Genomic DNA, 72,089 nt, shown 5'->3' with positions numbered 1-72,089 from the left:
ACTTTCTCCCTTTTTTGTCTTCTCCACATAACCCCCCTCATTATGTTCTATTCCACTTATAGTGCTATGTCCATGGCTCGCGCTCATATATTGCGTGAAAGTTTATAGGTTTGAGATTACTAAAGTATGAAACAATTGCTTGGCTTGTCATCGGGGTTGTGCATGATGATAGCATTCTTTTGTGACAAAAATGAAACATGACTAAACTATATGATTTTGTAGGGATGAACTTTCTTTGGCCATGTTATTTTGAGAAGACATAATTGCTAAGTTAGTATGCTTGAAGTATTATCATTTTTATGTCAATATGAACTTTTGTCTTGAATCTTTCGGATCTGAATATTCATACCACAATTAAGAAGAATTACATTAAAATTATGCCAAGTAGCACTCCGCATCAAAAATTCCCTTTTTATCATTTACCTACTCGAGGACGAGAAGGAATTAAGCTTGGGGATGCTTGATACGTCTCCAACGTATCTATAATTTTTGATTGCTCCATGCTATATTATCTACTGTTTTGGACTATATTGGGCTTTATTTTCCACTTTTATATTTTTTTGGCACTAACCTATTAACCGGAGGCCCAACCCAGAATTGCTGATTTTTGCCTATTTCAGTGTTTCGGAGAAACAGAATATCAAACGAAGTCCAAACAGAATGAAACCTTCGGAAACATGATTTTCTCATCAGAGAAGATCCAGGAGACTTGGACCCTCCGTCAAGAAAGCCACGAGGTGGCCACGAGGGTGGAGGGCGCGCCCCCTCCAAGGGCGCGCCCCCTGCCTCGTGGGCCCCTCGAAGCTCCACCGACGTACTTCTTCCTCCTATATATACCTACGTACCCCCAAACGATCGGGGACAGAGCCAAAAACCTAATTCCACCGCCGCAACTTTCTGTATCCACGAGATCCCATCTTGGGGCCTATTCTGGAGCTCCACCGGAGGGGGCATCGATCACGGAGGGCTTCTACATCATCATCCAAGCCCCTTCGATGAAGTGTGAGTAGTTTACTTCAGACCTACGGTGTAACGCCCCGAGACCGTTGAGCCAAGTGTCCTCCAGTTATTCGTCGTCGTTGCCATGTCATTTGCTTGCGTGTTGCATCTTTTCATGTCATCATGTGCATTGCATCATCACGTTTTCGAAACTTGCATCTGTCCCAGTCTCCCAGTTCCTTCCGTTGTCCGTTCTGAGCCCAGACACACTTGCACGCGCCCGCGGCATGTCCGAAATATTATTTTATAAGTGACCGGAAAATGTTCTCGGAATGGGATGAAAGTTGGCGTGCGGTGTTGTTTTGTTGTCAGTCGGCTGCCTGCCAAGTTTCATCGCGTTCGGAGTCCATTTGATGCCCCAACGGATAACTATAGCGGCAGTATACCCGGTCTTATCGTCGGACGTTTTCGGTCTCCGGAAATCATGCCGGGCTGCATCTCTCCCCTCTCGTCTCAGACCAACCCGCTCTCCACAGTCCACCTAGGCCCATGCCTACCCCTCTTTGCACAGTGCACCGGACCTCCTCGCGCGCGCGTCCGAAAGCTGTCCCGGACTCGACCCGGTCAGTCGTCACCGTTGTGTCCGGATCATCCCCAAACATCTACAAAACGTCTCCGTTTTGTTAATTGGACTTCCTTGTGTATTTTTCTCGACCGCTCGATTTTAATTGGAGGGACGGATTAGCCCCTAAACTCTCCCTCTTTCCTTATATATAGTCCCTAGTCTAAATCTGGACAAAAACCCTATTTCCTAGGGATCCTCCCCTGTCCAGCCGTCGCCGCCAGCCACCTGGTCTCCTCCTCTTTTTCCGCGCGCCCCCAATCGCGAGCCAGCCTCCAGATCCACCCGCAGCCATTCCTCTCGATCTCTCCCCACCAGCCTCCTCCTTCCTTCGATCCAACCAGCCGCAGGATCGGGGGAGGAGCCCTCACGCCCGAGCCTCGCCGACCCTGCAGGCCGCGCCCTTCGGCGACCCCGCCGCCGGCGGCCATGACCAGGACTGACCTCATCCCGGTCCTCTCCTCCTGTTTTCCCTCTCTCTCTCTCATGGTGGTTCTCTCTCTCTCTCCTTCCCAGGAATGAAAAGGAGTTCGCCCAAGCTCCATGGCGCCACCGCCACCGTCCTGCTTCGTCTGGTGTCCTTCGAGCAGCGCCACCCTCCGGATCCGCTCGATGTTCACCTTGCCCCTGCGCCCCAAGTCCCGCGTTGGAGCCGCCTGCAACCCGCCCTCATCGCCACCTCGACCGCTCCTCTCCTCCTTGAGCTCCTCGTCGACGACGAGAGCCTCCAGCTGGACCCCGCAGGCCGCACCCTCCAGCTCATCGCCGCGGTCGATCCTCCCCAATCCTCGTCGCCGGCCTCTGCTTCTGCATTTGGAAACGACGACGAACAGCGACAAGTCGCCCGTCTGCGTTGACCCCCTCCTCTGCCTCGTGCTAAGCCCAGTTCCAGCAGGGCGTGCGTGGCCCAGCGCCAAGGCTCGGCTTCCTGGAGCCCGATGTGAGGAAGCCCATCCTTTGTTTGCTCCTGTGCAGCCCAGTTCGGGCCAGTTTCGGCCCGAGTTGTGTTTTTTTTCCGCATTATGTTTTAGCTTATTCCAGAGAATGCCCGTTTTGCAGAAAAGCACTCATACATCATGCATATAATATCTCACAAACCGTGCATCGGATTAAAACAAACTTAACATGAAAGTTTCTTAGAATTGTGTGTAGTTTCATATTATGTCACTTTCATCTATGTTTAAGATGTTTAAAATGTTTTTTGGTTAGATTTGCTCCTATGACATGCTAAAATGTTTTAAATCATAACTAAATAACCGTAGCTCGGTTTCGAATAAACTTTATATGTAAATGGGGTGGGAAAATGCCTAGTTTAACATGGTGGCATCACTTTGCATGTTTAACAACTCTAAAATTGTGTTTAGGGCAGAACAGTACCAAACCTAAAATGTGCACATGAGGAGTTTCCGGACTTGTTGTTTTGTTGTTTCCGGCCTCATTTAAACTTGCCTAGATAGGTAGTTTTGGTGTGCTTCACCTCTTGCCATGTTAACAACATTTAACCTTGTTGGTTACCTAAACGAGAGAGAACTAAATAAGTCATGTGGTGTTTTCTTCAATATGCAACTCCGTTGCATAATGAGCTCCACTTAATTTGTAGGATTGTTTGTGCATTTTGCCATGCCATGCTTCATTAAACCGGACATGCATCATACTTGATTGTGCATCATGCCATGATTATGTGGTGGTTGTTTACTATGTTGTGTGCTTCTTTCCGGTGTTGCTTTTTCGGGTTGGTTCCGGTAACGTCGCGTTTGTGAGGACCCGTTCGACTACGTCCGTTTGTCTTCTTCGTGGACTCGTTCTTCTTCCTTGCGGGATTTCAGGCAAGATGATCATACCCTCGAAATCACTTCTATCTTTGCTTGCTAGCTGCTCGCTCTTTTGCTATGCCTATGCTGCGATACCCATCACCTGCTTATCATGCCTCCCATATTGTTGAACCAAGCCTCTAACCCACCTTGTCCTAGCAAACCGTTGTTTGGCTATGTTACCGGTTTTCTCAGCCCCTCTTATAGCGTTGCTAGTTGCAGGTGAAGATTGGAGGCTGTTCCTTGTTGGAACATTTATTTACTTGTTGGGATATCATTATATTGCTATGTTATCTTAATGCATCTATATACTTGGTAAAGGGTGGAAGGCTCGGCCTCTCGCCTAGTGTTTTGTTCCACTCTTGCCTAGTGTTTTGTTCCACTCTTGCCGCCCTAGTTTCCGTCATATCGACCTCTCGCCTAGTGACAATGTGCATCTATATACTTGGTAAAGGGTGGAAGGCTCGGCCTCTCGCCTAGTGTTTTGTTCCACTCTTGCCGCCCTAGTTTCCGTCATATCGGTGTTATGTTCCCGGATTTTGTGTTCCTTACGCGGTTGGGTTATAATGGGAACCCCTTGATAGTTCGCCTTGATTAAAGCTTTTCCAGCAATGCCCAACCTTGGTTTTACCATTTGCCACCTAGCCTTTTCTTTCCCTTGGGTTCTGCAGACTCAAGGGTCATCATTATTTTAACCCCCCTGGGCCAGTGCTCCTCTGAGTGTTGGTCCAAACTGTCAGTCGCCGGTGGCTACCAGGGGCAACTCTGGGCTGGCCTACCGGAAGTTTAGACAATCTGAGTGTGCCCTCAGAAAGAGATATGTGCAGCTCCTATCGGGATTTGTCGGCACATTCGGGCGGTGTTGCTGGTCTTGTTTTAACCTGTCGAAGTGTCTTGAGTAACCGAGATACCGAGTCTGATCGGAACGTCTTGGGAGGAGGTCTATTCCTTCGTTGACCGTGAGAGCTTGTCATGGGCTATGTTGGGACTCCCCTGCAGGGATTTGTACTTTCGAAAGCCGTGCCCGCAGTTATGGGCAGATGGGAATTTGTTAATGTCCGGTTGTAGATAACTTGAACCTTAATTTAATTAAAATGAATCAACTGAGTGTGTTACCGTGATGGCCTCTTCTCGGCGGAGTCCGGGAAGTGGACACGGTGTTGGAGTAATGTTTGAGTAGGTTGCTCTCTAGTTTCTCGCTCGCGCTTTGCCTCCTCTTCTCGCTCTCTTTTGCGAATAAGTTAGCCACCATATTTGCTAGTCGCTTGCTGTAGCTCCACATATTTTACCTTGCCTTACCTATAAGCTTAAATAGTCTTGATCGCGAGGGTGCGAGATTGCTGAGTCCCCGTGGCTCATAGATTACTATTACACCAGATGCAGGGCCCGATGATTCCGCTCTAGGAGACGCGCTTGAGCTCAAGTGGGAGTTCGACGAGGATTCTCAATGTTACTATGTTTCCTTTCCTGATGATCAGTAGTGGTGCCCAGTTGGGGGGTGATCGGGACCGTCTCGCATGTTGGGTTATCTTTTATTTTGGCGCCATAGTCGGGCCATGAGTGTTTGGTTGATGTAATGTTATTTATGTACTTGATTGACGTGGCGAGTGTAAGCCAACTATGTTATCTCCCCTTTTATTATTACATGCGATGTTGTGAAGATTGCCTAACTTGCGACATATGCCTTCAATGCGATTATGCCTCTAAGTCGTGCCTCGACACGTGGGAGATATAGTCGCATTGAGGGTGTTACAAGTTGGTAATCAGAGCCTTCCCCGACCTTAGGATCCCCATTGCTTGATTGTTTTAGCGACCGAGTTGTGTCTAGAAAAATATGTTTTGAGTCATTTAGGAAATATATATCGCAGAGTTTAGGAATTCTTTTTACTTCCCAGTCTCCTCATCGCTCTGGTAAGGCATCCTGACGTAGAGTTTTGGCTCTTCTCTTCTCAAATTTCACTAAATTTTTTTTTAGGATCACGCGGGTATCTTGGAATCGTTCCGATGGTTTTATGATGAGAACATTGTCTTGGTGCCTCCTGTCAGGGGTTTTGTGGAAGTGTCCCAGGGAGTTGAGCTCTGAGGTGTTGCGTCATAATTTTATCGTTGCAGTTCTGGAATACCTGAGTTTAGTTCGCCGACATCGAAAATCTCTTTTATGCAGTTGTTGGTGAGATAACCTCGACGCCACCCAGTACTGGGGCGGTAGTTCGGGAGTATTGCCATAACTCGTATAACGGATGCTTTTCAAAGGTTGAGGTAGACGATTTCCGAAGGTTTCTTGGTTATGTGTTGAAGGATGGATACAGCTGGATGTAGGATTTGCTAGTTTTGGGTGAGATATTATGCTTCCCCTGTATCCCCAACACCTAATTGCATAACCAGAAAGGTTTGGGAGTTTCATAAGTGAGAATTCAAGTAGCTCTTAGGATATCTTTCCTACAGATGTATGATATGAAATTGGGGTTCGACGTCTAGTGGTCCGCCTATTCACGGTTGGTTTTACAATGGTCTCGTTGTGTCTTAAAGAGTCCTTGGCTATGCCGACTCGGGGACGCTTCGTATGTCATGTGCACTGCCTTGTACATGATGGTGCTGTACAATCGAGCCCGTGTAGGTCCCACCACGAAAACTTCGGACGAAATCTCTATCATATGTTTGTTCCGGCTTATTCTACAAGCCAATCCTTGTTTTGTTTTGAGTTGTGGTATTCGAGTTGCTTCGAAGTCAAATGTTGATTCCATACCTTTTCCAAGCGGTGTTCTCATATTTCTATGTGAATACCAACCCTTCTCGATCATCGAGTTTGTCATGTCAATCCTTTTCACCGGTGTGTTTCTCTTCAAGTGGATCCGAACATTTCAACATCCGCAAGATCCAATCTCAGCTTTCTCAATGGTGTTCGTTCATCCGTCCCAAGATGCCTTTGTTTTTTCCCACCCTCCCACCCTTCTTCACGACTCAGATTTCTTATTCAAGTATCCATTTTATGGATGTGAAGTCTCTTCGTTCTTTTCAATCAACGTTCTTACACGGTGGTTCTCTTGAAGATGCTCTACTCGTTCGTCATTCTTCATTCTTTTCTTCTCCGGTGGATTCAATTCAAGCTTCCTGTGTTGATCACATGCCTTTTCCTTGTTTCAAATACCTTCTCATACTGGTGCACCTCATAATAATTCATTTCTCACTATTCATTTGTTCTGGAGTGCTCACGATATCTCAAAAGGCTCGTCTTGTCATTCAAGATCCGTTCAACCTATTTCGAGGATGTTATCTCATTCAAACCATTTAATTCTATGGGCGCAATCTTTCTTTTAAATTGTTCTACGGTGTTTCTTTTGAGTGGGCCCTAACCCATAGGTCTTTTTCCAGCATCTTACCTGACTCTTCTTATTTTCCCGGAGCTATTATCAAATTTCTTTTCGAAGTTTGACGTAAGAATGATTTATCATTAGTCAAATGTCTTCTCCAAGATCTTTAAAAATCTTTTCATCGTTGGTTCAAATTTTCCATTCTTCTTTATTCCGGAGTATCTCGATAATTCTTGGTGGTGTTTCTCATTGTCATTCTCGACATTTGAAGACCGAAGAAGATTTGTCCTCTTAATCTTGCTCCATTCTCTTCAAGATTCATGGTTTTAGTTTGCTGCCATCCTCTCATAATTGGTTTTGATTGTGAGATTTCTTTTCACCCATCCGGTGCAATTCAGGAGTCTTTTCAGTTTGATTTTTCGGAGGCCATCTTTTCAAATATTATTCATTGCAGCTCTCAGTTCTTTTCCTCCAATCTTACCGGTGCATCATTCAAATATTCTCTAATCAGTCGTGATCCTTTCGTTCTCATGTATCAAATTCCCTCAAGTATCCTGACTCGTTCTCTAATTCTTCCTGGTGTTTATTTATCTTTTCTTCGTTCTTTTTCAATTCTTACGGTGGTTTGCTCAAGTTTCTCTTCCATGGTTATCATATCAATTCTTTCGTTCTTTTCAATCCTACTGGTGTTTCGTTGAAGACCTTATCAAGTTATCGGTATCTCTCCTAATCCTTTTCAATGAGAATAAGTAGTATGCCAAATCCGTTTGCTCGTCCTCAATTTAAATTGATGAAGGATAAGCATGACGTAATTCTTATTCTTGTTTCTTCATAGTGATTAATTCCTTATTCCGGAGAGTGCCAAGTTTTTCTCGGTTATTTCATCGCGAAGATCCATCTAATCATCGCAAGGATTCACCTTGTGTTTCCAACTTCTCTTTCCTTTTGTTTGATCATTCTTTTATTATCGGAGTTCCTCATGATGGTTCGTCAAGGATTCTTTTCATTCTTCAATTGTTTTTCAAGATATCTCTCAAAGCGATGATCCGCCAAGATATACTTCAAGCTTTCTTCTTCTTGTAATCTGGAGTGCAATTCTTTCTACCATATTATTGGAGGTGGTATTATGTCATTTTTGATAATTTGAGTTCATGTTTCATGATACACATGTTGTTAAGAATGAGGTATTTTAAATCCATCAACCTCTTCGTTGGAGTTATCTTGTGTCATGTTTCACCTAAAGCCTTCCCTAAGGTTTGTTGCTTTATGGTGCTTATATATGACCCAAGTTCTTCATCTATCCTCCTGGTGAAATAGTTTCTCGTCTCCGTGTTCATATCAACCCAAATCTTTTAGTTTCGTTAGTGGTGGAATTTCTCCTCATAGTTTTGGGGATGTCTTTCATAAGTCCACATCAAACTTACTCTTTTCGTTGTTGGTTTTCCAACAACTCCGTTTGACCCTTCTCCTAAGCATACCTTTTCAAGCTCTTTTGTCGCAGAAATTGGCATTTTCTTCTACATTCGTTTATCTCAATTATCTATCTTCTATTCTTTCTTCCGGAGGCTTTGTGATGTTGCTCTTTTCAGTCATCATCTTGATTTATGAAGATCATGCTCTTTTCTTTGCTTATCCTTTTTATCGGAGTCTTGTCCCCTTTTGCTCAAGTTCTTTTCGCCTTATCAACCATTGCATCTCTTTTCTACCGGAGTGCTGTCGAAATTTGTTCTTTCTTATTACTCTTCCCTACCGGAGTGTTTTCAACCTTGTTCTTCCTCGTTCCTCTTTCCTAACGGAGTGTTTTCAACTTCGTTCATCTCTGTTGTATTCTTTTCTCGAAATGGCTTAACCGTTGCAAGGTTCTTTGGGTCTCACTCGTTTGTCAAAGAAGCAACTTAGCTTTACCTCTTCTATTTCCCTTCCGTTTTCCCTCCGGTGCCATTCTAGATCTCGGGACGAGATCCTCTCGTAGTGGTGGAGTGTTGTAACGCACCGAGACCGTTGAGCCAGGTGTCCTCCAATTATTCGCCGTCGTTGCCATGTCATTTGCTTGCGTGTTGCATCTTTTCATGTCATCATGTGCATTGCATCATCACGTTTTCGAAACTTGCATCTGTCCCAGTCTCCCAGTTCCTTCCGTTGTCCGTTCTGAGCCCAGACACACTTGCACGCGCCCGCGGCACGTCCGAAATATTATTTTATAAGTGACCGGAAAATGTTCTCGGAATGGGATGAAAGTTGGCGTGCGGTGTTGTTTTGTTGTCAGTCGGCTGCCTGCCAAGTTTCATCGCGTTCGGAGTCCGTTTGATGCCCCAACGGATAACTATAGCGGCAGTATACCCGGTCTTATCGTCGGACGTTTTCGGTCTCCGGAAATCATGCCGGGCTGCATCTCTCCCCTCTCGTCTCAGACCAACCCGCTCTCCATAGTCCACCTAGGCCCATGCCTACCCCTCTTTGCACAGTGCACCGGACCTCCTCGCGCGCGCGTCCGAAAGCTGTCCCGGACTCGACCCGGTCAGTCGTCACCGTTGTGTCCGCATCATCCCCAAACATCTACAAAACGTCTCCATTTTGTTAATTGGACTTCCTTGTGTATTTTTCTCGACCGCTCGATTTTAATTGGAGGGACGGATTAGCCCCTAAACTCTCCCTCTTTCCTTATATATAGTCCCTAGTCTAAATCTGGACAAAAACCCTATTTCCTAGGGATCCTCCCCTGTCCAGCCGTCGCCGCCAGCCACCTGGTCTCCTCCTCTTTTTCCGCGCGCCCCCAATCGCGAGCCAGCCTCCAGATCCACCCGCAGCCATTCCTCTCGATCTCTCCCCACCAGCCTCCTCCTTCCTTCGATCCAACCAGCCGCAGGATCGGGGGAGGAGCCCTCACGCCCGAGCCTCGCCGACCCTGCAGGCCGCGCCCTCCGGCGACCCCGCCGCCGGCGGCCATGACCAGGACTGACCTCATCCCGGTCCTCTCCTCCTATTTTCCCTCTCTCTCTCTCATGGTGGTTCTCTCTCTCTCTCCTTCCCAGGAATGAAAAGGAGTTCGCCCAAGCTCCATGGCGCCACCGCCACCGTCCTGCTTCGTCTGGTGTCCTTCGTCTGGTGGTATCACATACAACCTTTCCTCACGGAGACCGTCAAGGAAACTTTGTTTTGACATCCATCTGCCAGATTTTGTAAATGAAAAATGCTGCAACTGCTAACACAATTTTAACAGACTTTAGCATCGCTATGATTGAGAAAAGTCTCATCACAAACAACTCCTTGAACTTGTCGAAAACTTCCTTGAGACAAGTCAAGCTTCATAAATGGTGACATTACCATCAGTGTCTGTCTTCTTATTAAAGACCCGTTTATTCTCAATGGCTTGCCGATCATCGGGCAAGTCCACCAAAGTCCATACTTTGTTCTCATACATGGATCCTATCTCAGATTTCATGGCTTCTACCCATTTATTGGAATCCGGGCTCACCATCACTTCTTCATAGCTCATAGGTTCATCATTGTCCAACAACATGACCTTTAAGACAGGGTTACCACTCAGAAGTTGTACACACCCTTGTCGACCTACGATGTTTGATAGTAATTTGATCTGAAGCTTCATGATCATCATCATTAGCTTTCTCCTCAACTGACGTAAGTGCCACAGAAACATCTTTCTGTGATGCGCTACTCTCTGGTTGAAGTGAAGGTTCAACAACCTCATCAAGTTCTATCTTCCTCCCACTCAATTCTTTCGAGAGAAATTCTTTCTCAAGAAAGGACCTATTCATAGTGACAAACACTTTGCCCTCAGGTCTGAGATAGAAGGTATACCCAATCGTCTTTTTTGGTTATTCTATGAAGACACAATTTTCTGACTTGAGTTCGAGCTTTTCAGGTTGAAGTTTCTTGACATAAGCATCGCATCCCCAAACTTTCAGAAACGACAGCTTAGGTTTCTTTCCAAACCATAATTCATACGGTGTCATCTTAATGGATTTCGACGGAGCCCTATTTAAAGTGAATGCGGCAGTCTTTAAAGCATAACCCCAAAATGATATCGGTAGATCGATAATAGACATCATAGATTGCACCATATCCAATAGAGTGTGATTACGATGTTCGGGCACACCATTTCGCTGAGGTGTTCCAGGCGGCATGAGTTGTGAAACAATTCCACATTTCCTTAAGTGCGTGCCATACTCGTGACTCAAGTATTCTCCTCCACGATATGATCGTAAGAACTTTATTTTCCTGTCACGTTGATTCTCTACCTCACTCTGAAAATCCTTGAACTTTTCAAAAGTCTTAGACTTGTGTTTCATTAAGTAAACATAGCCATATCTACTTAAGTCATCAGTGAGGGTGAGAACATAACGATAGCCACCGCGAGCCTCAATGCTCATTGGACCGCACACATCAGTATATACGATTTCCAGTAAATTGGTTGCTCGCTCCATTGTTCCGGAGAACGGAGTCTTGGTCATTTTGCCCATGAGGCATGGTTCACACATGTCAAATGATTCATAATCAAGAGACTCTAAAAATCTATCTGCATGGAGTTTCTTCATGCGTTTGACACCAATGTGACCAAGGCGGCAGTGCCACAAGTATGTGGGACTATCATTACCAACCTTACATCTTTTGGCATTCATACTATGAATATGTGTAACATCACGTTCGAGATTCAATAAAAATAAACCATTGACCAGCGGGGCATGACCATAAAACATATCTCTCATATAAATAGAACAACCATTATTCTCAGATTTAAATGAGTAGCCATCTCGTATTAAACTAGATCCTGATACAATGTTCATGCTCAAAGCTGGTACTAAATAACAATTATTGAGGTTTAAAACTAATCCCGAAGATAGATGTAGAGGCAGCGTGCCGACGGCGATCACATCGACCTTGGAACCATTCCCGATGCACATCGTCACCTTGTCCTTTGCCAGTCTCCGCTTATTCTGCAGCTCCTCTTTTGAGTTACAAATATGAGCAACCGCACCGGTATCAAATACCCAGGAGCTACTACGACTGCTGGTAAGGTACACATCAATAACATGTGTATCATATATACCTTTGTTGTTGCCGGCCTTTACTCGCTAAGTACTTGGGGCAGTTCCGCTTCCAGTGACCATTTCCCTTGCAATGAAAGCACTCAGTCTCAGGCTTGGGTCCATTCTTTGGCTTCTTCCTGGCAACTGGCTTACCAGTGTGGCAATTCCCTTGCCGTCCTTCTTGAAGTTCTTCTTACCCTTGCCTTTCTTGAAACTAGTGGTCTTATTCACCATCAACACTTGATGTTCCTTTTTGATTTCCACCTCCGCTGATTTAAGAATTGAATATAACTCAGGAATGGACTTCTCCATCCCTTGCATATTGTAGTTCATCACAAAGCTCTTGTAGCTAGGTGGAAGCAACTGGAGGATCCTGTCAATGACCGAGTCATCTGGAAGATTAACTCCTAGATGAGACAAGCGGTTGTGCAACCCAGACATTTTGAGTATATGCTCGCTGACAGAACTGTTTTCCTCCATCTTACAACTGTAGAACTTGTCAGAGACTTCATATCTCTCGACTCGGGCATGAGATTGGAAAACCATTTTCAGCTCTTGGAACATCTCATATGCTCCGTGCTTCTCAAAACGCTTTTGGAGCCCCGATTCTAAGCTGTAAAGCATGCCGCACTGAACCAGGGAGTAATCATCACTATGCGACTGCCTGGTGTTCATAACGTCTTGAGTTGCTAGGAAAATGGGTGCTTCACCTAGCGGCGCTTCAAGGACATATGCTTTCTTGGTAGCTATGAGGATGACCCTCAAGTTACGGACCCAATCCGTATAGTTGCTACCATCGTCTATCAACTTGGTTTTCTCTAGGAACACACTGAAGTTGAGGGCAACATTGGCGTGGGCCATTGGATCTATAGGATAGATTGTAAAGACAACTTTAGACTAAGTTCATGATAATTAAGTTCATCTAATCAAATTATTAATGAACTCCCACTTAGATAGACATCCCTCTATTCATCTAAGTGATACATGATCCGAATCGACTAGGCCTTGTCCGATCATCATGTGAGACGGACTAGTCATGAACGGTGAACATCTCCATGTTGATCGCATCTACTATATGACTCATGTTCGACCTTTCGGTCTCTTGTGTTCTGAGGCCATGTCTGTACATGCTAGGCTCATCAAGTCAACCTATGTGTTTCACATGTGTAAATCTGGCTTACACCCGTTGTATGCGAACGTTAGAATCTATCACACCCGATCATCACGTGGTGCTTCGAAACAACGATCCTTTGCAAAGGTGCACAGTTAGGGGAAACACTTCCTTGAAATTTTGTGAGGGGTCATCTTATTTATGCTATCGTCGTTCTAAGCAAATAAGATGCAAACATGATAAACATCACATGAAAATCATAAAGTGACATGATATGGCCAATATCATCTTGCGCCTTTTGATCTCCATCTTTGAGGTGCGGCATGATCACCTTCGTCACCGGCATGAAACCATGATCTCCATCATCATGATCTCCATCATCGTGTCTTCATGAAGTTGTCTCGCCAACTATTACTTCTACTACTATGGCTAACGGTTAGCAATAAAGTAAAGTAACTACATGGCGTTTTTCATTGACAGGCAGGTCATACAATAAATTAAGACAACTCCTATGGCTCCTGCCGGTTGTCATACTCATCGACATGCAAGTCGTGAATCCTATTACAAGAACATGATCAATCTCATACATCACATATGTATAATTCATCACATCCCTTTGGCCATATCACATCACATAGCATACCCTTCAAAAACAAGTTAGACGTCCTCTAATTGTTGTTGCATGTTTTACGTGGCTGCTATGGGTTTCTAGCAAGAAAGTTTCTTACCTACGCAAAAGCCACAATGGTGATATGCCAATTGCTATTTACCCTTCATAAGGACCCTCTTCACCGAATCCGATCCGACTAAAGTGGGAGAGACAGACACCCGCTAGCCACCTTATGCATCAAGTGCATGTCTGTCGGTAGAACCAGTCTCACGTAAGCGTACGTGTAAGGTCGGTCCGGGCTGCTTCATCCCACAATGCCGCCGAATCAAGATAAGACTAGTAACGGTAAGCAAATCGACCAAATCATCGCCCACGACTACTTTGTGTTCTACTCGTGCAAATAATCTACACATAGACTTGGCTCTGATGCCACTTTTGGGGATCGTAGTAATAATTCAAAATTTTCCTACGTGTCACCAAGATCAATCTAGGAGATGCTAGCAACGAGAGAGAGAGTGATAAGGAGTGCATCTTCATACCCTTGAAGATCGCTAAGAGGAAGCGTTACAAGAACGCGGTTGATGGAGTCATACTCGTGGCGATTCAAATCGCGGAAGATCCGATCTAGCGCCGAATGGACGGCGCCTCCGTGTTCAACACACGTACAGCCCGGGGACGTCTCCTCCTTCTTGATCCAGCAAGGGGAGAGGAGAAGTTGAGGGAGAACTCCAGCAGCACGACAGCGTGGCGATGGAGGAGCTCATGGTTCTCCGGCAGGGCTTCGCCAAGCACTACGGAAGAGGAGGAGTTGGAGAGGGGGATGGCTGCCCTCCCACCCCCCTCACTATATATAGGGGGAAGGGGAGAGGGGGAGGCGCCCTAGGGTTTCCCCTAGGGGGCGGCGGCTAGGGCAGATTAGATCTCCCTAAGGAAACCCTAGGGAGACTTGCCCCCCAAGCCAAGCAGGTGGAGGCGCCCCACCTCCCAAGTAACATGGGAAAAGGGTGTGGGGGCGCACAGCCCCTTAGTGGGCTGGTTTGCCCCCTCCCCTTGGCACATGAGGCCCTGCAACACTTGTCGGGGCTCCCGAAACACCTTTCGGTCATGCTGGCCATACCCTGGTACCCCCGGAACACTTCCGGACTCCAATACCCTTCGTCCAATATATTGATCTTCACCTCCAGACCATTCCGGAACTCCTCGTGACGTCCAGGATCTCATCCGGGACTCCGAACTACCTTCAGTAACCACATACTACTCCCGTTACAACTCTAGCGTCACCGAACCTTAAGTGTGTAGACCCTATGGGTTCGGGAACCATGCAGAGATGACCAAGACACCTCTCCGTCCAATAACCAATAGCGGGATCTGGATACCCATATTGGCTCCCACATGTTCCACGATGATCTCATCAGATGAACCACAATGTCGGGGATTCAATCAATCTCGTATACAATTCCCTTTGTCTATCGGTATGTTACTTGCCCGAGATTCGATCATCGGTATCCCTATACCTTGTTCAATCTCATCACCAGAAAGTCTCTTTACTCGTTCCATAATGCATGATCCCGTGGCTAACTCATTAGTCACGTTGATCTCATTATGATGATCCATTACCGAGTGGGCCCAGAGATACCTCCCCGTCACACGGATTGGCAAATCCCAGTCTCGATTCGTGCCAACCCAATAGACACTTTCGGAGATACCTGTAGTGCACCTTTATAGTCACCTAGTTACGTTGTGACGTTTGATACACCCAGAGCATTCCTACGGTATCTGGGAGTTGCACAATCTCATGGTCCAAGGAAATGATATTTGACATTAGAAAAGCTCTAGCAAACGAACTATGCGATCTTGTGCTATGCTTAGGATTGGGTCTTGTCCATCACATCATTCTCCTAATGATGTGATCCCGTTATCAACGACATCCAATGTCCATGGTCACGAAACCACAACCATCTGTTGATCAACGAGCTAGTCAACTAGAGTCTCACTAGGGACATGTTGTGGTCTATGTATTCACACTTGTATTACGGTTTCCGGTTAATACAATTATAGCATGAACAATAGACAATTATCATGAATAAGGAAATATAATAATAACCATTTTATTATTGCCTTTAGGGCATATTTCCAACATTCTTTGCCTCGCAATAGTATTGATTCTTGGAATAAGTGCAAAGATGCTTTTATCACTAAGTATTTTCCTCCCGCAATTTTTTTCCCTTAGAACCCATATCATGAATTTCAAGCAACTTGAACATGAGCATGTTTCACAATCTTGGGGAAGGATGAAAATGATGCTAAGGAATTGCCCAACTCATGGGTTAAATCTTTGGATGATCATACAAAATTCTTACGGGGTTGAATTTTGTGTCTCGTAATCTATTAGATTCTGCCATGGGTGTTACTTTTATGGAAATTACTTTGGGTGAAGCCACCAAATTGCTTGATAATTTCATGGCAAATTATTCACAATGGCATACCGAAAGGGCTCCTACTAGTAAAAAAGTTAATTCGGTTGAATAAATTTCTTCTTTGAGTGAAAAAGTTGATGCTCTTATGAAATTGGTTGCTAGTAGAAGTGCTCCTATTGATTTTAGTGATATGCCTTTGTCTATTTTGATTGAGCAAAATAGTGATGCCATAGATGTGAATTTTATCTCTCGAAATAATTTCAACAATAATTCTTATAGAGGTAATTTTAATCCTAGGCATTTTCCTAGTAATTCCTCTAACAATTATGGCAATTCCTACGGAAATCAATATTATAATAATAATAGGAACACCTCTGATCTTGAGAATAATATTAAAGAATTTATCAACACACAAACAGTTTTCAACACTTCCATAGAAGAAAAGTTGAGTAAGATTGATGATTTGTCTAGAAGTGTTGATAGAATTGCTCATGATGTGGAAAATCTCAAGATGATAATTTTTGTACCTAAAGTAGATGAATCAATTAAAGCTCTTTATGTTTCTATGGATGAAAGTAAGAAAATAACCGCTATTCTTAGAGCTAAAAGAGATTTTTTAGAAAAATCTTTTTCTAGTGATTTCTTTCGTAAAAGTGACGAAGATCTTAAAATGATTGGTGTTTCTTCTATTGATTCCTTGTTTACTAAAGTTAATATTGATGAAAAAGGGACTGGAGAAGAGTCAACTTTAGGTAGAAGGCGTCCTAATATTTCGGAGGGTGAAAATCTTGTTGAGAAAATTGATGAAAGTGGGTTTGGAGAGGTCAAAACTTTAGCTAGTGATGTGCCCACTCTTTTGGATTACAAAGACTTTAATTATGATAGTTGCTCTTTGATTGATTGTATTTCTTTGTTGAAATCCATGATAAATTCACCCCATGCTTATGAACAAAATAAAGCCTTTACTAAACATATTGTTGATGCTATGATGAAAGCTTTTGAAGAAAAATTGGAATTAGAAGTTTCAATTCCTAGAAAATTGCATGATGAATGGGAACCTACTATCAAAGTCAAGATTAAAAACTATGAGTTTTTTGCTTTGTGTGACTTGGGTGCTAGCGTTTCTACTATTCCAAAATATTTATGTGATGTGCTTGGTCTTACCAATATTGAATTGTGTTCTTTGAATTTGCACTTGGCGGATTCTACTATTAAAAAGCCTATGGGAAGAATTAATGATGCTCTTATTCTTGCAAATAGGAATTATGTGCCAATAGATTTTATTGTTCTTGATATTGATTGCAATCCGTCTTGTCCAATTATTCTTGGTAGACCGTTTTTACGCACTATCGGTACCGTAATTGATTTTAAAGAAGACAATATTAAGTTCCAATTTCCTTTGAGGAAGGGTATGGAACACTTTCCTAGAACAAGAATTAAGCCACCTTATGAATCAATCATGAGGGCATCTTATGGATCTCAAACCAAAGATGACAAAACTTAGACCCTTTCTTTATGCCTAGCTAAGGGCATAAAACTATAGCACTTGTTGGGAGGCAACTGAGGGAGTCCTGGATTAAGGGGTCCTCGGTCGTCCGGGCTATGTAACATGGGTCGGACTGATGGGCTATGAAGATACAAGACAGAAGAATTCCTCCCGTGTCCGGATGGGACTCTTCTTTGCGTGGATGGCAAGCTTAGCATTCGGATATGTAGATTCCTTCCTTTGCAAACCGACTCTGTACAACCCTAGGCCCCTCTGGTGTCTATATAAGCCGGAGGGTTTGGTCCATAGAAAAAAGATCATAATCATACATGCTAGACTTGTAGGGTTTAGCCACAACTATCTCGTGGTAGATCAACTCTTGTAATTCTCATATTCATCAACATCAATCAAGCAGGACGTAGGGTATTACCTCCATCAAGAGGGCCCGAACCTGGGTAAGCACCGTGTCCCTTGTCTCCTGTTACCATCAACCCTAGACGCATAGTTCGAGACCCCCTACCCGAGATCCGCCGGTTTTGACACCGACATTGGTGCTTTCATTGAGAGTTCCACTGTGTCACCGCCAGAAGGTTCAATGGCTCCATCAATCATCTACAACAATACTGCCCTGGGGGAGGTTTTCCTCCTCGGTCAGATCTTTGTGTTCGGCGGCTTCGCACTACGAGCCAACTCGTTTGGCCATCTAGATAAGATCAAAAGCTACACCCCAGGTCACCAGATTAGTTTTGGAAACTTGGATTATGTCGCTGACATCTGAGGAGACTTGATCTTCCAAGGATTCATGACCCATGATAAATTCACCCCATGCTTATGAACAAAATAAAGCCTTTACTAAACATATTGTTGATGCTATGATGAAAGCTTTTGAAGAACAATTGGAATTAGAAGTTTCAATTCCTAGAAAATTGCATGATGAATGGGAACGTACTATCAAAGTCAAGATTAAAAACTATGAGTTTTTTGCTTTGTGTGACTTGGGTGCTAGTGTTTCTACTATTCCAAAATCTTTATGTGATGTGCTTGGTCTTATAGATATTGAATTGTGTTCTTTGAATTTGCACTTGGCGGATTCTACTATTAAAAAGACTATGGGAAGAATTAATGATGTTCTTATTCTTGCAAATAGGAATTATGTGCCCATAGATTTTATTGTTCTTGATAATGATTGCAATTCGTCTTGTCCAATTATTCTTGGTAGACCGTTTTTACGCACTATCAGTACCGTGATTGATTTGAAAGAAGACAATATTAAGTTCCAATTTCCTTTGAGGAAGGGTATGGAACACTTTCCTAGAACAAGAATTAAGCCACCTTATGAATCAATCATGAGGGCATCTTATGGATCTCAAACCAAAGATGACAAAACTTAGACCCTTTCTTTATGCCTAGCTAAGGGCATAAAACTATAGAACTTGTTGGGAGGAAACTGAGGGAGTCCTGGATTAAGGGGTCCTCGGGCATCCGAGCTATGTAACATGGGTCGGACTGATGGGCTATGAAGATACAAGATAGAAGAATTCCTCCCGTGTCCGGATGGGACTCTCCTTTGCGTGGATGGCAAGCTTGGCATTCGGATATGTAGATTCCTTCCTTTGCAAACCGACTCTGTACAACCCTAGGCCCCTCTGGTGTCTATATAAGCCGGAGGGTTTGGTCCATAGAAAAAAGATCATAATCATACATGCTAGACTTGTAGGGTTTAGCCACAACTATCTCGTGGTAGATCAACTCTTGTAATCCTCATATTCATCAATATAAATCAAGCAGGACGTAGGGTATTACCTCCAACAAGAGGGCCCGAACCTGGGTAAGCACCGTGTCCCTTGTCTCCTATTACCATCAACCCTAGACGCACAGTTCGAGACCCCCTACCCGAGATCCGCCGGTTTTGACACCGACATTGGTGCTTTCATTGAGAGTTCCACTGTGTCACCGCCAGAAGGTTCAATGGCTCCATCAATCATCTACAACAATACTGCCCTGGGGGAGGTTTTCCTCCTCGGTCAGATCTTTGTGTTCGGCGGCTTCGCACTGCGAGCCAACTCGTTTGGCCATCTAGAGAAGATCGAAAGCTACGCCCCAGGTCACCAGATTAGTTTTGGAAACTTGGATTATGTCGCTGACATCTGAGGAGACTTGATCTTCCAAGGATTCACGGCCCATGATAAATTCACCCCATGCTTATGAACAAAATAAAGCCTTTACTAAACATATTGTTGATGCTATGATGAAAGCTTTTGAAGAACAATTGGAATTAGAAGTTTCAATTCCTAGAAAATTGCATGATGAATGGGAACCTACTATCAAAGTCAAGATTAGAAACTATGAGTTTTTTTGCTTTGTGTGACTTGGGTGCTAGTGTTTCTACTATTCCAAAATCTTTATGTGATGTGCTTGGTCTTACAGATATTGAATTGTGTTCTTTGAATTTGCACTTGGCGGATTCTACTATTAAAAAGCCTATGGGAAGAATTAATGATGTTCTTATTCTTGCAAATAGGAATTATGTGCCCATAGATTTTATTGTTCTTGATAATGATTGCAATTCGTCTTGTCCAATTATTCTTGGTAGACCGTTTTTACGCACTATCGGTACCGTGATTGATTTGAAAGAAGACAATATTAAGTTCCAATTTCCTTTGAGGAAGGGTATGGAACACTTTCCTAGAACAAGAATTAAGCCACCTTATGAATCAATCATGAGGGCATCTTATGGATCTCAAACCAAAGATGACAAAACTTAGATCCTTTCTTTATGCGTAGCTAAGGGCATAAAACTATAGCACTTGTTGGGAGGCAACTGAGGGAGTCCTGGATTAAGGGGTCCTTGGGCGTCCGGGCTATGTAACATGGGCCGGAATGATGGGCTATGAAGATACAAGACAGAAGAATTCCTCCCGTGTCCGGATGGGACTCTCCTTTGCGTGGATGGCAAGCTTGACGTTCGGATATGTAGATTCCTTCCTTTGTAAACCGACTCTGTACAACCCTAGGCCCCTTTGGTGTCTATATAATGTTGGAAATATGCCCTAGAGGCAATAATAAATTGATTATTATTATATTTCCTTGTTCATGATAATCGTTTATTATCCATGCTAGAATTGTATTGATAGGAAACTCAGATACATGTGTGGATACATAGACAACACCATGTCCCTAGTAAGCCTCTAGTTGACTAGCTAGTTGATCAATAGATGGTTACGGTTTCCGGACCATGGACATTGGATGTCGTTGATAACGGGATCACATCATTAGGAGAATGATGTGATGGACAAGACCCAATCCTAAGCATAGCACTAGATCGTGTAGTTCGTATGCTAAAGCTTTTCTAATGTCAAGTATCATTTCCTTAGACCATGAGATTGTGCAACTCCCGGATACCGTAGGAGTGCTTTGGGTGTGCCAAACGTCACAACGTAACTGGGTGGCTATAAAGGTACACTACGGGTATCTCCGAAAGTGTCTGTTGGGTTGGCACGAACCGAGACTGGGATTTGTCACTCCGTGTGACGGAGAGGTATCTCTGGGCCCACTCGGTAGGACATCATCATAATGTGCACAATGTGATCAAGGAGTTGATCACGGGATGATGTGTTACGGAACGAGTAAAAGAGACTTGCCGGTAACGAGATTGAACAAGTTATCGGGATACCGACGATCGAATCTCGGGCAAGTATCGTACCGCTAGACAAAGGGAATTGTATACGGGATTGATTAAGTCCTTGACATCGTGGTTCATCCGATGAGATCATCGTGGAACATGTGGGAGCCAACATGGGTATCCAGATCCCGCTGTTGGTTATTGACCAGAGAGTCATCTCGGTCATGTCTGCATGTCTCCCGAACCCGTAGGGTCTACACACTTAAGGTTCGGTGACGCTAGGGTTATAGAGATATTAGTATGCGGTAACCCGAAAGTTGTTCGGAGTCCCAGATGAGATCCCGGACGTCACGAGGAGTTCCGGAATGGTCCGGAGGTAAAGAATTATATATAGTAAGTGCTATTTCGGCCATCGGGACAAGTTTCGGGGTCACCGGTATTGTACCGGGACCACCGGAAGGGTCCCGGGGGTCCACCAGGTGGGGCCACCTGCCCCGGGGGGCCACATGGGCTGTAGGGGTGCGCCTTGGCCTACATGGGCCAAGGGCACCAGCCCCTAGAGGCCCATGCGCCAAAGGGACAAGAGGAGGGGAGAGTCCTAAAGGGGGAAGGCACCTCCGAGGTGCCTTGGGGAGGATGGACTCCTCCCCCCCTTGGCCGCACCCTTCCTTGGAGGAAGGGGCAAGGCTGCGCCCTCCCCCTCTCCCTTGGCCCTATATATAGTGGGGGGAAGGGAGGGCAACCAGACCTAAGCCCTGGCGCCTCCCTCTCCCTCCCACGACACATCTTCCTCCTCCCGCAGCGCTTGGCGAAGCCCTGCTGGAATCCCGCTACTTCCACCACCACGCCGTCGTGCTGTTGGATCTCCATCAACCTCTCCTTCCCCCTTGCTGGATCAAGAAGGAGGAGACGTCACTGCTCCGTACGTGTGTTGAACGCGGAGGTGCCGTCCGTTCGGCGCTAGGATCATCGGTGATTTGGATCACGACGAGTACGACTCCATCAACCCCGTTCACTTGAACGCTTCCGCTTAGCGATCTACAAGGGTATGTAGATGCACTCTCCTTCCCCTCGTTGCTAGTTTCTCCATAGATAGATCTTGGTGACACGTAGGAAAATTTTGAATTTCTGCTACGTTCCCCAACATATAAGCCGGAGGGTTTAGTCCATAGAAAAAAGATAATAATCATACATGCTAGACTTGTAGGGTTTAGCCACAACTATCTCGTGGTAGATCAACTCTTGTAATCCTCATATTCATCAATATCAATGAAGCAGGACGTAGGGTATTACCTCCATCAAGAGGGCCCGAACCTGGGTAAGCACCGTGTCCCTTGTCTCCTGTTACCATCGACCCTAGACGCACAGTTCGAGACCCCCTACCCGAGATCCGCCGGTTTTGACACTGACATTGGTGCTTTCATTGAGAGTTCCACTGTGTCACCGCCAGAAGGTTCAATGGCTCCATCAATCATCTACAACAATATTGCCCTGGGGGAGGTTTTCCTCCTCGGTCAGATCTTTGTGTTTGGCGGCTTCGCACTGCGGGCCAACTCGTTTGGCCATCTAGAGAAGATCGAAAGCTACGCCCCAGGTCACCAGATTAGTTTTGGAAACTTGGATTATGTCGTTGACATCCGAGGATACTTGATCTTCCAAGGATTCACGACCCCAACCTCCGCTCTGGCCTTAGAGATAGAGCGCGTCGCCAGGTCCAAAGATGGGATTTCTAAACCCGCCAGACTATCTGTGGCCACTGGGCCTAGTATGGGAGAGCCAGAGGAAGCAGTGTCGCTGGCAACCATCACAAAGCCGGCTCTTCCCCGGCCCCTGGCTCCTAACTCTCGGAGTTAGCATCGTGTGAGCTCGGTCGAGGAATCCCCTTCCCGCCATTCTCCACGGGTTCTCTTCTCCTTGGACAAACCTCGCCTTTAAGCGCGACTCTGGACTTGATGCGATCCCTCGTCATTACAGAGGAGCAATGCCTGAACTACGCCCCGCCCAGAATAGGGGTTGAGAGCAGGGAATTTTACGTCCCACCCACCACCCACTTCATTGCCACAGTCCAGGACTTAACTGACATGCTCGATTACGGCTCCGAAGACATCGACGGTATGGACGACGATGCCGGAGAAGAGCAGGTCCAAAGCCCGCCGTTTACCAGACGTTGGACGGCCACCTTCTTTCGTATGACGTGTACATGGTGGATGCACCCAAGGAGGGTGACAGCGATAATGAGAAAAATCCAATAGAGGATAAACCTCCCGAGATACAACCAAAACGCCGATGGCGCCGATCTAAATCACGCCGCAGCAAAGACAGCAATACCGGCACGAGAAACAACAATACTCCGGACGATGCCGAAGACCAAGAAAACCCTGACAATAAAAACTCCGAACAAGACGATCGGGCCGATGGGCAAGTTAGCCTTGATGAACAGGCCACAAACGAAGACTTGGAGGGCAGTAATTACCTTCCACCCTCCGAGGATGAGGTGAGCCTCGGTGTCGAATACTTTATCGTGCCTGAGGAACCTCTCGAGTAGGAGCGCTTTATGCAACGGCTAATAGCCACTGCAAGGAGCCTGAAAAAGAAACAACAGCAGCTTCAAGCTGATCAAGATCTACTCAACGGCAGATGGACTAATGTCCTGGCAGCCGAGGAATACGGCCTTATGCGCCCAACCAAAAGTTACCCGAAGCGTAAACTGCTACCTCAATTCGACGACGAGGCACTTGAGCCTGTACCAGCGGCACGTAATGCGGCTGACCGACCACCACGTGGCCGGGACAAAATGGCAACTCAAGTCGAACACCGGCCAATAATATCTCACCATAAAGGTAGAGACACAACAGCTCGGGGACACACATATGACCTACGGTAGGACCTGAAGAATAAAGCAGGTCCGGCCAGGTCGATCTACGGATCGCGGGGGCATGCCTCGATGCTCGACGACGGCTATCAAGCCAAACATGACAAGCATAATCACGCCTGGGCCGAAAGCCGCAGATGGACTCCATCCGAACTACGTCGCGACCTGGCCCGATATAGAGGCGCCGCACACCCCCTCTGCTTCACTAATGAAGTAATAGAGCATGAATTACCAGAAGTGTTTAACCTGTCAACATCGAATCATATGATGGAACAACAGATCCCGCAGTATGGATTGAGGACTTTCTTCTCCATATCCATATGGCCCTCGGTGATGATCTTCATGCCATCAAATACCTCCCGCTCAAACTCAAAGGACCAGCTCGGCACTAGTTGAACAGCCTGCCCAAAAACTCCATTGGCAGCTGGGAGGACCTCGAAGATGCCTTCTGTGACAACTTCCAAGGCACATACGTCAGACCTCCGGATGCCGGTGACTTAAGCCACATAGTTCAACAGCCCAGAGAGTCAGCTAGGAAATTTGGGACCAGGTTCTTAACCAAAAAGAACCAGATCGTCGACTTCCCGGATGCCGAAGCCCTAGCGGCCTTTAAGCATAGCATCCGTGATGAATGGCTCGCCCGACACCTCGGCCAAGAAAAGCCGAAGTCTATGGCGGCCCTCACGACACTTATGACCCGCTTTTATGCGGGCGGAGATAGTTGGCTAGCCCGTGGCAATAATAATGCAAGCGAACCTGGCACCTCCGAAGCCAAGAATAGAACAGAAAGCGCCGACGCAACAGACATAAGCGTCAGAACAATAGTGACAACACTGATGACACAGCGGTCAACGCCGGATTCAGTGGCTCCAAGTCTGGTTAGCGGAAGAAGCCATATAAAAGGAACAATTCGGGCTCTTCCAGCCTGGACTGCATACTCGATCGTCCATGTCAGATCCACGGCACCCCTGATAAACCAGCCAATCATACCCACCGGAGTTGTTGGGTCTTTAAACAGGCCGGCAAGTTAAATGCCGAAGACAAGGAGAAGGGGTCGCAATGCGAGAATGACGACGAGGAGCCCCGTCCGCCGAACACAGGGGGGTAGAAGAAATTCCCCCCAGGCTAAAACGGTGAACATGATATACTTTACCCATATCCCCAAGAGGGAGCGCAAACATGCGCTCAGGGACGTCTATGCGATAGAGCCAGTCACCCCAAAATTCAACCCATGGTCGTCCTGCCCGATCACTTTCGATCGTAGGGACCATCCGACCAGTATCCATCATGGCGGTTTAGCCACACTGGTCCTCGACCAATTCATTGATGGATTCCACCTCACCCGAGTCCTCATGGATGGTGGCAGCAGCCTCAACCTGCTCTATCAGGATATAGTCCGCAAAATGGGCATCGATCCATCAAGGCTCAAGCCCACAAAAACTACCTTTAAAGGAGTAATACCAGGTGTAGAGGCCCGCTGCACGGGTTCAATCACGTTGGAAGTTGTCTTCGGATCTCCGAACAACATCCAAAGCGAAGAATTGATCTTCGACATCGTCCCCTTCCGCAGTGGCTATCAGGCACTGCTCGGACGAACTGCATTTGCTTGATTCAATGCAGTGTCACATTATGCTTATCTCAAACTTAAGATGCCTGGACCACGCGGTGTCATAACAGTCAGTGAAAACATGGAGCGCTCCCTTCGTGCTGAGGAGCACTCCGCGGCCCTAGCAGCAGAAGTACAGAGCAGCCTTATCAAGCAGAACCTTAATTCAGCGGCCAAGCTCCCGAACAATGTCAAATGAGTCCAGACTACTCTGCAGCAGAACAGTCCAGCCCGTCAGGAGCTCGACTAGCAATTCGGCCTCCATCTCAGTCCCAACCAACTGGCGGCGTACGTACTACGCGTACATAACTACGCACTCAAAATACCATGGGCATAGACGGAGGCGTAACTTGATTGTGGTCCATCATACGGCTCACACACATAATTTCTATTTCCCCCTTTTACCATTTTTGGTCTCCTTTTCACAGGTGATACGTCTCCAACGTATCTATAATTTATAAAGTATTAATGCCATGTTTACAATAGTTTTATATGATTTTGGTATGATTTGATTAGAACTAACCCGGACTGACGCTATTTTCAGCAGAACTACCGTGGTGTTTTTTTTGCAGAAATAAAAGTTCTCGGAATGCGATGAAAATCAACAGAGATTTTTTCTGAAAAATATAAAAAATATCGAAACAAAAATCTAACGGAGGGGAGTCCCATGGGCCCCACGAGAGTGGGGGGCGCGCCCTTGTGCCTCGTGGAATTCCCGTGGGCCCCCCTGACTTGTTCTCGACGCCAACCTCTCCTATAAGTGCCCAAACCTCCGGAAAATAACCTAGATCTGAATTTCTGCTGCCACAAGCCTCTGTAGCCACGGGAAATCAATCTAGGCCCTCTCTGGCACCCTGCCAGAGGGGGCCATCATCACCGAAGGCCATGGAGGAGGATCCCGGAGGGGCCATCATCGCCATGAAGGCCAAGATCCAGAGGGAAAACCTTTCCCCATCCAGGAGAGGCCATGGAGGAGGAAGCACAAGGGGGAGAACCTCTCCTCCTCTCTCTCGGTGGCGTCGGAGTGCCATCAGGAGGGTAATCATCGCCGCGGTGATCGTCTTCATCAACATCACCATCCTCATCTCTTTTACGCGGTCCACTCTCCCGCACCCCGCTGTAATCCCTACTTGAACATGGTGCTTTATGCCACATATTATGATCCAATGATGTGTTTCCATGCTATGATGTTTTGAGTAGATTTCCTTTGTCTATGGATTGATTGATGATCTAGATTGGTACGAGTTGTATGTTTTATTTTGGTGCTATCTGATGTCTACTACACAACCTTCTTCTTGTAGACGTTGTTGGGCCTCCAAGTGCAGAGGTTTGTAGGACAGTAGCAAATTTCTCGCAAGTGGATGACCTAAGGTTTATCAATCCGTGGGAGGCGTAGGATGAAGCTGGTCTCTCTCAAGCAACCCTGCAACCAAATAACAAAGAGTCTCTTGTGTCCTCAACACACCCAATACAATGGTAAATTGTATAGGTGCACTAGGCGAAGAGATGGTGATACAAGTGCAATATGGATGATAGATAAAGGTTTTTGTAATCTGAAAATACAAAAAACGCAAGGTAGCAAGTGGTAAAAGTGAGCACAAACGGTATTGCAATGCTAGGAAACAAGGCCTAAGGTTCATACTTTCACTAGTGCAAGTTCTCTCAACAATAATAACATAATTGGATGATATAACTATCCCTCAACATGCAATAAAGAGTCACTCCAAAGTCACTAATAGCGGAGAACAAATGAAGAGATTATTGTAGGGTACGAAACCACCTCAAAGTTATTCTTTATGATCGATCTATCATAGAGTTCGTACTAGAATAACACCTTAAGACACAAATCTACCAAAACCCTAATGTCACCTAGATACTCCAATGTCACCTCAAGTATCCGCGGGTATGATTATACGATATGCATCACACAATCTCAGATTCATCTATTCAACCAACACAAAGAACTTCAAAGAGTGCCCCAAAGTTTCTACCGGAGAGTCAAGATGAAAACGTGTGCCAACCCCTATGCATAAGTTCACGGGGACTCGCAAGTTGATCACCAAAACATACATAAAGTGATCACGTGATATCCCATTGTCACCACAGATAAGCACATGCAAGACATCCATCGAGTGTTCTCAAATCCTTAAAGACTCAATCCGATAAGATAACTTCAAAGGGAAAACTCAATTCATCACAAGAGAGTAGAGGGGGAGAAACATCATAAGATCCAACTATAATAGCAAAGCTCGCGATACATCAAGATCATACCACCTCAAGAACACGAGAGAGAGAGAGATCAAACACATAGCTACTGGTACATACCCTCAGCCCAGAGGGTGAACTACTCCCTCCTCATCATGGAGAGCGCTGAGATGATGAAGATGGCCATCGGAGAGGGATTCCCCCCTCCGGCAGGGTGCCGGAACGGGTCTAGATTGGTTTTCGCTGGCTACGGAGGCTTCTGGCAGCGAAACTCCCGATCTAGGTTTCTTTCTGGAAGTTTTGGGTTATATAAGAGGTGTTGGAGTCGGTAACAAGGCAGGGGGGTCTCCGGGCTATCCACGAGGCAGGGGGGCGCGCCTAGGGGGTGGGCGCACCCCCACCCTCGTGGGCAGCCGAAGACTCTTCTTGCCCAATTCTTTTACTTCCTAGCCTTCTTCTGGTCCAAAAATAAGTTCCTTGAAGTTTCAGGTCAATTGGAGTCCGTTTGGTTTTCCTTTTCTGCGATACTCGAAAACAACAAAAAAACAGAGTGCGTCCCCACCCTCATGGGCAGCCCGAGACTCTTCTGGCCCAATTCTTTTACTTCCTGGCCTTCTTCTGGTCCAAAAATAAGTTTCGTGAAGTTTCAGGTCAATTGGACTCCGTTTTGGTTTTCCTTTTTTGTGATACTAAAAAACAACGAAAAACAGAAACTGGCACTTGGCTCTAGGTTAATAGGTTAGTCCCAAAAATCATATAAAATAGCATGTAAATGCATATAAAACATCCAAGGTTGATAATATAATAGCATGGAACAATCAAAAATTATAGATACGTTGGCGACGTATCACTATCCTATTGTGCCCTCCATGTCACGCAAGCGTGAGGGATACCCGCTGTAGGGTGTTGCAATACATTCATGATTCGCTTATAGTGGGTTGCTTGGGTGACAGAAGCATAAACCCGAGTAAGGGGATTTTTGCGTATGGGATAAAGGGGACTTGATGCTTTAATGCCATGGTTGGGTTTTACCTTAATGATCTTTAGTAGTTGCGGATACTTGCTAGAGTTCCAATCATAAGTGCATATGACCCAAGAAGAGAAAGTATGTTAGCTTATGCCTCTCCCTCATATGAAATTGCAATGACGACTATCGGTCTTATTAACAATTGCCTAAGACAATTCCACACACCGATCCATCATTATTGCCACTCGCTATTTATAATACTTAAGTAATATATTCTAACTTTATGATAACAACACCTACTTTTATATTTTAGCTTTCCGATATCATGCAAATTTATCCTCTTCATACCCACAAGGTAGTTTTATTTCTCGTTTCTAGTTGGAAGCAAACATTCGGTGTATGTAGAGTCGTATCAGTGGCATATAGGACTTGAGAGAATATTGATCTTACCTTTAGCTCCTTGTGGGTTCGACACTCCATACTTATCACTTCCACCTTTGTGAATTGCTATGATGATTCCCTGCACTTGGGGATTATCAAGCTCTTTTCTGGCGCCGTTGCCGGGGAGCAATAGCGTGGGGTTGATATTCTCGTGTGTGCTTGTTTGCTTTCTTCACTAAGTAGATTTTGTTTTTCCTTTTTGTTTCTGTTTAGTTGTGGGTGAAACATATTTTTTTTAAAGAATGAAAATACAAAAAAAATTACTTGCCTCTCATGCCTAAAAAATTTTCAATAAGAGAAGTGATTGGAAGATTATGCATTGAAGAAATGAGGGTCGACCTTGAGCACTTGTGTTCATGCTCATGGAAACAATGTAAAATTTTTCATGGAAGATTCTCTGAAAATAATTATCCCCTTGTATATATCCATTGTATTATAAAAATAATGTGCCAAGCCTTGGTTTTAGGATGATTAGATTGCTTGTTTACTATGTATAGTACAAAAACAGAAACTTTGGCTGTAGCGCGTGATTTTAAATTTTTTAATGGAAAGTCAAATGGGTATGAAACTTTTTTCACATTACTTATGTACAAATTTTTTAAATTTTCATATTTTGTATAATTTTTTGGAGTTACAGAAGTTTACTAAACTTCCAGATTACTACAGACTGTCCTGTTTTTGACAGATTCTGTTTTCTATGAGTTGTTCGCTTATTTTGATGAATCTATGGGTAGTATCGGGGGGTATGAACCATGGTGAAGTTGGAATACAGTAGATATAGTTCTAATATGAAATTGGAATAAGTTTGCAACAGTACCTAAAGGTAGTGATTTGCTTTATTTACACTAACGGATCTCACAAAGTTTTTGTTAAAGTTTTGTGTGGATGAAGTGTTCGAAGATCGAGGAGCTATCAATATGAGAAGAATAAAGAGAGGCAAGAGCTCAAGATTGGGGATGCCCAAGGCACCCCAAGTAAATATTTCAAGGATACTCAAGCATCTAAGCTTGGGGATTCCCCGGTTGGCATCCCATCTTTCTTCTTCAACAATTATCGGTATACCTCAGTTTTTGTTTTGTTCACATAATTTGTGTCCTTTGTGTTTTTGTTTTTTCCTTTAAGAACTATTCTAGTATGAGATATACCTTTATTGATTTATAGAATACTTCATGTGCTTCACTTATATCTTTTAAGTATGATCATATAGAATTGCTCTTTGTGCTTCACTTAAATCTTTTGAGCGTGGTTTTATAGAATGCTTCGTGTGCTTCACTTATATATTTTGAGCTTGGATATTGGTTAGTCTATATTAATTGTAGAATGCTCCATGAACTTCACTTATATCTTTTCGAGTATGAATAATACTATCATCTAAAGTGGATTTAGAAGAAGTTTGCTCCCACTATTCCGAATGAGGAGAATTTTGCTTATGTGGAGAGTAGTAAAATTTCTATGCTTGTATATCATGAAAAGAAAGCTTTATGTGATGGTTATATTGTTGAAATCATTCATGATGCTATTGAAAATTATTATGAGGGAGGAATACATGTTTGTAGGATTTGCAATAATATCAAGTTTCCTCTCTATGTGCTTAAAGTTTTGAAGTTATACTTGTTTTGCCTTCCTATGCTAGTTGATTCTTGTTCCCATAAATTGTGTGCTAAAAAGTTCCCTAGGAATTTAAATTTTCTAGTCATATTCCTCATGATGCTCTCTTTATGTTTCAATTCTTATCTTTTATGTGAGCATCGTTGAAATCATCATGCCTAGCTAAAAGGCATTAAAGAAAAGCGCTTGTTGGGAGACAACCCAATATTTACCTTACTGTTTTTGTGTGTTATCATGATTAAGATACTGTAGTAATCATGTATTATAGCTTTTGTTTCAATAAAGTGCCAACTAAGACCTTTGGGAAGACTTGGGGTGAAAGTTAATGTGATCTTGCTGTAAAAAACAGAAACTTTGCGCTCACGAGATTAGCTGTCATTTTTTACAGAAGAGTGCGATTGAGTTGATTCTTTTTTCAGAAGATTAATAGACAAATTCCTCACGTCCACCAATTTATTTCATAATTTTTGGAGTAGCAGAAGTATGGTTGGTGTTAAGATCATTACAGACTGTTCTGTTTCTAACAGATTCTGTTTTCATTGCATAGTTTGCTTGTTTTCTAGTTTCTATGGCTTATATTTCTCAATATAAATTGTAGAAATGATATTTTACAGTAGGCATTGTGTGAGAAAAATTATGAACCTTGTCTTTGACAGTACCAAAGTGAATGGTTTACTCTTTATCATACTAACCTATCTCACGAAGTTCCGTTAAGTTTTGTGTGATTGAAGTTTTCAAGCTTTGGGTGAGATATCGATATGAGGAGAATAAGGAGTGGAAAGACCATAAGCTTGGGGATGCCCAAGGCACCGCAAGGTAATATTTAAGGAAGACTCAAGCGCCTAAGCTTAGGGATGCCCCGGAAGGCATCCTCTCTTTCGTCTTCAAAACTATCGGTATACCTTACTCGGAGCTATATTTTTATTCATCACATGATATGTGTTTTGCTTGGAGCGTATTTTAAATTTTACTTGCCGTTTGAATAAAATCATTAGATCTGAAATCTTGAATGAAAAAGAATCCTCCCATGGCTATTTAATTATTTGACTACTCAGTATTCTTCACTTATATCTTTTTGGAGTAGTTTGTCATTTACTCAGGTGCTTCACATATATCCTATGAGTAAATGGTTGAATGAATTGAATATCATAAATCTGAATTTATATACGTTCCATATGCTTACAACATGGGGAGTAATGACTTCACACATAATAAGTATAGGTAGTAAACTTATTGGAAGTTAACAAACGCAGAATTGGTCACTTGAACAATTCATGAAAGAATATTGAAGGAAGAGAGATTTCACATATAAATATACTATCTTGGACATCTTTTGCAATTGTGAGCACTCATTAAAATAGGAGGCCGATAACTGTCACACATGTGGTGTATCGGGTGGTTGTGCCGCACGCCCTGTGTGGTACGGACACGATACCGCCCGCACGACCGTGTCCGGGCGCGCGCAACCACATGCCCCACGTCCGGTGTGTGGCAAAATCGCCCACACGTCCGGGCAAACGACCGCGCTGCCCGCACGACCCAGCACGCCAGTCATCCCGGCCTCCTTTCGATCCCCAGTCCGACCCGCCGCCGTCTTCTCCTACATCTCGACTCCCTACCTCCATTGCCTTCCTTCTCTGGTTGCCATGGCAATCAGAGCAGATCCATAGCGCCTTCCCACCGCTAACCACCCCCAACCCCGCCCTCCCAAGACGACCAGCTAAAAACAGGTGAATCTCCGATCTCCTTCTGTTTCTTGTCCTTCTTCTGGCTAGAATTGAAAATTGCAAATTTGCCAACGAAGATGGCGACTGGATCCACGCTATCAGGGCAAAACACCCCACGAATTTGCGTGTATTCACATTTGCCAACCAACATACGCCAGATCTGCCATGTACTATGCTAGAGTTGAGCTAAGATTCTCGGTTGGCTTGGTGCGAGTAGTTGGTAATGAAGGATGCGTAGGAATCACTAAAAATAGGGAGAGAAAGGAGAAATTTGGCGTAGGGAGGTAGGAAAAATAATTGCCACTTGTGTCTAACATCAGTTGCCACCTATCGTTGCCGTTAACTGCCACCATGTTATCTTGTTGCTTGACATCCTATTTTATTGGCTGTTGCCGTCGCTTCAAAATGATAGCTGGCACCCAGATTTCAGAAAAGAGAGTGGATGTGTATGTCCTACTTGCCATGATGTGTTGGTTGCCTACGCAGGAAATGTGATAAGATTGCCGTGTTATCTTCTACATGCAAACAACAAGAATGCATTTTTTGCGGATTGTTGATGCGTTCTTGTTCATGCAGTGTCTGAAAACACATTGGCAGAAACAAAACGGGGAAGAATGAATCACGAAGACGTCACTGATCCTTGGTTTTCTCAAAGGCCGGAAACGCCCCCTTGGGATGCAGCAGAGTACAGTCAACTCATTTCTACAGGGCTGTTGCTGCCACTACTAGAGCAGTACGCGGGCATCGGTACGATGCATGATAAAAAAAAGAACATTTGCCATGTTCGCGGCGATGAAGATGTCATTCTACTTATGTCCTACAATGTCATTTTTCGCAGGTTCTTATGACCAAAACACATTCAGGGGGGCACCATGGCAAGTTCAGTCACAGGGTGCTAACACTGACAAATGTACGGGCAACCAACTTCAAGTAGCTAATGTGGCAAATCAAGGTAACGCATATGAAAAAGAAACATACTGGTGTGGACATGAAAATTAAACTTGCAAAGGATGGAAAAAGACTCACGAGTTATATCGGAAAAAATGTAGGACCTTCATGCAGCACGTGGCATCAGGCGGCAAGCATGTTACTGCCATCGACGTCATACACAGGTGAGTCCATGAAGTGAAGTTGTGGACAGTGAATTAGGAGAATCATCTTAGCTGACAGATGCAGTTGCCATGCCTGGACAGCTGCAGTTGCCATGCCTGGACAACTGGAGTTGCCATGTGTCATAAAATGTGATTGTAAATGTCTAAAACGACTGTGGACGACACGGGTGAACAAACAATGTGTGGCATGGATGCACCACTACATGTGCCATGTTGAACAAACTACAGTTGCCATGCATTGACCAGCTGCTAACATGATCACATGTTGTTACAGTGGAAACATTTGTCACAAAAAACAGTATGTAGTCCACATGTGAAGCGTAGCTACAGACAAAAACATAACATGGGACAAAAATGTGCAAACAAGGAAGGTATACTCACACATTTCTTCATTGTGAGCTTGAAATCACCATGCGCAGCAAAATGCTTCCTCAGGATTTTGTGGTGGAAGTCACCATCCCATATTTTGCAGGTCACGCTGTACTGCATGATTGTTTTGTCGGGAGACATATCCATATGCTTGTTGATGAAGTCAATCACATGCAACTACATTCTTCGACATTTTGCCGATTGGCCTCACAGACTCAGCAAGATCACTGAGGTCAATGTACGTCGCATCGCATTGTACTATCTTGGTCCTGTCCAAACATGAGCTGTATGAAAATGATATAATATGAAAGAATCATGTCTACTAAGTAAAAAAATAAATAAATCGTAAACATAGAATCTATAGAATTGCAAAAGGGAAGAAAAGTAAAGAGGAAAGCAAATGAGGGGTTATGCGGTGTGGTCATTATGCTTTCAACTCCTTCATGTGCTTGCTGTTGGACCTCGCATTTCCAAAGCGCCTGACAATATCGTACAATTGGATCTGATCCTTTGTGGCCTTGACTTCTGGCTCATAGTCATTCGCGGGTGGTGCGTGAACTACCCTATGCTGCCTCACAGAACCAGGGGTGGCATGTGACGTCCCCGATTTGACCGTACAATAATCATACACGCAAATGTGTCCGATCAAGATCAAGGACTCACGGGAAGATATCGCAACACAACTCTAGACACAAATTAAAATAATACAAGCTTTATATTACAAGCCAAGGGCCTCGAGGGCTCGAATACATAAGCTCGAATACACAAGAGTCAGCGGAAGCAATAAAATCTGAGTACAGACATAAGTTAAACAAGTTTGCCTTAACAAGGCTAGCACAAAAGTAGGAACGATCGAAAAGGCGAGGCCTCCTTCCTGGGACCTCCTAACTACTCCTCGAAGCCAAACTCCACGTAAGAACATCCTCGGAATCCTCTGGCTCCTGGACTCCATCATCTGGTTGCAACATCCAAGAAGAATGGAAAAAGGGGGGAAAGGGGAGCAAAGCAACCATGAGTACTCATCCAAAGTACTTGCAAGCAAGGATCTACACTACATATGCATTGGTATCAATGAAATGGGTAGTATCTGTGGACTGAACGGCAGAATGCCAGAATAAGAGGGGGATAGCTAGTCTTATCAAAGACTACGCTTCTGGCAGCCTCCATCTTGCAGCATGTAGAAGAGAGTAGATGGTAAGTTCACCAAGTATGATCGCATAGAATAATCCTACCCGGCGATTCTCCCCTCGTCGCCCTGTGAGAGAGTGATCACCGAGTTGTATCTGACACTTGGAAGGGTGTGTTTTATTAAGTATCTGGTTTTAGTTGTCATAAGGTCAAGGTACAACTCCGGGTCGTCCTTTTACCGAGGGACATGGCTATTCGAATAGATAAACTTCCCTGCAGGGGTGCACCACATTTCCCAACACGCTCGATCCCCTTTGGCTGGACACACTTTCGTAGGTCATGCCCGACCTCGGAAGATCAACACATCACAGCCCCACCTAAGCACAACAGAGAGGTCAGCACGCCGGTCTAAATCCCATGGCACAGGGGTCTAGGCCCATCGCCCATTGCACACCTGCACGTTGCGTGGGCGGCCGGAAGCAGACCTAGCCTCCCTAATACAAGAGCAGGCATTCCAGTCCAATTCGGCGCGCGCCGCTCAGTCGTTGACGTCACGAAGGCTTCGGCTGATACCACGACATCGAGTGCCCATAACTGTTCCCGCGTAGTTGGTTAGTGTGCATAGGCCAATGGCCAGACTCAGATCAAATACCAAGATCTCGTTAAGCGTGTTAATTGAATTAACCACAAACGCCGACCAGGGCCAGGCCCACCTCTCTCCTAGGTGGTCTCAACCTACCCTATCGCTCCGCCACAAATGTTCACTTAGAGGGCCGTCAGAACAAACGTCCTTTCGGCCCCAATCCGTGAATCACTCGTGGGTACTCTACGAGCCGACCCGACTATAGTCACCACAAGTATCATATAATATGTATATAAGTATATACCCATGATCACCTCCCGAGTGATCACGGCCCGATACTATAGCATGGCAGACGGACAAGAATGTAGGGCCACTAATGGAATACTAGCATCCTACACTAAGCATTTAGGATTGCAGGTAAGGTAACAAAAGTAGTAGCAAGGACAGGCTATGCATCAGAATAGGATTAACGGAAAGCAGTAACATGCTACACTACTCTAATGCAAGCAGTACAGAGAAGAATAGGCGATATTTGGTGATCAAGGGGGGGGGCTTGACTGGTTGCTCTGGCAGACAGAAACGGACCCTCGAAGGTGAAGTAGTCGATCATTGGTTCAACCGTGGTCCCGGGGTCTTCCGGAAAGAAGTAACGGAGGGAAACACAATAAATAACTGATCAATTAAAGCATCACAAAGCATAACATGGCAATACGCGGCGCTAGGGGTGACCTAACACAGTACTAGGTGCTACCGGCGAATGGGGGAAACATCTGGGAAAGTATCCCCGGTGTTTCGTGTTTTCGGACAGACGAACCGGAGGGGGAAAGTTGTGTGTTCGCTATGCTAGGGATGTGTGGCAGATGAACGGACCGTGTATTTGGGTTTGTCTTGTCGTTTTGAGCAACTTTCATATGTAAAACTTTTCCATCCGAGTTATGAATTATTTTCTATGGTTTTTCAAAGATTTAAACAATATTCTGAAAATCCCTGAAATTTTGCTAAGTCTGAGAATTCGTCAGTTTTAACATCACTTAGCTGTTTTCAAAAGGATACACCTATGGATCTGTACCTCCTATGATTTTGTGCCTTATGTCAATTTTGAGCAGTTTCCCGTGATCTACATGCTAGTACCAATTACATCCATGATAGAGTTCAATAGCTTGATCATCAACAGCTCTAAAGTAGCTATGAAAATAAAGCAATTTTCGGCTTTTCTGTTAACAGAGCCTTGAACTTTGTGATTTTCGTAGGATTTAAACCATGCATCAAAAGGATTTGGTCCAGTGGGATAAAATGAAGTTTGTCAAGTGTACTTTCTACTGATATTTTTCATAGCCTTGTTAACAGTTGTTTAACCACAGTTTAGGGGTTGTCTAAAGGGTTAGTCAATGCAGATTTAGCAAAGCTAGCTAGTAGCAGCTACAGTAACTTAGCAGTAGTATTACACGGGGTAGCGCGGTGGCTAGAAGCAGGTAAGCAGCAGAGCAGCGATGGGTGGAGCCGTCCCGACCATGGCGTGGTCAATAGCGCGTGCGGCCAGGGACGGGCATGAGCAGCTACAGCGCCGGGCGAGCAGCGGCGCTAGGCAGCAGCAGGCGACGAGCAGCGACACGGCGCATGCACGGCCGACAAGAGTGCGACACGGTCGCGGTGAGCGCGAGGCAGAGGGCGGCAGCGCCGGGGTGCGGCCGTGGCTAGGCGGCGCGCAACAGAGGCACCAGTTGCGGCCGCAACAGTAGTGCAGCAGCGGCGATTCAGCAGCGGCAACGCAACAGAGAATCGGCGAGCGAGTGCCGGCAAGCGGGTCAGCGGGCAGCGGGGTCGCGAGTGGCAGGGGAGCAAGCACGCAGAGCGTGGGGAGCGCGGCCCTGGGCACACGCACACACGCGAGGGGGCAACTGGGGCGTCCAGAGATGCGGGGAAAAAGCACAGTCACGACGAGCTCGTGGCCATGGCGGGCGATGGCTTCGGCCTCGAACAGAGCGACGAATACGACGGCGGATCCACATGAGAAGGAGAGGGGAATGGTTGGGTGCCTCACCGAGGAGGCACATGATGGCCCGTTGGTGGCTTAGGAGCAGCAGAACAGCGGCAGTCGTCGCGGACGCGTCGGTGACCGTAGGTTGAAGACAACGACGAACCAGGCGATGTAGGGGCTCCCACCAAGGACTCGAGGGTGTGCCCGACACAGCAGACGACGATGGAGCTAATGGTCCAGCTCCTAGGCGCCAGGGTCGACGGTGGCCGCGTGGACGAGTTGAGGCATGGGGATGGCGGCGCGGTTGCGAGCGAAGTGAGAGGAGGGCGACGCGAGGGGAACGGGGAGGACCGGCTAGGGTTCCAGGCGCAGGGGGTAGATATAGGCGGGGGGAATGCCGGAGGGCCGTCGGATGGCCGCCACGGCGACGGCCGGTGCAGTGGCAGGCATCGGCGCTGCCCACGATCCCCCCTGTGAACAGGGAGGGGGAGGTAGTGCGCTTGGGCCGGCCTGGTGGTTAGGTGGGCCAAGTGGCCCAGGGGGAGGGGTTGTCTCGTTTAATTTTTTGTGTGTTTAATTACTTTTTCTTATTTACCTTTCACTGTTTTAATTAATTTCCACAATACTTTAGTTTAGCTAAAATACAAAAGTAGTTTCTAAATTAGTATTACTATTTATACCTCTGCCACAAAAAGTTTCACTCACACACAAAATAGTTTAACTTTTTAGAAATTCTAAAAGGCATTTCAATGGTTGTTTAAGCCATTGTTATATTCACAAAAGGGGGTTTAAACATTTTACAAAAGTGTTGGGTCACCACCATAATTAGATATGGAATATTTGCCCCACTTTGAACATTTTATTTTTCATGTTTGAGAAACTTGAATTTTGGACATTAATTTCGGATTTGAATTTGAATCATGATTTGGACCAACCGAGAATTAGCAACAACAAGAGTGATGACCTGGCATCATTAGCAGGATATTACTGTAGCTTAATTATCCGGGCATCACAAATCTCCTCCACTACAAGAAATCTCGTCCCGAGATTAAGAGGTAGAGTTAAGGGGAAAGAATCGGTTACGAAGGTCTAACGGCTCTCCTCAGTCTTGGTTGCTCTTCTTGAAGAAGTTGATCCCTCTTTGGTGATGTCTTTATTTCTCTGCTCCATGTCATCATGATGAAGTCATCCTCCTTCCTTCAGGAATTCCATCGTACTTACGAAAAGGATAAGGGGTAGCTTCGAAAGAACGGAACTCTACAAGGTTTCTTGTTTGGTTGATAACTCAGGGAATGTGGTAGAAAGTAACTCTTGAGTTGAAACTTAAGAAAATATTGAGAGCCAAGTAAGAAGGTACAAATAGAAGCTCCAAGCGGATAGGCAATCATTCGTTGGCTGAAACGGAGTGTGAAAGGGGGTTCAGAGCAACTGTAATAAGTATTGTGTTTGAAACCAGAATCAATGATCCCTCGGAAGGTGGCTCGTGAATTACATATGAGCCAAGCTTGAGGAATGATATTAGGAAAGAGGGATGTATAGGAGAGTCAGGTTTCGATCCTGTGGAACTATGGGTTATGGGCCCACCAGGTGGGTTAAGAGTGGGAAGAGCAGTGACATCTTGTATAGTCATGGTGGTAGGGCATGTCAGAGGATAGCCTGTCAGTTAGGTTGGCAACAATGTTGGTACCAAGGGCAAGGGACGAAGAGAACCATTTTCCTGCTCATTGAAACGAGGCCGGCCTATAGGAAAAGTTATCGTCCATCGGTGGTTACCGTAATGCCATCAACAAAAGCAACAGGGTCTTACTAACAAGGTTGTACACCAAGGTGTTTACATAAGCAGAAGAATATTACTGCTTAGATCATATAGAACACAAGAAAGGTTAAACCAAACAATGGAAAGAAGAATATGATTACCAGATTAAACAGAACAATGGAAAGGAAAATGTGTTTAAACACATATTCCAAGGGTATATCCTTCCCAAGGACAAGCAGAGCATGATGTCCATGGTAGGATTCAATGTAGAAAACCCTTTAGGTAAGGGGAGAGTAATTTCATGACATTACCCAAACAACAATGTTGGAATAATTGATAAGAAAATTTAGCATTGTGCTTCAAAGGTTCTTATTGAAATTAGGATTACCACAGACTTGCTTCGAGATAGCATTGACATGGTCTTCAAGCAACGTCAAACTTTGGACACTCAAAGGACTCATCAGGAACAACTTATAGAATAAGTCTTACAATTTCCTCATGGAAGAATGGTTAACCTTGCAAAAAAGGAAATCTATAACAATAGGTCCGATGGCCAGGTGTGCTAGGATGACATCACCTTACCGGGTCATATAAAGACCAGCGTTATAACTCTTGGAAATATGTTCCAGCCATCATATCTGACAGAGATTCAGATCTGATTGGTGTCAGGATACCTCAGACTCAGGGTGCCTGAAAAGGAGAGGTGCAACACAATTGGCAAGACGACATTGTAAGATTCCCGGGAAATGAACCATGGAAGTGAGTTCTAAAACAAGAGTTCATCATTAAGCCAAGGATAGGATGAGGGGGTGGCTGATGGACTCAGCGACAATTCATCAAGATTTCCAGAAGATGGATTTCCTCGATCATGTGAACAAGGAGATAATATTTGTCAGGTCAAATGATATAATGATGTATGCCCAAGGGAAACGTACACAATTAAACATTGATCGAAAAGTGCATCCAAAAATATGTACTAAGTAGCACGATCAATGTTAGGGTGATGAGTCAATAACCAACACATGAAGAAAGAAACTATCATTCATAACTTACAAGCAATGGGGTTGCTAGAAGTTTTGAATTTACACGTCATAGTTCATTTGTCGGCATTCCGGTTATAAACAACACGGGGACCAAGAAAGAATGGTGATGGTGAGAAGTATCACTTGTATCAAGAATTCTTAAAGAGGTGGTGAAATTCTCACTACATCCTTCACATAAAAGTTGGTAATACTTTAAGGTAGAACATAATATAAGCTGGATAGCAAGTTGTATCCATAACATGAACAAGTTTGTGTTGGGGGGAGGCAAGAATGTTGTCGATGATAACACAATCATCGAGGGGCAAGGATGGTATTTTCCATCATGAATTTGATTGATATCCTGGAAGAGCTCAGAATGTTGATGATGATCATGACACAATTGTTGAGAGATTTCATGAAGATGTAATCCATCAGCGATGACATCAAGTCAAAGGAATGATGAAGCGAAAGGTTATTGGAACCACGGGTACGACACAAACTCGAAATCAAGCTTGTTGTTCAAGGCGAAATGATATGATGAGAAAAATCGACGTAAGCTTAGCTCATCGTCAAAAATTGTGCTCTGGGAAGAAGGGCTAGGTAGCACAGTTAAAATTTAGCGCGATAATGATATAGCTGATCAGGCTTGGGATGACTTGAAGGATTATTAAACTCATAAGCAACAGAAATTACTTAAGTTATTGAATCGGAGTGCGGACTTGATTTAGTTATAGGTGTCCCCAAGTGACTTAACAACTCAGACCCAGGAAAAATTGGAACCAATGAGACCCATAAAAACAAACCTGGTTTAGTGATATTATTGAGATACCATAGGGCAATACTCAAAGGTGGAGCAGAATAGAGGTTGGACAGGTGAAATAATCTGCAGAAGACGAGTATTTTAACTCGTCCAAGAAGTGGGATCAAAGAAGAACAAGATGGTCGGAACCACGATTGCAAAAGTCCAAATCATGGATACATGATCAAATTATACCTAGGGAAATAATTATTGTTATGAGAAGCTTCCATGATAAGATCTACATCGTTTCCATGGGCATGAACACAAAGTTCAAGGTCGACTCCCACTTCTTCAATGCATAACCTTCCATTCACTTCTCATGTTTCAAAAATTACATTAGTGTTGAAATTGTTTACCTGGTGAAATACCAGATAAGTATGACACGTGAAATCTTTCGGGATCACACAGATTAAGGAAGGCATAGGTTCAACCCATAGGGGCTTCTTAGAAACATATACCACAAGTTTCAAGAGTAAATATCTCCAGCTCAAAAGCAGAGCATGGTTGGCCAATCAGAGAATAGGATTTACCAATGGCATTATATATCAGAGGAAGAACTTCCAAAGTGATTGAATATGAAGGACGTTGTCGGATAAAATCTAACAAAGGATCCGATGGTCCTCAAGGGATCTTATGTAAGCATCGGTACTCAACTAGAGGAAGAAATAATGCAAGGAGATCAGATTATAGAAACCACTGACTAACTCAAAGCTCAAATGCAAAGGAATTAGGAATTGCAAGACAAGGGATCAGAAGCAATGCTCTGGTTAGGGATGGATAAATGGAACAACCTTAGGGTTACAATCGATGGCAATTTGATTGGTCGAGATCCAGCTCATGTTTAAAATGACGCCTGGGCCAGAAGGATGACTTCTAGGATCTTATTGAGGATTGCGAGCATTCGCAACATATTGAATCAATAGACTCAAAATGATAATGACAAGGGATGCCAATAAAATTATGAGACTTATGGGTTTAACCATATTGCAAGCTGGCAAGAATTTAAGAGCAATAGGCTGCTCAGGATTTTTGGAAGATCAAATGGGATTTCGAAGACTTTTGTGAACACATGAACAACTGGGAATGAGCGGACACTCAGCAAGTGTGAGGAATTATCCGTAGGGGTATTAATGGAGAAAAGAGCTGCAAGCAGTAGACACAAAGCTTTCTCGGAATATCTGATAAAAATTAGGGTATCTGTAAGTGCATCTAGTGCCACCCCTAGTTGGTTTTGGAGTATTGACGACAAACCTAGTTGAGGGACTAATGTGTTTGTGAGAATTGCAGGTGTCACTGCTGCTGATGTCAAGAAGTTCGTTCAACTGGACTCTACTGCCAAGAATATCATCTGTGGTCATCTGACCAAAGGACAGTATGGCTGTGTGAGTGCTTTGGAAACATCTAAGCTGGTCTGGGACTGGCTCTCCAAGGTCAACAAAGGCGTCTCAACCCAGAGAGATCAGAGAATCAGTGTCCTTCGCAATCTCTTCAACCGCTTCAAGTGAAATGACAATGAGAATGTCCAGCTCATGTTTGATTGACTCACTGACATCACAAATGAGCTTCAAGCCCTCGGCGCTACTGAGATCACCAAGCATGAAGTCATCAAGACACTACTGAGATCACTTGACAGTTCGTTTGACACCCTAGCCCTGATGATTCAAGAACGACCTGATTTCAAGACACTCGATCCGTCCGACATACTTGAGAGGCTCAACACACATGAGTTTCAGCTTTCTGAGAAAAGAGATATCTACACTCCAAACTATGGGCGAACTCGTGCCTTGAAGGCAAAAGCTGTCTCCTCATCTGAAGAAGAATCTGACAGCAATTCTGATGATCCTGAAGACATTGGAAAGGAACTTGCTATGCTTGTGAAGAAGTTCCAAAAATTCACCAAGAAGAAAGGCTTCAGAAAGTCTTCACGATCAAGCTCAAGGAATGATGAAGCTTCTGCTCATGACTACAAGAAGAAAACATGCCACAAGTGCAAGAAAACTGGCCACTTCATCTCTGAGTGTCCGCAGTGGGACAATGAGAACAGAAAGAAGAAGAAGAGCAAGGAATATGACTCTGACGACAAGAAGAAGAAATACTCAAAGTCTTATTCCAAGTCTTCCTCAAAGTCTTCATCACACAAGAAGAGCTCATCTGGCAAGGCACGTGCGTTTGTTGGCAAGGAAATGGATTCAGAGGAGGAGTCCGCTTCTGAGGAGGCGGAGGTGGAGTCTAAGGAGGAGTCCGATTCTGGCGTTGCAAGTCTGGCTACAACATACGTTGCCAAGTCCATCTTCAACACTGAAGACAATGACTTCACCACCGACACCGATGCAAATGACAAGGACTACTCTGATCCTACCTACTGCTTCATGGCACGCGGTGCCAAGGTAAACACACGCACTACTCACTATCAAACATCTAGTGACGATGACTCTGATTGTGGTTCAAGACCCAGCTACAAAACACTTGCTAAAATTGCAACTGAACAACAGAAAGCCATGGAACATATTCAAAAACTGTTAGATAAAAGCGATGATCTATTGGGCGCTGAAATGACTCGATCTGAGTCCTTAATTGAAGACATAAAAAATCTTCACGTTAAGTATGAGGAACTTGAAAGTCGTGATGAAACGCTCTCAACAACTCATGAAAAGCTTTCCTATGATTATCTTCAAAGGAAGCAAGATCTTGAGAAATTGAGAGCGTTTCATGAAGATCTTCAAAAGGAAAACGAGTCACTTCGAGCCGAACTGATCAGTTCCGCTCAGGAAGGATTTGAACCACCATGTCTTAAATGCATTGAGCGTGATAATGCTACTTCTGTTGCAGAATGTTCTACTGCTGCTACTGTTGCAATATCTTCAACTGTTGATGTGGTAACTAACCCCTCTGCTGAGGATACCACTGCTATTGCTGATGAGAATGCTAGGTTGAAGACATTGCTTGAAACATGGATGTACAAAAGCCTTAAAGGGCATCAGACACTATGTGATGTCCTCAAAAGGAAGATTATGAACCGAAACCCGAGGAAAGAGGGTGTTGGGTTCGTAAGGAAAATGAATGCTGATGGCTCTTACTGGAAACCCGAGCAGTACCCCAAAACCACATGGGTTGCTGCAAAGGAACCTTCAGCAGATCCATCCAATCTATCTGGCTTCACTTGTGCTAACCCCATTGTCATTGATGAATCCTTTGATGCAAACTATAAACTGTTTAAGAATCAGAATGGTGAAGTGTTTGCCAGGTACATTGGTACTAACCGCAGGAATGGACTGACTATGAAGAAGATCTGGGTTCCGAAAAGGTGTCTGGAGAGTCTTCCTGTGAATGTCGTCATGACACCACAGATGAAGAAGACAAACCTCAGACCAAAGGCTTCATATGGCCCAAAGGCTTCATACAGACAAAGGACTCACCTGAGTCGCACTAACGCAAATGTTTTGCAGGGAAACCATACTCAGGCCTATGAATATGAGCGCGGTTCATCGAACCGCCATGTTCATAAGACCAAGAACTATTCTGCTTATTCTTATGAGTACTATTGTCCGCCTGCAAGACTTTTTGCTAGGGCTCCAAAGCCAAAGTTCTTAGACGCTGCACTTAGACTTATTGCTTCTAAGCCACCCTTGAAGATGTGGGTGGCTAAGAAAGCTTAACTCTCTTTTGCAGGGAAAGGTCTCCAATAGAAAACCAAAATCGTCTGACGCCATTGCTGGGGACCTTGAACATCTTGTAGGGTGCAAGATCAAATGCCCGAATGGTCTTACTATGTACTTCGTTCCTGAATTGCTTGCTACTCTCCCTATTAGTCCTAATCTGGATCTAAGCTTTCATAACCCACTGGTTCGTCAAATGTTTTTGCTTCACAATTCTCTTCGTGAAGCCTATCCCCCTAACTGCACTGTAGGGTACGACACCAGTGTCTTCAGAATGGATTATTGATAGTGGGTGTACCAATCACATGACTGGCAAAAGACGCCTTCTTATGGAATCAACCTTACGTCCATCCGACAAGAGTCACATCACATTTGCTGACACTGGTAAAAGTAAGGTATTGGGTCTAGGTAGAGTTGCAATCTCAAAGGATCAACGCATGGATAAAGTCATGCTTGTTGAATCCCTTGGCTTCAACTTAATGTCTGTCTCAATGCTTTGCGATTTGAACATGATCGTAATATTTGGAAAATATCGCTGCCTTGTTCTAATGGAATCTGACAAGTCTCTAGTGTTTGAAGGGTATCGGAAAGATGACTTGTACGTGGTAGATTTCTCAGCAGGACCACAGCTTGCCGTATGTCTTCTAGCAAAAGCTTCAGAATGCTGGCTCTGGCATCGGAGGCTAGGGCATGCTGGCATGAGGAACCTTCACACCCTTGCAAAGAAGAAGCATGTCAGAGGCATCGAGGGCGTCAAGTTCAAGAAAGATCACTTATGCGGTGCCTGTGAAGCAGGAAAGATGACGAGGGCCAAACATCCCTCGAAGACAATCATGACAACTACTCGACCCTTCGAACTGCTCCACATGGATCTTTTCGGTCCCACTCATTACTCAACTCTTACTACTACTGCTTGTCTCTATGGCTTTGTCATTGTTGATGATTATTCTAGATATACTTGGGTGCACATAATCCTCTACAAGACTGAAGTGTAGGATGTCTTCAGACGCTTCGCCAATCAAGCAATGAACAACTATGGCGCCAAGACAAAGCACATCAGAAGTGACAATGGCACTAAATTCAAGAACACTGGCCTTGATACATATCTTGATACCTTGGGCATCACACATGAATTCTCAGCCCCGTACACGCCACAGCAGAATGGCGTCGTCGAACGCAAGAACAAAACACTCATTGAGATGGCCAGAACGATGCTAGATGAATACAAGACTCCAAGAAAATTCTGGCCTAAAGCCATTGATACTGCATGCCATACAATCAATCGTGTTTATCTTCACAAGCTTCTGAACAAGACATCTTATGAGCTCCTTACTAGCAAGAAACCAAATGTCAGTTACTTCAGAGTATTTGGCGCCAGGTGCTGGATCAAGGATCCACATCACACTTCAAAATTTGCACCAAAAGCACATGAGGGTTTTATGCTTGGATATGGAAAGGATTCGCACTCCGACAGAGTCTTCAATCTCTTTCATTATAAAGTGGTTGAAATAGTGGATGTGCGATTTGATGAGACTAACGGTTCACCAAGAGAACACCTGCCAAATGTGCTAGATGAAGTTCCATCCAGCGAATCAATCAAGCTAATGGGAACTGGAGAAATCATACCCTCTGAAGCTCAACCTGAAGAGGAACTTATCATCTCCGCACCTGATCAACCTGAAGGCAATGCTCAGCCTGAAGACAATCCCTCTAACAACGACAATGATTAGCAAGAGCAAAATCTTCGCCTTGTACATCCTCGTGTTGCCAATGAAGTGCAGATTGAGAGAATAATTGATAGCATCAATGCACCCGGTCCGCTCACTCGTTCAAGGGCAACTCAGCTAGCAAATTTCTGTGGGCACTTCGCATTCATCTCAATTACAGAACCCAAGAAAGTTGAAGAAGCCTTCATGGAACCTGAATGGATTCAAGCTATGCAAGAAGAGCTTCAACAGTTTGAGCTGAATAATGTATGGGAACTGGTTAAGCGTCCTGATCCTCGGAAGCACAGCATAATAGGCACCAAATGGATATACCGCAACAAGCAAGATGAGCATGGTCAAGTTGTCAGAAACAAAGCTCGTCTCGTTGCTCAAGGATATACTCAAGTGGAAGGCATTGACTTCGATGAAACATTTGCTCCTGTGGCTAGACTTGAAGCCATACGCATACTGCTGGCCTATGCAAATCATCACAACATACTTTTATATCAAATGGATGTGAAGAGCGCCTTTCTCAATGGCAAGATTGAAGAAGAAGTGTATGTTGCACAACCGCCTGGCTTTGAAGATCCAAAACATCCTGACATGGTATACAAGCTCAACAAGGCACTATATGGCCTCAAACAAGCCCCTCGGGCCTGGTATGACACACTCAAATACTTCCTGAAGAGCAAAGGCTTCATACCTGGTTCCCTCGACCCCACTCTCTTCACGAAGACAGATGGTGAACTGTTTGTGTGCCAAATATATGTGGATGACATTATCTTCGGCTGCACCAATCAGAAGTACAGTGAAGAGTTTGGATATATGATGCACGTGCAATATCAGATGTCCATGATGGGAGAGCTGAAGTTCTTCCTCGGTCTTCAAATAAGACAGCAACGCAACGGCATCTTCATATCTCAAGAGAAGTATCTCAAAGATTGCCTGAAGAAGTTCGGTATGCAAGATTGCAAAGGCTTCACGATGCCAATGCCAGCCAAACATCATCTGGGTCCTGACGACAATGGTAAAGAGTTCGATCAAAAGGTATACCGCTCCATGATTGGTTCTTTGCTTTATCTATGTGCATCTAGGCCAGATATTATGCTTAGTGTTTGCATGTGTGCTCGATTTAAAGCGGCACCAAAGGAGTCGCTAGCTATGAAGCGAATTCTTCGATATTTGGCTCACACCCCAACTCTAGGATTATGGTACCCAAAGGGCTCAGAGTTTGATCTGGTTGGATTCTCGGATGCTGATTATGCTGGTGACAAGGTGGATCGCAAGTCTACATCAGGCACATGTCATTTTCTGGGACGATCACTTGTATGTTGGTCTTCAAAGAAGCAGAACTGTGTATCTCTCTCCACTGCTGAATCTGAATACATTGCTACTGGATCTTGCTGCGCTCAGCTTCTGTGGATGAAGCAAACACTCAAGGACTATGGCATTCATCTGAAGCAAGTGCCACTCTACTGCGACAACGAAAGCGCCATCAAGATTGCCAACAACCCAGTTCAGCACTCGAAGACAAAGCACATTGAAATTCGTCATCACTTTCTCAGAGATCATGTTGTGAAGGAAGATATTGATATCATACACATCAACACTGAAGAGCAATTGGCAGATATCTTCACCAAGCCCTTGGATGAGAAGAGATTTTGCAAGTTACGGTGTGAGCTAAATATCTTGGAATCCTCAAATGTCCTGTGATCAGGCACACATCCTAACACTTATGCATATTGATGACTTAGATGTGCAACACACAAAGTAAAGTATATCTTCAATCAATGAAGACATACATTCTAAGTGTGAATACATTAATATGGAATTTGACTTCGGAGCGCCACGATAATTGTGCGCCGTGTTTGGGTCTACTACTTCCTATACGGTGGGTAACGCCACCACCAAAATGTTCTGTTTGAAGTGTTTCACTCATGGCGTTGCATTTGCTATGTCTTCACATTTGGTTTGACTTCAATTTCAACATGTCTTCATGATTATCTTCACTATGTTGATTATATATATATAGTAGTGTTCTGTCCTCTACAGCATTCACTTATAGCTATGTCTTCTTGTTGATTCTTTTGAACTAAGTGAATGTGATCGGACCCTAACCTCTCTATGCTTTCTATATCAAACTCTATCTCTCCAAATCATATGCATTCTATTGAAACTGTCGAATGTCTTCTCTGTGTCCTTGTCAGCAGAAGATACAGAGACAACCATTAAGTCCGTCTTCAATGCTCATTCCTTCACCTGAAACCCGGAGAAGTGGGAACGACCACCCGACAATCCAGGCGTGCGTGGGACGTGGAACAACCCCCGATATGCTGCATGACGGCCACGTGCCCCTCAGATGTGAATCGCCAGGGGCACCTATGTAATAACGCAGTGCTGCCCTGTACCTATAAATACACGCCTCACCACAGACATTATCTCTTCTTCCACTCTCGCACGAACCCTAGCGCCACCGCTAGCCCTCGACGACGCCGGCGATGAAGCGCTTCGCTGCCGCAACCTCTCCGACGCCGTCTTCATGCTGACCGCGGACATCGTCCTCTCCGCCGTCGCCGTAGGTGTCCTCCGTCACCAAGTTAGGGCACGGACGATCGAACTGCTCGGCCTCCTCTTACACTCCGTCTAGCAGTTCTTCGTGTGGTAAATAAAACTTCCTTTTTACGGCCCCTTTGATCCTATAGCTTTATCACTTTCTACCACAAGCAGTTTCTATTCACATAAGTTGGATCTCTTTTCTACTGCATCTCATAACATGCTTAGTATATTCACTTATGCTTCACAAAGTAGTTAGATTCCTCACTTGTACTGATCCATGGATTCGTACAAATCTGGAACCAACTCCTTAGCTATGAGTGAATGTCTTCGCACGATGAGGTCAATGTCTTCTAAACTGATTTATCTTCAAAATCTTCTGAGAATGCATATGACCTCTTCCCCTTCCCTCGCACCTTAATGCTGTCACAGGTACATGTCCGTGGGAGAATCCCTTGGTTCTCATAGTCTGCATTCATTTGCAGAATTCTTACAGCATCACATAAATTCTCCCGAAGCCAGTTCCTGTTTGTCCAGCAAGCGAAAACCTTTGAAGCCTTTGAACGTATTGAAGCCTTTCAGTTTAAAGTTCATGGCTTCAGAGAAATCAGCTAGGAAGGGTGGCAGAAAGCGTCGAGGAGAAACATCAAGAGATCTGCCCGATGACCTCTCAGAGATGTACAAGACAGATCCTGAAGAGGATTACAATCAGCGCAAGACACGAATCCAATGGATTCGACGCTATTGGGCAGAATAGTGGTTCAAATACAGATTTGTGACCAAGGAATATGCTGAAAAGAATGCCATCAAGCGACCATGGGGAGACATCCTCTACAAAAATCTTCAACCCAGGACCAGAGATGAAGCCATTGAACGAGGCTTCTATCCATGCATGGTCCGTGGACCACAGCCTGCGGATGCTGACCCATTGTCCCTGCTATGGTGTCGTGACAACAATCTGTTTAAGCGCAACTTCCAGTTTGCCCAAAACTCAGCGAAGCAGAACACGAAGTCTTTGGGATTAGATTTCAACCCTGGTCCCTCTGCTCCCCGCGCCGATGGAACTCGTGAAGCTGAACCCAATCTTCTTGGGCCCTTCTACAACTTGGAAGGTCTCATCACTCACATTGTGGTTCAAGGGACAACCATGAATGAGCCTGCAGATGACGCTGAATCAGATGAAGCGCCTGCAGCGCCGAAGCCAAAGAAGTTGAAGCAGCCAAAAGCTTCAAAGCCGGTCTCTGCACCAAAACTCTCACGGGCGAAGCCACTGGCAACGGCACCTCCTGAAGACAGTGTGCAGTCTGAAGATTTGTCACGCATCTCCAAGCCCCAGAAGGTCAAGATGCCTCTGCCACACACCGGCCAAGAGCTGACAGCTGCTGCCATTCTGCGCAACGATGCCATTGATCTGTCAAGTGATGAAGATCTTGCAGATGACACTCTTGAGCAACTCATCAAGAGCAAAGAAGAAGCAGAAATCTTCAATGATCTGCCTCTCTTTGATGTGACAATCATCCACAAATTCATTGATGAGTGGTTTGACACGCCAAACATCAGCTTCGAAGATCTGCAATTACCCATTGGCCTCAGTGTCGCCTTTCATGGCGCCGTTGCTTCAGAGCTAGCTCTCGCTCAGCGCATCATCGAACTGAAGCAAAAGATTGACTATGAAAAGGCTCAGTTCAAGAAGCATATGGCCAAGCTCAGCGTGCAAGAGGTGAAGAACTTCAAGATTATGCTGCACGAGCTCAAGGAAGCCTTTCTCAAGAAACGTGCAGAAGCTCAGGGTTCTCGTGAGCGCATGAAGCTTCTAGCTGACAGGTGTGTGCAAGCCTACAATGAGGCTAAGAAGCGCAAGGCCCTTGGGCGTCCTGGCATCGACCCCAGGATGGCTGCAAAGAAGAAAAAGAAGCCCGCTACGGCTGAACCCCTCGCACCAAGGCAGGAAGCAGATCCCGTTGTCTTCCCAACCAGCATGACTGGCTCGAAGCCAAAAGCCCGGTCAACCGCTTCAGAGCTGAAGAAGACGAGGACTGCTGAGGCTGAAGCCAGGAAGAGGAAACATCCTGAAGCCTCTCCTACTGCCCCCTCCAAGAAGAAGAGGAAGACCAAGAAAGAACGGGCTGCTCCCACAGAGCCTTTGATTGTTGAACCCATTTCCATGGTTCGTCCTGATGCTGAACGCCAACTGACAATCCATGAGCCTGCTTTCACAGAGGCTCATGAAGCTGAAGACTTTCCAGCAGCTGATCCCATCGCTGCTGAAGACATTGGTCACCATGACCATGTTGAAGATGATGCAGTCCTTCCTTAGCTTGAGCACCAACAGGTATCATCGCCTGTGCTAACGCACTGCGAACTCATCAGCATTAGTCGTCCTCTGACGCCAATTGCTCAGGATGCTTCATGGGCTGATCGCCCACAAGAGGAAGAGGACTTTGAGGCCCAGCCAACACCAACTCTACAGGCGTCGCCTGCGTTGCACAGGCTTCATAAAGGTCCAAGGCCTCCAGTCTCTCCGTCTGAAGATAAAACTGCTGAAGACATTCCGGCTGCATCAGCCGATGAAGAAGAATCCCCACAAGCTGCTACTCCCCTGTCCCACCAAGAAGCGGATCTCGAGGAGAACGTGATTGTGACCGACCCTCCAGCTCGTCAAGTGGAGGTTGAAAATCTTGAGGCTGCCACCACCAACACCACTGAAGCCACTGACGCTGTCATGACTGAAGCTAATGTGGAGCCCTCACCAACAAAAGCACCAAAAGTCAGCAAAGCCACTGATCCCACTGCTTCTGTTCCTGCGCCTACTGCCGGTCCCCAGTTCGACTATCATGTTGAGCACAGGCCTCAGGTACAGAAGCCAATCCCAAGATTGCCCAAGTTCCCAGGTCCTGCATCAGCACCTGGATCCTTCAATATCAATGGCTTCAGAGCAGACAACACATTCTTCAATAGCTCCAGGAACCCCTACTCAAGGGAAAGAATATCATCTGATCGGTTCTGGAGCTATCCACAGCGAAGCTATTACTCCTACATTCTTTACAATCAAGGTTGCATCTTCCCACACAAGCGTCTTGACATTGAAGCAATAACTGGTTTGCCCTGTCTAGAAGAGGCTCTGGATTGCTTCAAGGAGGTTGGATTGCTGCCGCTCGTCACTGACCAAGAGCATTGGAATGAAGAGTTGCTGCTCCAATTCTATGCCACACTTCACATCCGCGGGTATAACAGAGATCCGAAGACTTGGGTCCTGGAGTGGATGACAGGAAATGTTCATCACGAAGCCAAAGCCTTTAACATCATTGAGCTCACTAGTCTACCCACTCCTGGCGATCTCTACGAATCTGGCTGTCAACTTCACAGTGAAGCTGTGGAGAGCATCTTTCAGAAGCCTGAACCTAACATGAGTCAGATGCTCAGTATGATGAAGCCATTGCCCCAAGATGCTGCATATCCCAAAGAGTTCTTTGTTGAAGACCTAGAGTATCTGCCAAGAACTATTTATCACATCATAAGGCGAACTCTCTGGCCCATCAAAGGGCACTCTCCACAGGCCAAGCTGGAAGGTGCAATGAAGACTTTGGTCTTCTATATTCTTCATGGAAAATGCTTCAATGCACAGGACTTCTTCATTCGCCAACTTGCTGCATCAGGCTTTGATCTGTTTGGCTTGAAGTTCTACGCCCCATGGGTAATGCAGCTGATCAAACTTCACTCCGCTATCTCATATCAGCCATCTGCTCGCAATCATCGGATCTTTTTGCCTGATGTGGATATGTCTATTGAAGCCATCTATCCTGAGCCTGCCAAGGAACCTCTATGTCTTCAGAATGCAGAGCATCAAAGTTTTTCTCAGAACATTGAAGGAGTTGAAGCAGTAACTCGTGTGTATCCTTTGGCTGGCACTACACGTGCACCGCATCCTGCTCTCACTGAAGCCACTGATAGCACCACTGCCCCACGACCCAAGAAGCGCACTCGTGTTCTCAATGACCAAGAGCTTCTTGTGGCTCTTCATCAGAAACAGGATAGGCATCATGACTGGCTGAAGCATCAAATGCAAAGCCTCTTGGTGGATGTTAATCGCATTCGCAATCTTTCCACCAAGAATGCCTTTGTTGCCCATGAAACCTCTCGACGCACATGGAAAGGGCTGACGCTGATGTGTTCTGAAGATGATCTTCAAGAGGATGGCTTCTCTGAGCGCTTCAAGTTTGACTCCACACCTCCTCGAAGGGCAGTGTTGCGACGAACTCCATCTCTTGAAGACTCTGAGTTCTCTTCCTCTGCTGCAACTGTGAATGCCAGAGTGATCGAGGATGAAGACGATGCTACTTCACCGCCACCTCCTTCAGCATGCTTTGACACTGCTCCAAGTTCTTCTGCACCGCCGAACACCACCGACGACCCTGCGGCTTCACCTACTCTTCGTGGGAACGAGTAGATGCTCTATGTCTTCAAACCTTTTTGGTCCTTACTGCCAAAAGGGGGAGAAGCATATGAGTTTGATAGTCTTCAAGTCTTCAAGCGGGTCCATATGGGCGGGTGCTTCATGTTTTGCTTCGTGTTTACAACTCTCGTTTTGATACATTTGGCTCTTTGAGTTGTAACACTTAAACTCGATGGTCTTCTGCTACTTATTTGCCATTTTGTGATGCGATGATAAATTCCGCATGTGCGACGATAAATTCCGCACTTAGATCATTTTGCAGATGTCCATTTTCCATTATGCATGTCATTATCTTCACATACCTTCACATGCATAGTGGATTGTCATCATAAGTTGAAGAGGATCTCCACAAGCACAACCTGCCATGTGCATTTGCATTCCAAAAGCAAATTACTTATATGCACATCTTCAGGGGGAGCCCTTGCAACTTATGAAGACAATTCCTTATCCTTTACAATTTCACATATTATATTCCCCGTTGAAAACTTCAACTAGTTTGTCATCAATCACCAAAAAGGGGGAGATTGTAAGTGCATCTAGTGCCACCCCTAGTTGGTTTTGGAGTATTGACGACAAACCTAGTTGAGGGACTAATGTGTTTGTGAGAATTGCAGGATAACACAGGTAGAAGTCCCTCATTGATTCAGTTTTCCTACCAGAGATGAACCCTAAAAATGTATGAAGACATTGATGTCAAAGGTGGTATATGAAGATATTCACATTGAAGACTATGACAAGAGAAGACATCGCATGAAGCCTATGGAGCTCGAAGACTTAGATCTTTCGTACTTCTTTTTCTTCTTTGTTGAGTCATAGGAACCACTGTACTGTTAAGTGGGGTCCAAGAGAACCAGTCAGAATGACTGAAGTGATGCCTAACCAAAACCTATGTCTTCGAGTGAAGACTATGAGAGCGAATCTTGTCCAGAGTCGGACAAGTCAGCTTTGCTTGTAGCCCAAGTAAAGTTGCCGTGTGAGTTTGAAATCTGACCATGGAACACGTGTCAGTTCCTTAGTGACCCAGGGTCATTTCGGACAAATCAGGTCGGGTTGCCTAGTGGCTATAAATAGCCCACCCCCTACAACCATAAACGGTTGGCTGCTCAGAGTTAGTGTACGGCTTTTGTCGTTTGAGAGCAACCCACCTCGAAGCCTTTGAGAGAGAATTCCTTGCGAGGATAAAGCCCTAACCACCTAGAGCCAAAGAGAATTAGGCATCACTTAAGTCTTCTTGTCTGTGTGATCTGAAGACTTATTACACTTGAGGACTGTGAATCCTCCAGCTGGTTAGGCGTCGCGTTCCGAGCGTCCAAGAGACATTGTGGATCTCCGGTGAACGAAGTCTGTGAAGGTTTGGGAGTCTACCTTGAAGACTTACCAGAGTGATTGGGTGAGATCTGTGTGACCTTAGCTCAAGGGGAATACGGTGAGGACTGGGTGTCCTGAGCTGCGTGTTCAGGACTGGGTGTCCGGGACTGTGTGTCCTCATCCATGCCATGCCAATCATTGAGCTTTCCTGAAATAATCATCTTGGAATAGCATTAGCTCAATGAGCTATATGTTGTTATGAATTACCAAAACCACCTAGGGATAGTTGCACTTTCAGTCATCTTTATTTTAAACCCCCCCGGGCCAGTGCTCCTCTGAGTGTTGGACCGAAATGGGCAGCCTGCGGTGCCACCTCGGGGCAACTCAAGGGTTGGTTTTACTCGTAGCTTGACCTATCTGGTGTGCCCTGAGAACGAGATACGTGTGACTACTATCGGGATTTGTTGGGACATCGGGCGGCTTTGCTGGTCTTGTTTTACCATTAACGAAATGTCTTGTAACCAGGATTCCGAGTCTGATCGGGTCGTCCTAGGAGAAGGAATATCCTTCGTTGACCGTGAGAGCTTGTGATGGGCTAAGTTGGGACACCCCTGCAGGGTTATGAACTTTCGAAAGCCGTGCCCGCGGTTATGGGCAGATGGGAATTTGTTAATATCCGGTTGTAGAAAACCTGACACTAAACTTAATTAAAATGCATCAACCACGTGTGTAGCCGTGATGGTCTCTTCTCGGCGGAGTCAGAGAAGTGAACACGGTTCTTGTGTTATGCTTGAACGTAAGTAGTTTCAGGATCACTTCTTGATCATTATAGTTTCTCGACTGTGCCTTGCTTCTCCTCTCGCTCTCATTTGCGTAAGTTAGCCTCCATATATGCTAGTGCTTGCTGCAGCTCCACCTCACTACCCCCTTTTCCTACCCATAAGCTTAAATAGTCTTGATGCGAGGGTGTGAGATTGCTGAGTCCCCGTGACTCACAGATACTTCCAAACATTTTCAGGTGCCGATGATACCAGTGCAGGTGACGCAACCCAGCTCGATTGGGAGCTCGATGAAGATCTTGTTCGTTGTGTTGTTTCGTTGCCGTTTGATCAATAGAGGAGCCCAGTTGGGGCGATCGGGGATCTATGCATTTGGGGTTGTCTTTCTTTATTTGGTTCCGTAGTCGGACCTTGATTGTATTTTGGATGATGTAATGCTATACTTATGTATTGTGTGAAGTGGCGATTGTAAGCCAACTCTTTATCCCTTTCTTATTCAGTACATGGGATGTGTAAAGATTACCCCTCTTGCGACATGCCTACTATGCGGTTATGCCTCTAAGTCGTGCTCCGACACGTGGGAGATATAGCCGCATCATGGGTGTTGCATTGGCTTCATTTGAAAAACGTACAGACCATAAGGCACTTACACAAATGTTCAAGTTGCCATGTTAGCACAAGAAAGTACAGAGAAAGGCACACATCTTCAAACTGCACAAGCAAATAATGTGGCAACTCACACGCTGCCCTCATATAAAAATGAGTTGCCATATGTTCACAGGCAAATGTACTAGGTTGAAATTGCCATGTTAAAATGCAAGATAATTCAAAAAGTGCTGAAAACATCCACTAAACACACTGTAATGTGGCAATTCAAACACTGGCCTCATATTAAAAATGAGTTGCCATGTAATACAGCCAAATATGTTCAGATATCACAAGTCGGCATGGCAAAACACAAAAATGAGTCTATGGTACAGTGAATTTGCCACATTATCCGGCCTACAGCATGGCAACCGACATAGTGTGATCACAAAATTAGTTGCCACATGAAAAGCATATTTGTGGCAATTGACATAGTTGATCAGGAAATTAGTTGCCATCCAGTGCAAATAGTTGCTGAAACTGCCATGGACGCCTTTATACTACACTTTGAAATACAACTACCTAGATCTAGGGTTCATTGGCAACAACCATAACCTGAAATTCAACAACGAAAAACTTCCTCCACTGATCGCAAATAGCATTTCGAGACAATTCATAAACTAACATCTAGAGAAATGCCGGCTCAATCGCAAGGCAGAACTAGGATGTGGCTGCGGACAGGCCGAGCCACACCGGCATAACTGCCAGCGCGGCGGGGACAAAAACTGCGCAATGCCACCAAAAAATGGCAAGCATGGGACTCCGCCGCCGACGGGAATGCCGGAGCACCGCGAATCCGCCGGAATCTCGATGAATCTCGAGCGAAAAATTGGCCACAGATGGGGGGAGGGAATGCAGGCAAGGAATGTGAGCGTGTGAAGGAGCATTACCTTCAATCTGCGGGGCACTCCGGTGAAGACGCTCTGGTCCGGCAAGCCCCACCGACGGCTGCGAATGCCATTGACTCTTCCACCTCCGCCGCTGCCTTCTCCTCTCGGCTTCTCTTCCAATCGAATGAACTGCGGGGTGGGTTGCGTGAGTAATGAAGTGGAGCGAGTAAATGGAACCGCGAGGGGAGGGGGCGAAGTGCGAGATGTGGTTGATGGCAACCGCAGTTGGGCGAGTCATGCGGGCGCTAAGTAGTTCCACCACATGCCCCCGAGTGGCAACTATTGACCGTGGAGACAAAACCGGCATGTGGGCAAACTCTCTCACACACCACACACGCGAGGCATCCTTTGTGGCACACAAAATCACCCATCTCGTGCAAAGATTCGTGCAGATGTGACTGGACAACGATGGAGACGTGTGGGTGAGTTGGCTAACGCCCACACATGTGGGCACTAGTGTTTTCATTAAAATATGACATTCTAAAAGGTTGACGTTGGACAAGGAAGACAACTTAATGGGTTATCCTTTCCTATATCCAAAACATTATATTGTCTTGGATCATCCAACATGTTGAGCTTGCCTTTCCCCCTCATGCTAGCCAAATTCTTTGCACCAAGTAGAGATACTACTTGTGCTTCCGAATATCCTTAAACCAGTTTTGCCATGAGAGTCCACCATATCTTCCTATGGATTGAGTAAGATCCTTCAAGTAAGTTGTCATTGTTGCAAGCAATAAAAATTGCTCTCTAAATATGTATGATCTATTAGTGTGGAGAAAATAAGCTTTATACGATCTTGTGATGTGGAAGAAATAAAAGCGACAGACTGCATAATAAAGGTCCATATCACAAGTGGCAATATAAAGTGACGTTCTTTTACACTAAGATTTCGTGCATCCAACCATAAAAACACATGACAAGCTTTGCTTCCCTCTGCGAAGGGCCTATCTTTTGTTTTCTTCCTATACTTTATACAAGAGTCATGGTGGTCATCACCTTTCCTTTTTACACTTTTTCCTTTGGCAAGCACTTTGTGTTGGAGTGATCTGGATATATATATATCACTTGGATGTAGGTTTTCATAAATTATTATTGTTGACATTACCCTTGAGGTAAAAGGTTGGGAGGCGAAACTATAATCCCCTATCTTTCTCTGTGTCCGATTAATACTTTGAACCCACATAGACTCTTCCTGAAAATAAGATGAATTGCAATTGTTTGATGACTAAGAGCATGGTTTGTTAGTTCTCAAGAAAGTTTATAATCTATACTTTAACATGCGAATAGCTTGTTACTTGATCATGAGAAGCTTTATGAGTTGAGCTACTGTTATGATATATAATGATGCTAGAAAAAGTGATTGGAACTATCATTGATCAAATTTATGCACTTGCTAACATTCACACTTTGTAAATTATTTCTTTTATCATTTACCTACTCGAGGACGAGCAGGAATTAAGCTTGGGGATGCTGATACGTCTCCAACGTATCTATAATATATGAAGTATTCATGCCATGTTTACAATAGTTTTATATGATTTTGGTATGATTTGACTAGAACTAACCCGGAATGACGTTGTTTTCAGCAGAACTACCATGGTGTTGTTTTTGTGCAGAAATAAAAGTTCTCGGAATGCGATGAAGATCAACGGAGATTTTTTCTAAAAAATATAAAAAATACCGGAACAAAAATCTAACGGAGGGGAGTCCCGTGGGCCCCACGAGGGTGGGGGCGCGCTCACCCCCCGGGCACGCCCCTGTGCCTCGTGGACATCCCGTGGGGCCCCCTGACTTGTTCTCGACGCCAACCTCTCCTATAAATGCCCAAACCTCCGGAAAATAACCTAGATCGGAAGTTCCACCGCCGCAAGCCTCTGTAGCCATGAGAAATCAATCTAGGCCCTCTCTGGCACCCTGCCGGAGGGGGCCATCATCACCGGAGGCCATGGAGGAGGATCCCGGAGGGGCCATCATCGCCATGAAGGCCAAGATCCAGAGGGAGAACCTTTCCCCATCCAGGGGAGGCCATGGAGGAGGAAACACAAGGGGGAGAACCTCTACTCCTCTCTCTCGGTGGCACCGGAGTGCCATCGAGAGGGGAATCATCGTCGCCGTGATCGTCTTCATCAACATCACCATCCTCATCTCTTTTACGCGGTCCACTCTCCCGCACCCCGCTGTAATCCCTACTTGAACATGGTGCTTTATGCCACATATTATGATCTAATGATGTGTTGCCATCCTATGATGTGTTGCCATCCTATGATGTTTTGAGTAGATTTCCTTTGTCTATGGGTTGATTGATGATCTAGATTGGTATGAGTTGTATGTTTTATTTTGGTACTGTCCTATTGTGCCCACCGTGTCGCGCAAGCGTGAGGGATTTCCCCTGTAGGGTGTTGCAATACGTTCATGATTCGCTTATAGTGGGTTGCTTGAGTGACAAAAGCATAAACCCGAATAAGGGGATTGTTGAGTTTGGGATAAAGGGGACTTGATGCTTTAATGCTATGGTTGGGTTTTACCTTAATGATCTTTAGTAGTTACGGATGCTTGCTAGAGTTCCAATCATAAGTGCATATGATCCAAGAAGAGAAAGTATGTTAGCTTATGTCTCTCCCTCATATGAAATTGTAATGACGACTATCGGTCTTGTTAACAATTGCCTAAGACAATTCTGCACACGGATTCATCATTATTCCACACTCGCTATTTATAGTACTTAAGTAATATATTCTAACTTTATGATAACAACACCTACTTTTATATTTTAGCTTTCCGATATCATGCAAAGTTATCCTCTTCATACCCACAACGTAGTTTTATTTCTCGTTTCTAGTTGCAAGCAAACGTTCGGTGTATGTAGAGTCGTATCAGTGGCAGATAGGACTTGGGAGAATAATGATCTTACCTTTAGCTCCTTGTGGGTTCGACACTCCATACTTATCACTTCCACCTTTGGGAATTGCTTTGATGATTCCTTGCACTTGGGGATTATCAATAGGCCCCTCCCGACGGCCTGAGCATCGGTCCTTTCGAAGGATAGATACACCAAGGCGGCAAGCAGTACAGACGTGTGGGGGCATCTCTAGATGTTCTTCTTGACGATCGTTCTACCTATTTTCGGCACCCGCATGCAGCTCCCCCTTGGTCTTGGCATGTTAAATAGCCAGGTTGCTTATCACACTATTTGTACAAATACGCTTTGATGTATTAATCAAATTATAATGGAAACAGTTTGCGGCCCAACTTACGTGGCACTAGCTTACTACTTCATTTTATCATTCTTATCGATTGCACCCGTACACTTTGGTACGCTTTCATTCGCCAGGGGCATCATTGTGCCCCATACTACGACAACAATCTCCGAACACTTTTTACAGTATAGTTTGGCACCTTGAATTTTAGCATTATATGCATCAGCTCCGAATCATGTCTTTGGTCAATAGTTGGGCTGCCCGGCTCCTGTGCTTGCTACCTTATGTTCCATCCTATCGGCTAGGGTAGTAAAGGGAGAACTACTGCGATTGTGTTTCTGGTTTATCCGAGCAAACACATCAGTAGAGAAAGCTGAAAACTGACTGTCATGATACGGGAGAGCTGGTCAGCTATTCGGAGGTTACAAATCTTTTGCGATTTTTTCTGCATTATGCAACGAATCAGCCTCTACCCGATCAGGTGTCTACAGCACCCTAGTCCGGATTAAATACTAACTAGGGGCTGCGCCTACATTTCTATTGTCAAACTCCTATGGCTAAGTGAGAGTGCTAAAGTGTAACGTCCCAAAATTCTAAATTTTGGAATGTTATGTTAAATAGATAGATTTGATTGATTGTTTGATTGATTGACTGAAAGGGAGTGAATTTGAAACTTTTTGAAAGTTAAATGAGAGGGAATAAAAGGACTTTCCCAAACTTTCATTTTGCATTTATGGTCTCCATGAATTCAAATTCTTCTCATCATAAAACCCTGGAGAGAAGATGACATGACTTCTTCCATTTATTTAAATGACGAGGGTTTTTGAATGCATTTGAATTTCATTTGAAAATATTTCAAATTCAGAACTTTAAGAAACTCAATGATTTTCATGAGAGAAGATAAATTGACTTCTTCAAATTATATGAAATATGAGTTGGAAGTTAAAAGGATCAAATTCAAAGTCCTTTTGAAATTATTTTCAATTTGGAGTTATTTGGGTTTTATTCAAATTATTTTTCTCCAAAAATAAAATACATGGAAAATAGGGTAACATGATTCCCTACATCAGAAAAATTGGAGAGAAATAAATTTGAAACCATTTTGGTATTTTTAAAATGATTTTTATTGGATTTTATTAGAGCAGTAGCACTCTTTGCTTTATTTAGATTTTTGTGGATTTAATTTGGCATTATAAAAATGTCCAGGTTGTAGAAAATATTTTTCTACAAATTTTGGTACATTATATGCCTATATAATATTTTTGTTTATTTTGTTTTATTTATTTTAGTTTGTCTAGATAAATTTTTAAAAAAAGTTCCGACTGGGCCGGCCCAGCCAACCGGGCCAGGCTGCGGCCCAGCCTCGCGCCGTCCCCGAGCTAGCGACGGACTCCGTCCGCCGTACGCCACCGCGCCGCCATGGGAGCCGTCCCCGACCCGGGCTCTCCTCGTCGTCGTGCCCCCTCCCCCACGCCACCTTCCCCCTGGCCCCTTAAATAGCCGGGCCACGAGCCCCGGTCCCCCGACGCCGCCTCGCCGCCGCTCGCCTCCACGCACAGAGCCGCGGCCGCCGCGCCGTCGCCGCCGCACATCCCGCCGCCGCCACTGCCGCACTCCACCACCGCTGCCGCCGTACTCCGCCCGCGCCTCCACCTCGCCGCCCTCGCCCCTCGTCGCGAAGCCGCGCCGCCGCCGCGGAAAACCGCCGTCGCCATTGACCCGCGTGGACCGGTAAAACCGCCCGGTCCGATCCGGTTTTTCTTATTTTTTTGGTTTTTTTGTTAAACCCGATTTTATTTAGTTAACTTATGTAGCAAACGTTCACCAGTTAGGCCTCTGTAGTGAACGGTTTTCTTCGCTTATACCTCTGTAGCGAACATTCTTTCGATAGGATTTTTCTTTTTCTTTTAATTTCGGCCAGGGATCCTTGTGCAAATACTTTCTTTATAGTTCAGTCCTTGAACTTTAAACGATCATTACTTTTCGCTTGTTTATCCAAATCCAACGAAACCAACGCCCACTTATTCGTTATGATCCCCTCTATCCGGTAAAACAACTTGAACATGTTTTTGAAATTTTAAGATTTGAATTGTATCAGATTTAGATTCAAACTTCGTTTGATTATAACTTGAGTTTGTAACACTGTTTCAGTTGATTCTTTTTGCAAATCGAAGCTCTTGACCTAAACTTTCTGCTAAGGCCAAATTCACATAGTTTTGGTACTGTTAGAAATTGTTTTATGTTGCACGAGTTATTTGCTTGGTTTTGAAGTTTTCCGAATCGTTTTCTTCGATCTTTCTGATCTTTTGAGTGATTGCTTATGTGTGGTTACTATTGCTTGCTTACGATAGATTGACCGGAGTGTGACGAGTAGAACTATCAAGAGTTATGAGTGCGAATCGTCTTCATCAATATTGCATGCAACTTCACACTTTGATCATATCCCTTTCATACCCAGTTTTTATGCATTAGTTTCACCCTCAAACGTTGCATGGTTAGGAATTGACAACATGTGGGTATTGGGAAGTAGTTGATGAGGTAGGAACCTATTGCCCTGCATTCAAACCTTGGGAGTTACTTTTACGTTATGCTCATATTGCTACGCTATGCTCATAGACATGGATTGGTTGAGAGAATTCATGACAGATGTGAGAGTTATTATTTAATGGTTAACTTAAGGTGGCTACTCTAATACACATCTGGGTGGATTGGTTGGGACACCCTGGAGCACCCAATGGTTTCCCGGGCACCTGGAGAACCCAGTGCTTGCCCAAGGGGATCCCGGAGGACCCGTGTGATCACCCTATGGAATGCCACCCAGGCTCAAAGGGATCATAAGATTATTCATGCTAGAAACTTCCGTGTGCAGCCACAAGCTATTATGGGCTCTAGCATAGTTGAGTAAGTTGCGTGAAGCTCCTGAAGAGGTGGATCAGCAGGTAGAGGGATGTAGGTTGGTATGGTTTGCCCAGAGTAAGGAGTTAATGCTTCTGAAAGACTGTGTCTCGGTCATCCGTTTCTCAAACACCATGTAGTGCGAGAAATCCAACGGAGGAGATCGAGTCTTGTGGGGAAAAGTGTGCAAACCTCTACAGAGTGTACAAACTAATCATGGTTAGCTGTGTCCCCGGTTATGGACATCTTGAGTCTCTGGTATTTGGATTATCATATTGATCTCATCACATTACTTAAATAATTTGTTGGGTTATTGATGTTAATTTGGGATTGAGTTGGAGGAACCTTCTCAATATTTTCAACCAACCTTGTAGTATAATTTGTTGGGTTATTGATGTTAATTTGGGATTGAGTCGGGGGCCTCCAGCAGCGAGCGGGGAAGCAGGAGGTGGCCGGCGTGTGCTCGTGCGCGGCGAGCACGCGCTCGGCGTCCTTCTGGCGCGGTGGAGACGACGACTGGCAGCGCCAGTCAGCTGGGCCGGCCTGTTGGGCCACTGGGCTGCCAGGCTGCAGGTAAGGTCCAGGTAGGCGTTTTCCTTTATTTGTTTTCTTTTCTATTTTTCTGACATTTGTTTTGATTTGATAAAAATACCAAATCATTTTATTTAATTCTGACAATTTTTGCAGGGGCCTAAGGGATTATTCCAAAACCCCTCACCAAAATTCAGAATTATTGGACAATATTTCATATATATAAAAATATTTATCCATGCAAATAATTACTGGATTAACTCCAATTGTCCAAAATAAATATTTATGAGTTCCTTAAAATATTGGTTTGATTTTTACCTCTGACCAATATTTTCAGAGAGTAACATGAACATTTTCTTGGACCTTTTTGGAGAAATTTTTATCTGGATTATTTCCAGAAATGATTCTGAGGATTTCACAAATCCCCATTTCAAATTTAAATGGAATTAAACATGATGCACAAATGGCTAGCTGGTCTAGGACATACCAGAACTAGGGATGTGACAGTAAGTTGCGTGAAGCTCCTGAAGAGGTGGATCAGCAGGTAGAGGGATGTAGGTTGGTATGGTCTGCCCAGAGTAAGGAGTTAATGCTTCTGAAAGAATGTGTCTCGGTCATCCGTTTCTCAAACACCATGTAGTGCGAGAAATCCAACGGAGGAGATCGAGTCTTGTGGGGAAAAGTGCGCAAACCTCTACAGAGTGTACAAACTAATCATGGTTAGCCGTGTCCCCGGTTATGGACATCTTGAGTCTCTGGTATTTGGATTATCATATTGATCTCATCACGTTACTTAAATAATTTGTTGGGTTATTGATGTTAATTTGCGATTGAGTTGGAGGAACCTTCTCAATATTTTCAACCAACTTTGTAGTATAAATTTTATTCCTTTGCAGTAGGGAAAAATTGGCTTTTCGCAAAAACATTATAACCATAGAGCTTTTCCACCAGCCAAATATGCATGTAGTGATAGCTATTATTCATCATTATCCTCTGGTGTGAATTTGCCAGTACATTCAATGTACTGACCCTTTGTGGCTGCAACGTCTCATGTTGCAGGATCTTACGACGAGTAAGTGATACGTTAGGGTTACAATTTCTACACTCAACTTTGCCGTTGGTGTTGATGGGAATCCACAACCTTGTTGTTACTTCCGCTATTTGGATTGAGGTAATAGTATTTATGTTATTTAATACATGTGATTTACCTATGTTATAAATCCTCGAGTATTGTGTGTGTCAGCATACCGATCCAGGGATGACACTTAAGCACAGAGACTTGACCGTCTGAGGTCGGGTTGCTAGAAGATGGTATCAGAGCACATGTTGAATGTAGGACGTGACCCTAGAAATTGGCAAGCCCATAGGAAAGATTTTTCTCTACAACTTCATTTTTCAAAAGATCTGTTACCTCTCTTCTCTTCTGAGCTTATTCAAATATTCTGTTTTTTAGTGAGACCATACCCCTTTACCCTTTTGACCACACGAAGATTCAGCTGATGGGATCACTCCAAGAAGTACAAGATATCGGACCACTAATGCCACTTTGGAATGAAGAGGATTTTACCGTGCATTATAATAATGGAAACTATAATGGTTGTGGACTCCGAAGACCAGGATAATTTGAAGGTTGTGTAGAGTTTCCAGATTGGTATGACCTAGGAAGGCTACCCCTATGGAACTTATCAGACTATTGAAGTTGTCACTACCCGAGATCAAGGTGTAATAGAGAAAAACCGGAGCATGGAGCATTAGAACTCAAAGTTTTGTCAAGAAACCCTAAGGCAAGAGATATCAACTATGGAATGATAGCTCATGGAAATGGCAAGAACAGAAACACGGCTACCCATGATTTTAACGCCCGCTTATGCTATTGCCGCCGTGCAAAGTTAAGCATGCATTTCTTTGGAAGGATTGGATGACAAGAAGGCTGATGAAGCACCTATCAGCAAGACGAAGTTTTAACCTTAGCTGGTGTATCGCCAGGATTTGGAGTGTCACATCAAGAAGTTAAGATGGACCTTCGGGAAGCCGAATTTTGACAAAGAAGTATTTTGTGAAGAACTTAGGACCCAGAAGCTAAAAGTAGCCAAGATGGTGGAGCAAAACCTCAAGACATCGGAGATTCGTCAGGAACTTAAGGACAGTAGGGTCATGGTTGATGCCAAGGATGTTGAAACCTAGAAGTTAGGAATGCAGCTCCAGAATACTAAAGGACGTCACGAGAGATTTTGTGTCAATAGAGATGATCTGGCAAAAGAACTTGAGAAAGACAAGCACGATCGGAAGAAGCCATTGGAGACATGAACAAGACTAGAAGAGTTTGTCGATCTTGAAGATTTGTTGACCTTTAGTAGACCAAACCCCTGTTATATACCTATGTTAGATGCGACGTTTGTGAGCTGTCATTTGTTTGATGTTTTCCCGACAGCCACAAAATAAAAATCTGTCTTTTCAAAACTATTGTTTGTATTGTGTGTATCCCTCTCTATCTCTTTTATCTCACCCCAAACCCATGGACCCAATAGAGGATGAATGAAGATGATCTTGTATTTTCTGGACCGATGAGTCAATTGGAGACAGATCGATGGATCCAGAACATGGAAGGTCATATGGAGTATAACACGATAGCCGGAAAGGATATGGCCCAGCATGCTCTTCAGTGCTTTGTAAGAGTTGCTTCTACTTGGTGGAGGATGTACCAAACCATCAATGGATGGCAAAGAGTAACCACTTGGGAAGAATTTAAGTTGACTCTGCAAAGATCTTGTCTTGTGTCCCAGAAGTTGAGGCCTTATGGAAATGATATGAAGAAACCTTGTGCCTACAAGTTTTGTGGAGAAATAGGATACAACCATAAAGGAAACAAGGATGAATACCCTCATAAGCGGAGGATTACCAAAGGAGTTAGCCGAGGATCTTAGGTAATTTCGGTTGGAGATTGTTCGCAAAGGTTTTGTTGAAGCAATGGAAGTTCAGTCTACATTGTTGGGAAAGATCCATGAAGCTCAGAAGGATGACAAAGAGATTGCTGAGGTAAAAGAGAGGAAAGGCCAAAGGTTTTCGTAAGGATGAGCACGACACCTTATGGTTCGAGGACCATGTATATGTGCCCAATAATGCAAAGATCAGGAAGAAAATACTTTAGGAGGCTCATGACTCACCATACTCGATTCGCCCTAGAAACACCAAGATGTATTTGGATTTGAAGGAGCGTTTCTGGTGGATTGGTATGAAGAAGGATATTGCGGAATATGTAGTCGTAGGTGATCTATGCCAGAGAGAGTAAAAGCAGAGCATTAGAAGCCAGCAGGATTACTACAGCCTATGCCGATACCCAAATGGAAGTGGGATAAACTTGGCATGGATTTCATTACCGGATTTCCCAGAACCCAATCGGGATATGATTCTGGGTAGTAGTTGATTCGCTTGACCAAAGTGTCTCACTTTATCCCAGTGAAAACCACCTATACAAGTGCGAAGTTGACCAAGATATATTTGACCTGGATCGTATGTTTGCATAGAGTTCCGAGGACCATTGTATCAGATAAAGGACACACAGTTTACCTCAAAATTTTGGAATCAGCTGCACCAAACTTTGGGTACTAGGCTAGAGTTCAGTATAGCCTTCCATCCGCAGACAGATGGATAGACCGAGAGAGTCAATCAGATTCTGGAGGACATGTTGAGAGCGTGCGCGCTAGATTATGGATCTAGTAGGGATGATCATCTACCTTACGTGGAGTTGTCCTACAACAACAGTTACCAAGCCAGTTTGAAGATAGCCCTTTTGAAGCTTTGTATGGGAGAAGGAGCCAGACACCGTTGATATGGGATGAAGTTGGAGACCGTCAGTTGTTTGGACCAAATGTGATCAAGGAGTCAGAAGAGAATGTTAAAGTTGATTCGAGATAGACTGAAGGTAGCTCAGTCCGGGCAGAAGAGTTATGCACACTCAAAAACCCAAGGAGGTAGTCTATGAAATTGGAGACAGAACATGTCTTCGTGTGTCCCCTCTGCGAGGAGTTAAACGATTTGTAGTTAAGGGAAAGTTAGCCCCGAGATTTGTGGGACCATACCAAGTTTTAGAGCGTATGGGAGAAGTGGTCAACAAGTTGGAGTCACCCGAAGGACTGTCAAGAGTTCATGATGTGTTTCACGTTTCCCAGTTGAAGAAGTGCCATGCAGAGATGGCCAATATTCCCCTGTAAGGACGCTTTACCCTGGAAAAGATAATGATATACCACGGAGTGGATTTCAGACAAAATAAGTATGAGTTTTGTCTCGATATGTGGGATACCCCATGAGTATGAAGGGATGAAGTACTATTGGATATACAGGAGATTGAATGTTGGTAGTATGGAGCAATAGTAAACCCGTGATGAGTCTGAGTAATCACATCTTAGTTTGGAACCAATAGAAGGAAGAAAGACAATACAATTGGATGGATTTTAAGTATGCTAGGAAGCTGGATGTTCGAATAATGATCAGTTGCCCCGATGATGAGTTCAAGGTTTGCAAGTCGTGAGATGGGCCATAACCCATAGGCTCTAGGACCTGCCAAGAAGCAAGCACACTCTTGCTGAAGGAAAAACCCTTGAAGAAGTTACGATTTTATCAACAGACGATCTTATAGGAGTTTACGCAAAACCCGAGAGTTGTGAAGAAACGATAGATGTTTGTTTGGCTTGCAGAATCAATGGATTTATCCGAACTTGGTTCGTCGACAATAGAAATTCTGCAATGCTTGAGAGGATGACCGAGTGTTAGAATGCGAGATTCGCTAAACTGTATACAAGGTAATGATTTAGGTGCGGGATGGATTGATCACCATACCGACTTACTCTTATTGTTCGCCTTGCTATATGGGATGGTAAATCTGAGTGACTTACCTATAGTAGAGAGACGACGATCAAAACCTTGTTTAAACCTTAGAATGGTATAGGTAGTTTTCCCTTGTACAAGGCAGTTTTTGCCAACTGTAGGTTATACGGTGAGGATCAACCCAGACCCATTTCCTGCAGGAGAAGCCATAAATTGTTGACCACCATGAGATATCGAAAGCTGTTTAGTATTGGCGCCAGACCCGTCAGCTAAGAAGAACCAGTCTCGGAATGATCTTACCAAGATGAGAGGACAGAAGAATCATGGTAAAGGTTATGTCACTACCGGAAGAGCCCAAAGAAGGAATTTTCCCGAGAATTTGAGAAGACCGCCCCCGTCAAGAATAAGGATGGAGTATATGAGTATTGATGGGACCGTAACAATGTTTCTAAGGGTGGTAGCACCCCAGACGCCGGTGATGATCGATGGATTCTGAGAAGACCCCCGAACCTAACCTATTTCTTTCTAGGCTCTCCGAATCTCGAGGACGAGATTCATTTTAAGGGTGGCAGGTTTGTAACGTCCCAAAATTCTAAATTTTGGAATGTTATGTTAAATAGATAGATTTGATTGATTGTTTGATTGATTGACTGAAAGGGAGTGAATTCGAAACTTTTTGAAAGTTAAATGAGAGGGAATAAAAGGACTTTCCCAAACTTCCATTTTGCATTTATGGTCTCCATGAATTCAAATTCTTCCCATCACAAAACCCTGGAGAGAAGATGACATGACTTCTTCCATTTATTTAAATGACGAGGGTTTTTGAAAGCATTTGAATTTCATTTGAAAATATTTCAAATTCAGAACTTTAAGCAACTCAATGATTTTCATGAGAGAAGATAAAATGACTTCTTCAAAATATATGAAATATGAGTTGGAAGTTAAAAGGATCAAATTCAAAGTCCTTTTAAAAATATTTTTAATTTGGAGTTATTTGGGTTTTATTCAAATTATTTTGCTCCAAAAATAAAATACATGGAAAATAGGGTAACATGATTCCCTACATCAGAAAAATTGGAGAGAAATAAATTTGAAACCATTTTGGTATTTTTAAAATGATTTTTATTGGATTTTATTAGAGCAATAGCACTCTTTGCTTTATTTAGATTTTTGTGGATTTAATTTGGCATTATAAAAATGTCCGGGTTGTAGAAAATCTTTTTCTACAAATTTTAGTATATTATATGCCTATATAATATTTTTATTTAGTTTGTTTTATTTATTTTAGTTTGTCTAGATAAATGTTAAAAAAAGTTCTGACTGGGCCGGCCCAGCCAACCGGGCCAGGCCGCGGCCCAGCCTCGCATCGTCCCCGAGCTAGCGACAGACTCCGTCCGCCGTACGCCGCCGCGCCGCCATGGGAGCCTTCCCCGACCCGGGCTCTCCTCACCGTCGTGCCCCCTCCCCCACGCCACCTTCCCCCTGGCCCCTTAAATAGCCGGGCCCTGAGCCCCGGGCCCCCGACGCCGCCTCGCTGCCGCTCGCCTCCATGCGCAGAGCCGCCGCCGCCGCGCCCTCGCCGCCGCAGATCCTACCACCGTCACTACGCACTCCACCACCGCCACCGCCGCACTCCGCTCGCGCCTCCACCTCGCGCGCCATCGCTGCCACCTCGCCGCCCTCGCACCTCATCGCGAAGCCGCGGAAAACCGCCGTTGCCGTTGACATGCGTGGACCGGTAAAACCGCCCGGTCCGATCCGGTTTTTCTTAGTTTTCGGTTTTTTTGTTAAACCTGATTTTATTTAGATAACTTATTTAGCAAACGTTCACCAGTTAGGCCTCTTATACCTCTGTAGCGAACGTTCGTTCGATAGGATTTTTCTTTTTCTTTTAATTTCGGCCAGGGATCCTTCTACAAATACTTTCTTTATAGTTTAGTCCCTAAACTTCAAATGATCATTACTTTTCGCTCGTTTATCCAAATCCAACGAAACCAATGTCCACTTCTTCGCTATGATCCCCTCTATCCGGTAAAACAACTTAAACATGTTTTGAAATTTTAAAATTTGAATTATATCAGATTTAGATTCAAACTTCGTTTGATCATAACTTGAGTTTATAACTCTGTGTGAGTTGATTCTTTTTGCAAATCGAAGCTCTTGACCTAAACTTTCTGATAAGGCCAAATTCACATAGTTTTGGTACTGTTAGAAATTGTTTTATGTTGCAAGAGTTATTTGCTTGGTTTTGAAGTTTTCCGAATCGTTTTCTTCAATCTTTCTGATCTTTTGAGTGATTGCTTATGTGTGGTTACTATGGCTTGCTTACGATAGATTGACCGAAGTGTGACGAGTAGAACTATCAAGAGTTATGAGTGCGAATCATCTTCATCAACATTGCAGGCAAGTTCACACTTTGATCATATCCCTTTCATACCCAGTTTTTATGCATTAGTTTCACCCTCAAACATTGCATGGTTAGGAATTGACAACATGTGGGTATTGGGAAGTAGTTGATGAGGTAGGAACCTATTGCCCTGCATTCAAACCTTGGGAGTTACTTTTACGTTATGCTCATATTGCTACGCTATGCTCGTAGACGTGGATTGGTTTGAGAGAATTCATGACAGATGTGAGAGTTATTATTTAATGGTTAACTTAAGGTGGCTACTCTAATACACATCTGGGTGGATTGGTTGGGGCACCCTGGAGCACCCAATGGTTTGCCCGGGCACCTAGAGAACCCAGTGCTTGCCCAAGGGGATCCCAGAGGACCCGTGTGATCACCCTATTGAATGCCACCCAGGCTCAAAGGGATCATAAGATTATTCATGCTAGAAACTTCCGTGTGCAGCCACAAGCTATTATGGGCTCTAGCATAGTTGAGTAAGTGTCGGAACCCCGATTCTAAGTCACACCGATCTAGCATGTAACACCTCATATCACTTTGAGGCCTCACGCACGGTATCCCCACGGGTGTCGCCTTACCATGGCCCGGGACCGTTTGCGCCTTTTGGCTCACGTATATGATAGTGTCGCTAGCATCCATATGACAGAGAACCCGGGCCGACATGGCTAGTCGTGAACCCAAAGAGGCACAGACCTATGGAGACAGGCATACATCAATCACATCGAGCATGTCGGTCAATAGCGTATGAATCCGGGCTGTAGCACTGGGCTAACAGGACTCCGGAAGTCACCGCGTGACATTTCCCCGAAGGGACAGACATAGGAACGAAGTGGAACACATGCTGGCCATTCAAGTGTTCTAAGCAGTAGTGCTGGGCTAGCAGGACTCCGGTGAACCGGGCTGTAGCGGACTACTATGGCTCAAGGAAGCACTAGACTACATTTCCCCATAAGAGAGGCTGGCAAGGATAAACAACTAGGTTGTCGGATCCCACACATAGCAATACACGTCACACGTACGCATAACATGCAAGTATGTGCTGTACAACATGGCATCACAACATAACGCAACTCATATTGATAAAGGTCCAGA

Source organism: Triticum urartu, chromosome 5, assembly GCF_003073215.2.
Source record: "Triticum urartu cultivar G1812 chromosome 5, Tu2.1, whole genome shotgun sequence".
NCBI classification, from domain to species: Eukaryota; Viridiplantae; Streptophyta; class Magnoliopsida; order Poales; family Poaceae; genus Triticum; species Triticum urartu.
The sequence above is the reverse complement of the archived record's forward strand: the minus strand, read 5'-3'. Positions refer to the sequence as shown.